A 72,089-nucleotide genomic window follows, 5' to 3' on the forward strand; every position below is an offset into this window, starting at 1 on the left:
ATTTCTAGGTATGGTTTAGGTTGGTTTATTTAATTATGGCAAAACACACTAGGGCTATCTGCCTAAGGGAATGGATGCCTTCGTGGAGGACTTTCTAAGGGAAACTGGCTCGTATACACGTTACATATGGGGAAAACCACGAAAACGCCAATGCAGCCAGCCTGTTCTCGGGATTCGAACCTCGGACTTAACTACCAGTGTTCAGCGACTTTACCGCTCGGTCGCTGGTGGGCAATTTCTAGGTATGTATTAAGGTTTTAAGACTTACATTGGGGTCTTTTTTTAAACTGACAAATTCGTAAAAAATACAGATACTTTATATTAAATTCATTTTATGATTCTTTTTTTTAGCTTTTAGAGTATTTTTTAGAATTATATTGTGTAATGTTAATACACTAAAGCTGCATAAATTTACAATATTATATAATCTCCTTCAATTTTGTGTGAGGATCAGTGAAATAATATTTTGTAAAATTTACTGATTTTAAACAGACTGTTCCTTAAAAATATTATATAACTTATTTCTGTAAACTATATAACTTATTTCTGTAAACTATATAACTTATTTCTGTAAACTATATAACTTATTCTATAATCCTAATATATTGGGTCTAGAATAACTCTAATAAATTGGAACTAGAAACTGAGACAAAATTTATTCAAAATGCTATAATAAGAATAAAATAAAAAATTACATAAAAAATTCAAAATAAAATAAAAAAAGTCTCTGACGGAATTATATTATACATTTCCTATATTTAATGAGATAAAATTCATAACTTGCATATTATAGTGTAAGATAAAAAAAACAATGGCTTTGATGATTTTAAGCATACTTATTTACGTGTAATTTTTGTTTTGTTTCTCCGCTTATTTACGGCAATTGCTGATATTCGCATTTTGCTTATATCTACGATATTTGACTTCATTCTGAAATAAAAATAATGCAAATTAGTAATTTGGAAAAAAATCATCGAAGGTAATTGCTTTTGCATTATAAATCGTATTGCTCTAATTAACTAGTCGTTGATTTGCTAATTTTAAATCCTAATTAACTATTCATTATTTATTTTGTTAATTAGCCCAAAGAATTATTTCGCTGGTAATTGTTCTTAGGATATTACTTATTTTAAGATATGGTCGTTCTTCAGAACACTTTTTGTCATAACAACATATATTATTGAATTCCCATAGCTGCGTTCCAGTTGTTGTTAATTAGATTTTAGGAACAGCAGTTTTTCCGCATGCTTTTATCTTTGATGTTTCTAAATTAGAAAGTGCTTACATTTTACAGGCAGTCAGGCAATCAGACGAAGCTATATATATAATTAAAAGATATAATTATATAGATAGATAAGCTAAATTTATAAAATGTTGAGGAAAATCTTAAAAGAAGTTTAGAAGGGATTCAAATGATATATTTCAAAGTAAGGAGCTTATATTTTATTTAACCCAATTTTGATGTAAGATAACACTTCCTGTGAAATGCTGTTAAGAAGTGTACTATTATTTTTTGAGCATACACAATCTGCCTCTTGCACGACAAATTTACAACACAGGGCTTAAATAAATAAATAAAGCGTTAAATAATACCTGCATAAATAAAACAAACAAAAACAGAAAACAGCGGTCTAGATTTCACAAAAATAAATACTTTCACTGGCCAAATCACGCCAAACATTTTCAGATTCAAAATTAAATGTTCCACATTTTCAGGTATTTTTTTAATAATCACATAAATTATTTGATCTTAGATTGAAACGAAACAGGTAACTCGGAAATTTACCGTCACCAGAAAAATCTGTGATATTTTAAAATTAATAAAGAGGAAAGATTTGGAATGCAGTCTGTGGTAAATAGAAGGAAAGAAATTTTTGGTGCCCTCAGCATTACAAGATAAAACACATTCCTCATCCCACTTAGCTAAAAGCTTCTGATAATAAAAATGACTTCTAATAACTCTTTGGAATGCTAATATATATGGATAAATTTAAAGCATCTTCAGCTAAGAAATCAGCTCTTTCTTCTCCATGGAATTCATGATGACCACACACATAAGAAAAACGAGCATCAGTTCCTCTATTTAAGCAAACTGATAGTTAATAGATTCGATTAATAATTTGTCGCTGCTGGTAATACTGCTCAAAAGGTGAAGAGAAGAAAGATTATAGATTATATGAGGTACCTCGAGAATGCTGTTCTGTTATCCTTGATCCACCTGATGGCAAGTTAAAGACCGAGAAGTGTCTCATGAAAAACCTTGCATTCATTTCTAATACGGTGTTTAAAGTAGCAAACCTCACTGGTCTTGAAAAAGAACAAACGCAACTTCGACCTTATTTTTTATTTTACTGGCATCTGTGAAGCAAATCGTATGAAAAGACTTTTCAAAAGCCTCTTTATAATCGCAGAAATTTATGGGCTCTAAAGTAGTGTGATGAGAAATATCGGAGAAAGGGACATTTTCATTTATGCAGTTTTCCAAAGTATCGGTTGCCAATGCCTCGAAAATATTATTCTTATATTAAATTTCGAAATCAATATTTGAAACTCCTACCAGAACCAAAATGTAGCCTCATAACCTAACGTTCTGACTGGCAAAAACGTGTTCTCGTGCTTTTGTTCTTTTTTCTTTTATTACTATTATTATTGCTATTATTGTTATTCATTTTTACGGACGTAATTTCATTTAAACAATAATATATCTTTGCGGTGTTAGAAAATTGGCCTAAAAGTATGGCACTCATAATAACGACGCTTTACGACTTCTTTCAATGCGATGTAAAATATAATTTAAGTCAGCATTTATCATTTTTCTTATTTTCTGTTTCATCGCGAGTACATTACACGGAGTTTGTAAAAGCATTTTCTTGAGATCAAATGGAAAAATGTCACAGAATGCAATGCTTTTAGAGAGTAAGGATTGACGAAAACTTACTACAGTTCTCTTTTAGCTAAGAAGTTGGCTAAAATAAATCTCTTACTCATCAATGATTGTGTCACTTTATTTAGACGTCAGACACCAAATTTCGTTTATCAGGTGGCTTCGGAAACCTGATTGGTTTTACTGTGACAACAGGTACTTAATTTAATTCAGTATTCTGCTCTTTTTTCCCGACTTATCTTTATCATGACTTATGTTTTTCATTTCACACATCCTGTTATAAAACGCCCTCAGTGTGGAAGGAGTAGAATGTTCTAGAAAGTGTATTCCGTTGCCAGTATGGGGTATCCAAATTTTGATAACTTATTTGTTTAAAAAAGTTTTGGATTCTCTTTTACTAAATTATGGAGATTTGTAAGAGAACTCGTATTATCCCCACGTCGGTTATCCGAATTATCCAGATGCCACAACAATCGAGTTTGAAAGTCAGATTGCAAAACAGAATAGTCTAAAATGAGTACAGTAAAAATCTTCACATTAACATAAAAACGTAAATTGAAATTTAAACAAAACTGGAAAAAATGTGATTTTGAACCGGCCTAGTTTCACTATAAACGGCAAATAACGTTTCCAATTGCTGACACCAAATATTATTTCTCCGTATTATTTAAAGAAAGTAAATAATGAAGAATAGTCATGTATGTATTAATATCTCTCACACTGCGAAAAAACGACGGTACCTAGAGCCATGAAACTATAAATAATGTATTTATCCACCCGAACATATGTTTCTAAAGGCTCGAATTTTAATTTGTTGGTCCAAATGGGCATTACCCCAAAAGAGATATTAGTCTCGAAACGGCATTTTGCTTCCAATCACTTTTCAAATTGTCCCAATGAAATATTATCGCGTGCATTAAAGAAATTAGATATATATGAAGTCTACATGAATGAATGTACGTATTTTACTCGCATTGTGAAAAACCAGGGGTAGCTAGAGTTATCAAATTTTGAATAGCATAATCCTCCACCCAAGCAAGGGCATCTGGAAGCCTGAATCTGGCATTTCGTTTTATTATCTATTTCATATTTTGTGAAACGCTAACGAATTTTTGAATAAAATACTCAACAATTTCAAAGCGAGAAGTGGCAATACCGTAAGGCAGCGGTTCTCAACCTTTTGACTAACGCGTACTATCTAAACAAAAACTGAAAATCTTTAGTACCACCACCACAAAGTTCTACTTCCCTCAACACTCTGGAATAAAACTCAGATCGCATAAATTTACCAGGGTTAGAGAAATATATCAGTCAGGATGTTGGGGTTTTAATTTTCGAATTTAATAGTTAAAAATACGTACTTTGCTTCTTTGTGTACCACCTATTTTTCTCTTGCGTGCCACCAGTGGTACGCGTACCACCGGTTAAGAACCCCTGTAAGGAATAAAACACTTTTATCTCCGGCGCATGACGCAAATTCTACAGATATGCTGTTTTTAAATATTTTTAGCTCAATGTGGCTTTAGCCCAAATGTTCTCGAAATGTGTATGTGTCTGTAAATTAAAAAAAAAAAACGCTCATTTGAACTTAATATAATATCTAAAAGCTTTCAGATCTTTTTGTTTCTTTCTATAAAAATTGAAATTATCGTTTTGATTAATGTAATGTTATTTAATGAATTAATTAAAAATTTTTAATGTTTTTTGTGTATAAAATTTATTTTATTATTCACCAAAAATGGGGATATAAAATGAAAATTAAACTGCCCGAAAAGTTTTAATACACATATTTCGGTTGATTTTGACTGGCAGACCAAAAGGTTGTCGCTGCTTGTTATACAGACTATTGATTGTAATGTTGCAGAAATTCTAAATTAAGTAAACATTTTGATAAGGCAAGATAGGAGTTTTACTGATCACATTGTGTTTTATTAATTCGCAATTTACCTCCTACTCATGATATGAATTTATTTTATTTTCACTTTTATAAATTTCACTTTTATAATATTACTTGATGTTCTACTAATGCGCGGTCTAAGCACTGGTGTGTTTGTGTAAGGCGAAGTACTCCATTTTCTCTTGAAAACAAGTACATAAAATTTTATCGTTGAAAGCACAGTTATGATCTATATGCAATTAATCATACTTCACAACATAAGAAAGTGGCAGTTTCGGTTCTGAAGTCACTTCATGTTTCTAATATGTCTGTGTCTGATTAAGCTTTGGCCTTCTGCTCGCCTGTAGCTCTAGTGAAAGATTAAACATTTGAGCTTATTTTAACATTAGCTGTGACCTCTTTATCGGACTATTCAAGTATAGCGGCGCCACCGGATGTATCTTCAGCCCTACCCTTCTTAGAAAATTAAGCACTCCTGGGGAACGTTAATGACTCCCACATGTCGAAACTTTTTTCGGCATCTGCGCAACAATGAGCCTCATCAATATTTTGAGAAATGGTACATGTTGAAAGAAACATGGAGTTGTATCCTGCTCTTTGTGAAACTGGTATTAATAGAAGATGACTCTCGAACATTAATAAGAAACTCGCATTCTATTTCGGAATTCAAAAAAGAAAAATGAGCTTGCGAAATAAGGACATGTAGTTGTGACACGCCAACTAGACTCTGACATCCATTCTTCTTCTTAGAAATTAAGTTTCAAATAAGGTGTGAATTGACACTGCAGTGTTCGTTAAAATGAGTTGAGAATTTTCAATGAAGTGTCCAATTTCAATGACTTTTTCATCTGCAATTTATACTTAATTGCAATATGAAACACCCAATTTCAGTTCTTTAGATTTCTTAATGGAAGATTCAGATGTGAAATAAGAACAGGAAGAATGTGATGCCAGAGCACCTTCTTCATTATATTCGTAATTCCTAAAAGGCAAGCGATGAGATTGAAAGAGATCAGTATTCATAAGAGTGGGCAATGACCTATAAATATGCATTATGAAAATGTACTTATTAGTGCTGCCAAATATTAGTTTCTCCCAGGAGATCAACGCAGGTAAAACCTGTGAAGCTACTGGCTAGTACCTGTACTTAGGATGTCTCTACCGCAGAGGTATAAAATCACAGGACTAGAACCATCGTTTATTCGGTGGTATGCTCAGGCTAGGCAAGGATCGTACTAGCACTGTGTTGTCTGCTCCTTGTTATGGGAAGGACTACATGGTTAGATTTCGAAGGTTGTCCTTGGGGGTTTCGTTCCCCTTGGTCAACACCATGCAGGTAAGAATACTTCCTACCTCCATGGTCAACATTTGGGGACGGACTATGATGTACTATGTTCTTCTCATTGTTGGTAGATGCGTGCCATCTACCTCTGACTTGTGTGCGATTTCCCAGGCTGTATGTATCATATAAACCCTGAATTGACCCTGGGGGTTGTGCCTCATTGGATTGCCTATAGGGGTTGGGGCATTATAATAGGTTTTTATAAGCTAGGTATGGAAGTCCCTTCTCCCTGGTGTACTGTCAAGGAATAACTAAAATGTTATTCAATAAGAATTACCGCATTCTTCTGTGTATGCTGCCGTTGAGGGGTTAGCATTGAATAAGAGGGAGGTGGAAGATCCGTAGTTTAAACCCCCCGGATAGGGTATACATGATGTTTCACGTTTCCTGCTCTGAAAAACATATAACCTTCTATAATTAGGCTTTAACTAAAATTAAATGAGCAATAAACTGGTCACCCCGTGGATTTGGTCAAAATGGTTTGAAGATTGCACACAATCACCCTTACAGTAATAGGGACTGAAAGGAGTTATCGCATTGTTTCAGGACTGTTTTCATTGTGTAGGTGCAGCTAGCAAGTGGAAGATCAGTGGTTCGGATCCCAGGGAAGCCATAGTTGAACTTCAGTGTTTCTCGCTGTGTTGTTGGTCTTTACAATTGAACCAAACGAAATAGATTTTAATGAAGTAAGGTTTTTCACACTGAGTTTTATGAAAAGAATATTAATTTACAACAATTCACATTGTGATAAATTATCGCACTGTAATGTGTACTCTCGTATAATAAGTAATTAGTGCGTTCATTTAGCAAGCTGGTTCGAATCCAGACAAGAGCGTGAATGATTCTTAAAGTTTCTCTCCTCGAGAAACTCAACGCTCTTTACATCACGAAAAATTCATCCTGGAGTTTAAAGGAAGTCAAATATTTTATCTGGATATAATACTGGCTATACTTCCAAAACATAAACAATTGTTTGCGAAGAAATAAAATGCACGTAATGAAAATAGACACTGAGGTTTCTGAATTAGATGGATTTATGAGGTAGTTTGTATACTTGTAACGTATCTCGATCGAGCAAGAAATAAATAATTTTCAAACGCTTCCCAAATGCCAAAAAATAAAAATAATTTCCAACATCTGTGTGTGCACTGAGAATAAATAAGAAATGAAGCTGTGAATTAAAAATAATAAAAAAGTGACTTTATTTATTGGAAGTTTGCTCTTTTAAATACAGTACTTAAGAAAAAATATAAATTACTTCTCATACTGCATCCTCTTCCAACCCTGCATTAGTTAGCTTCCAAAATTAGAAACTGTTCGTCAAATTTTGTGTTTTCATATAATTAATCTCCTTCACATAAAGATATTTTGAGATCAGGCATTAAAATCATTTATTTCCACGTTTAAACGACATGAAATCATAATCGACGAAACAACGAAAGATATAAATAAACGAAGGATAGTATAAACTACTCGAAATCATAATCACTTCGGCTTTGAGTCACTTTCAATATTTAAGCATATAAGGTATTTCTCCCGCCTTGTTGGCACTCCTTCGTGGTGTGGTGGTCTGCAGGCTGGGTGCGTATTCCAGAGGTCCGCGGTTCGATTCCCGGGTAAGATGTTGCTAATTTTTCATCTTATTTCATCTTTTTCATCTTAATTTTTCATCTTATTAACCTGTTTCCAAAAAATACCTAATGCCTCTACAAGCATAAAAGGTGTATAGATATCTCTGTGTTATTTTTTTATTGATTTGCGAAAGTCTTAGCGTTAAATTTTCACAATAAAAAAGGTTAAACTATAATCTTTTAAAAGATTAAATATAATATAAAAATGCAAATTTATTTGATGATTCAGTGAGGCCCGCCAGCTGCCCAGCCGTAGAATGGTAAACATTGGTAGTTCAGACGTTGGTTCGATTCTAGGCAAACGGATTAGCTGCATGGACATTTTCGTGGCTCTCCCCATTTTAACGTGTACACGAGCCAGCCTGCTTTAGAAAGAACTCCACGAAGACACCTGTCCCCTCAGGCAGATATCCCTATTGTGCTTTGCCATAATTAACTAAAGTGAAAGCCATTAATCTAGTTTTCAAATCTGTCATGTTTCTGCATTGATAATGGATTATCGCGCAACATACAACAGTTATTTTCCCTAAAAGGAAGAAAGGCTTCGTGGAGAACGTTTTATGAAGAACTAGTCCGTATTCTTGCTAGAAATAGGAGAACCATGAAACCTTCCATGCAGTTAGTCATTTTGCCAGAATTTGAACTCTCGTCGAACTCTAGTTTTCTGAAATTTACTCACCATTTGCTAGTGGGCTTTTGATCGTTCTGATCCTAATTTAAAAAAAAAAAAAAAGAAAAGAAAAGAAAGCTTCATTTTCTTATTTACTTGAGTACTTTTCATAAGAGCTCAAGCAGAAGGATAAGATGAAATATTTGTCTTTTCTAAGGGCACAATCATTTTAACATGACGGAGAAACATTTTATTTCCAGCTTAGCATAACTTCCACACTCATATCTAAATGTCTTATATAGCTGTAATATTTGACTTCAGTGCCTAACCATTAACGACGATAAAGAGGAAAAGGATAGTGATTAAGTCAATCAATCAGTTGCGGCAATTATTAAACTAATGATATAATAACCTCTTTGTCTTTTTCTTTCCTCATTAAGCTTGAACGGAGAAAGGAGTGATGTTCGTCAAGCAGATGAGCGAAAGAGTTTGAGGTGTCACTTAAGATAAGTAAAGGGTCTTGTCATTCTGCGATAGCAGAATTTGTGAAGAAAATTCCTGTATATGAAGGGAATGTGTAGGTAAATTAAAATTTCAACCTTTCGGCTTACAAGGTTATATTGTAATTTAAATATTTTACTGATCTAGGTTATAGCCAGTTTTCATAGCACAAGTATCCAATAAATAAATAAATAAATAAAAATAACAACTTAGTGCATTTAAATGTATATTCAAAAAGTCTAAATAAGATTAATTGTAAAATATTAGACATATTACCAATTTGAACAGATTTATCAAAAATAAAGACTAATTAAAAACGTTTCATAGGCAAATGATTTTAAGAATTAATTCATATAGATGTAACCGGATTAGTCGTATATGTGCGAACTTTTATGGGGAATTGAAAATATTTACATTTAGTCTGACGATACTTCATATATTGCTCTTTTTTTCTGAATTTATGCTTATCTTCTGAGTCAAAATTTATCGCATGAAACTCTCTGTGGCTCAACATCATGTGCTTTATTTCTATTTCTAAGGCGATTGTTAAATTTTTGGAAATGGAGAATATGCAACTTTCAACTTTGTGAACTTCATGAGTTTTAACTGAGACATCAACGTTACAGTATACAGTTGACTTGAAATATACGTTTAATTTGGTTAACTAGTTATACCTTATCACAGAACGTGGCAAAAATATCCGGAGACCTCCAGATTACAAAGTATAGTTCTTCAGAGTTAATAACGGTCATTTTAAGGAACTGCTATTATCTAAGAAGTCCATACGTAGATCTATATTTGACGTTTCATGCAAGGCTTGTGTTGACCTCGTAGCATAAAAATATCTGTACAAAATCTGGACATGATGCTGTATATCCCAATCTTTTCTGAAATATGAACCCTTCATTTATTTACCTCTCTGTAAATTTATATGTGCAAAAAAGAGAAACAGAATATATATTCGACACCTGATCACAGATGGACACTTAAACACAGTTTGGACTTTGGTTCTGCAAAGGTTATCCATAATACTTCTTCATTTCCTAAACTGAACTATCTTTAAGCTTTTTAATATTACTTTTTTTAGTCAATTATATTTTTTTCTAATCATATCTTTCTAAGGCTTCCAAAATTCCAACAACTTAAATTTTTTGCATTTCATTAATAATAGCGCCTCTTCTGATGGCACTACCTTGGTTTTCTCATTACTCTTCTAATTGATTTCGTTATAAATATCGTTCTTGCTCCCACATCTGATAGTTTTTTTTAAGGCAAAGATTCTAAAATGTGCACCAAACTCCTGTTCTTACAGAAAACAATTATTGAATCTTTTAACAAGAAAACAAATTATGACGGGCCTTTTTTTTAACCTTGAGGAAGCATTTGATGAAATATGGCACACACTGCTTTGCTGTTCAACCTTAGCTACTGCAAATGCCCTCCTGTTGTCATTAAAATTCTTTATGCCAATTTATAAGAAAGAAAATGTATTCCCAGAAGAGCTATTTGTCGTTTCAATATGTAGATAATGAGATCTGAATTTTACAAAACTACTTCTTAAGCCCAATATATTCATCCTTTACATAGGCAATTTCACAGCTCCAAACAATGTCCTGAATTGCTTTATACGCTGATGACGCATTGGCGACAATGATTCCAGATGAGACGTTATTAAAAATGCCATTCTTTTTTTATGAATTAACTCAAGTATGTACTAAGTGTAGCATAAAGTATTCTAGCAATTTTTCGTAGGCACAAGAAAAGCATCCGATTGAAGATATTTTCATAAATGAAAGTACAGGATCACACTGCTCTCATGTTAAAAGTTTAAAAATTATTCTGGATGAAATATCACATTTGAAAGACATATTTTCTACAGCCGAGTACCTATTAAGAGCCATAAACCCCTTAATAAGTGTTTATTCACTAATAAGGCAAAGGTGGATTTTGAATATTGACACAGTCACTTTTATTTACCATTAATCAAAGAGATTTTGCTTTGCTACTCTCATGTTAAATGCTTAAGAATTACTTTGGATGAAATCTCACATTTGAAAGATGTATTGTCTAGAATAGAGATAAGGTTCATAAAGCCTTTAGCTGATGTTTGTTCACTAATAATATCGTTTGTTCACTAATAATTATATCGACACAAATATTCACCTTTATCTAACATTAATCAGACAAATTTTGCTTTTTGCTGCTTTCGTGAAGACAGCTACAATTGAATGCCACAGAAACCATTTACATATGCTCTAACATAAGCTCTTAGAATTCTCACCAATACTACATGAACAATAATATAATAGCTAATAAGAATTACGTAGCTAATAAGAATTTAAATGTTTCATCTATTCATAATGATACCTGGAAATTAGTTTCAAGACTTTATGACAAATGTGAATGTTTTAATTCTTATTCCTATAACTCAGTTTAAAACATATGAACCAGAAGTCATGAAACATATACTCATGAAAGCGGCCAGTGAACATTTTGTATTTTGAAAAATGATAAAGGCTTCTTTTCCTCGTGACAGTGATTCTGCACGTTGTAACTAATTCGAAATAGATCTCTACGGTATGAGAAAACAAGTGATGGTCATACTCTTCGATGCTTGTCCAGAAAACCGATTTCTTTCGGGTCAGAGATGTACAATACTTTTTGTTTCTCCCAAGAAGAGAAATAATGGTATGGCGACCCTCTAAACAGATAGAGTTTTGTTCAAAATCTGTGAGGAAAAAAAATTCTGCTAAATTTTAAATAGGATTAGAATCTTTGCAAAAATTTTCAAAGTTATTTTTCTACCAATATAAAAATACGCTTCGATGTAGTATATTTGATGATTAACAGACAACTTCCAATTGAAACAAAAAAAAAATAGCTTAAAAACCAAACCTATAGGCAAAAAGGTTTTATTCTGTAACAAGTATTGTTAGTTTTAATGATCTTCCTCTTGTATACAATGAGCTTAACGTTCTATATTAAGTGCAGAAATACACAAACAATTTTTAAAGTGCTAAAGAATACAAAAATAATATAACTGTACATAACTGATATGACGTTTTAAATGGAAAAATACCAATAATCGTATCTTCGATTTCACATATTTAGGCACATAAAAATTAAATTTTTGTACTAGGATTTTACGAAAGTTTTAATAATGAATCATGTATTAGTTATATAGACATTCAGAGATACTAAAGATAGAATTTAATTTAACTAAATGTAAAACCGATGTAAAATTTTAAATACGTAGCATTAGGATAAGCATAAAATATTGCGTGTAAAAAGAAACTAAAATGCAAATGTATGCATGCTAATCCAAAAGTTCTTATACGTATAAAAACGGATAATATTTATCACCAAAAAATATCTTAATTACCTGCAAAAATCAAAATCAGTGACCTTGTGTATAACGAACATGCATATTTAATATGTACATTTATGTTTTTTTTTTTTTTTTTAACTTAATGAAAGCAGAATAAAGAAATTATAAGAAAGTCAGACTTTGCATTATTGAATACAAACTCTGAAAATTCTCATTTTCTTTCCTTTCGTAAACCAGACTAAAGCTTTTGAAATAACTATATATGCTTACAATTTCATATCATTCATGATATTCAGTTCCATGCAGCACTTCGACAGAATTCTGTCGTTTTGAAATGACTAGTAAGGAATACAAGATCTTATTTATCAGGCATTGCTTACACGTATTTATGGGAATGCGAAAACGAATCCTTGAAAGCAACTTTCCAACTTCGGAGCCACAATAAACATGTTAAACTAGCATAATAAACACCACACGAGGCTTTACTTGGAGTTTTATGTTTGAAAACAAATTACATTTGAACGCAGCTGCGCTCTTTTATAGTTTATTTGCAGTTTGCATTTGTAATATTTGCTCCGTAAAGTTTGAAATACTTGCTTCCATAAGGAACTTTTGATATTTAAGTAAAGTTTGAGTGAAGAAATTGCCTTACAGCAAAATAATATTATGCTATGAAGCCTTATTACTATCATTATTTTTTATATAAGACTAGAGATGGGTTTTCATATTGAACAATTGATTAGCTGCGGTTGTGATCTGTTCAGATAAATATTTTGCTTTTCCTTTTTCTATGCTTTCTGAAATATATAATATTACATAAGAAATTATCAATGTTTTATGTGTATTTTGTTAGAAAGTTAAATTCTTTGCTATTGAACAAAGAACTGTAATTTCTATATTACTTGCGGTAAATTTATTTGAAAAACGAGATTAGTGTTTTACGTTTAACTAATGTCAAAGACACGCTCATATTTTACTATATATTTTTCTAAAACGTTGCTAAGGCAGTTAAATTTAAAAATTCCAGAAGCACTCTGTAATGAATGTAGAATTTTCCTAAGTTCCTTGATGAGGACTATTGATTTTATTACTTCGCGTATTCATCTTAGGCATGCATTTTCAATTATAAAAGTTAAAAATAACTGAAAGCTTTTAGATTTTATATTACACCCAAGAGGGGGTTTCTTAACATTTTGTGTGTTATCTTTACTTATTAAATATCATGTTCTTCTCACATAAACCATAAAATTAATTAAATAGCAATATCACAAAATACTTAAACAACATATCTTTAGAATTTCTGATACATAGTCTCGTGTGGAGGAGATAAAAGTGTTTTCCCAGTAGTGCTGCCATAGCTCGCTTTAAAATCTTTGAGTTTGTTAATCAAAAATTCTTTAAAGTTTGACAAAATATGAAATAATTAATAAAACAGATTCAAAATTTGGTCTTCCAGATGCATATATTTGAACACAGGATTACATTATTCAAATTTTGATGTCTCTATGTGCCGTTGTTTTTTCACAGTGCAAGAAACATACATATATTCATGTAGATTCTTCATCATTTAATTTCTTTAAGTATAATGCAGGGCTCTAATATTTGGTGGCAACAATTTGGAAATTGAACCAACGCAAACTGCCAAAACTAAATTAATAGCCCTTCTGGATAGATTCCCCCTTTGGGCTAACAAGATACAGGATTTTACGATAATAGTTTCAGCTCTTATCCTAGAATGGCTTAGAAAAATGCATGATTCTCGTAAAACAAAAGATACGATTAGAAAAATGTTTATTACACATCAGTTAGAAAAATGTGAAAAGTTTCGTACTTCTACGCATAAAACTGAGTGAGATTTTCGGGATTACTATTTTCTTCGAGTCAACAGCGAAATTAAAATCAAACGCTATTTTGATACTTTCTACATAACATAACCTATAATCGTCAATGAGTTTCTACTTTCGCTTCTTAATTACTGAATAAACATAAGAGGAATATTTCATTTTGATAGAAAATACCAAATCAGTATGAGCTTTGAAATCAAAATGGACGCTGGAGACGTGGGATCTAACTGACTTTAACGGATGATTAAAGAGCAAGGAAAAATTGACTTTACAAAGACTACATAAAATGCTCAATGTTTTGTTTTTAAAACTGTTATAGGCCCAAAACTGAAATTACTGTCATAGTCCTATCAACTATATTCAGAGAAACTTCACGATTGTAAGTTTTGAGAACGAGCATCACATTTGAACTTCAACTAGTCAATCGTTACCGATTTTGCACCGAAATTACAACAGTTCTGCCTGACTAAGCTGAAATCTGTAACAAAGATTTTATTAATAAGCATAATGATGTGACAATGATAAAATTAACACACGAAGCATGTCGGTTAAAAGCAAAGTTTTCAGAAAATAAATTAAATTTTACTTTCAAATTACTTGTTTAGAATTGGGACCAATAAAACTTATGAATTACTAAAGAAGCCATATTTCTGTAGAGGTATGTTTCTAGACGTAAAAGGTTTTTATGAAAACCTTACCTCTTGTTGCAATTTTCGGCTCAAAGAAAGGCATGCCAGCTTTGGCAGCAACAAGACTCCTACATTATGCTTTGGCTTTACAGTCATTCTAATTCGATATTATATACTGTAAAACTAACAAATATGGTAATGCTGACTTTCTATCACGATTGCCGTCGAACTCAGAGCAACTGTCTGTTCAGGATGATGTAGCAATTTTCCAATTACAGCAGATTGAAACTCTTCCAATTACGGCCAGAGATTTGGCTAAAGACACTGAAATCGATGCTGAACTTAGTCCTCTGCTACGAATACTTCAAATCGGCGGTGAATTAAAAAGAAGGGAGATGGAGTACAGTCTCCAAGATGGCTGTATAATGTAAGGTCAACGCATTTGTATTCCAAAACGATACCGTGATAATGTTTTGAAAGAGTTGCACCGCGGACACTTAGGGACACTTAGGAAAGATGAAAGCAATTGCTAGATATTACGTATTTTGGAACAGTATAGATAAAGATATCGAAAATACTTACAAAAACTGTTTTGAATGCGCAAAACATAAAATAGATCCTCCTAAGGTAAAAGTTCATCATTGGGAGTACCCGAGCGCTCCAATGGAACGTATTCACATCGATTATACAGGACCTATTTTTGAGCATATGTTTTTTATAATCGACTATGCTCACTCAAAATGGCTAGAAGCCTATCCAAAGAAATCAAGCTCGACTTTCAAAACAATAGAATGTTTACGGGACCTTTTTGCACGGTTCGGATTACCAATATTGTTAGTGAGTAATTACGGGCTACAGTTCACTTCACACGAGTTTAAGATATTTCTACAGAGTAACGGAATCAAACACAAAACTACAGCACCATTTAAACCACTTAGTATTGGACAGGCTGAACGGCACGTGTTTACAGTAAAATAATTATTAAGAACAATGCAAAATTATCCAGGAACTTTTAGACAAAATCTCAGTACATTTTTTATGCAATATAGGAAAGCTCCGAATGTAACTACTCTCCAGAGCCCTGCAATGCTAATGAAGAGGGAAATTCGAACAAGAATAAATTTATTTAGACCAGATCTCAAAAGGAGCGTGGAAGACAAAATTCGAAAAGGAACCTACGTGTTTGCAGACCGAGGATTTAGAGTAGGAGATAGAGTTTCAGTAAGAAATTATCGCCAAGGTGATAGACGATGGAGATTTGGAACAGTCCACTCCAAGGATGGGCAGTTTCATTACACCATAAATGTAGATGGTCATCTATGGTAACGACATATCGATCAGATGCGTGACGGAGGGGTTCATACGTCCACCTCCAGCTCTCGTGATTTCTAAAGAGCCTGATAAGATTGGAGTTCCAGAACCATCCAAAGATAATAGCCGCCAGGCAGATGAGTGTGTCGTCCTCCGAGTCCAAGGATTCCAAGTTGTACAAGATGTTCCATCCACTGGACCTGCTGCTGATACAAATCGGACTTAAAGCTGGCACAGCGCCAAGCATCGAAGCGTGCGCAGAAATAAGAAAAGGGATGGAATGCGAGTAGCTGTAGTTAGAAGTAGCTGTAGATATACGTGTGTATGCGAGTGATGATATATTTTGTATGTATAATAAAAGTATCATGTAGTTTAAAACAGTGTATCTTGTGAAATAATTACCCACTAAAGGATACACTACACCAATCTTGATGAAGAGCACTCCGGGGTCTCCCACCCACTCTGTACCTATCACGAACATCTTAAAAGGTCTTCCTGTTTGCCGCATATTTAAAGTACCTCCATGGCTCACAGACACTATACATTTAGAAGCATCCATGCCTTCTCCAAAATTTGAATCCAGCCCTTCGGTACAACAGTTACTGTCGCCACTATTATCCCAGTTGGGTGGGACTTAAACAATTTTTCATGTAGTATAGATGTTGAAGCGTGTAGTTACGTTTGTACGGTTGGTTAGCTGCAGTCTATTCCGGGTTGACTGGGGACCATCGAAATGAAAAAAGGAAAGGATAAAGCAGAGAGAGAAAAAAAAGAGAAGAATTTGATTTATCAAGGAAAAATATAGAAATATAGTGAGGACACTTAGTCGCCCTCGCTACTACAGTTGTTAATATTAATGTCTACCATGGCTACTTAGAATTCGTCTACTGTTGCTCTTTAAATTCGTCTACTGTTGCTACTTATAAATTTAAAAAAATTGTCAGGCATAACTGAAAGCCTAAAAAGAAACTAATTATTAAAATAATAAGTATTAAAAAATCAAGATATATAATAAAATAAACAAAAAAAAAATATGTAATGCAGTAAAATGATTTTTAAGTGTATGGAATTTTTAAGATAATAACCAGAAAAGGCCTATTGGTACCATAAACGAATCCGAAAATGTAAAATCTTCTGATATGTAGTCAGATGTAATGGTTTCCTTGATAAGAGAAAAAGTGTGTTAACAGCTATTAATTAACTATTTTAGTAATATATGTTGTAAAGTATGGAAAATAAATATCTGTATATTAATTAAGCTTTTGAATCGTGTTTCACATATGTAGAAGTATGAACAACTTTGCAGTGTCGAAATATGAGTGCATCAATTTGTAACAATATAGTGATAAATTTTAGTGCAAGTCACGAATGTTTCAAAATGAGAGTATAATCTTATACTGTGTCAACGAAGATATTAGGCTTATGCAGTGCATAATCTGACTGAATTCAAAATATTTGGTCCTATTGTGTAAAATAATACTGATACAGAAGATTGTAATGGTCAATTAAAAAATTTACTAAAATATAGTACGAACAATTTCGACATTTCAAGTGATTTCTTGCTTTGAACTTTCCAACACGTGAGTGTAATTATTCTTTATTGGCCGGGAACAATGTAAGGACAAGCATAGCATTTGAATTTCGACTATTTAATCGTTACTGATGTCGTGCCACCAGTACAAAAGATTTTGCCTGATGAAAACTTTCTTCGACCTGAACTGCGATAGGAGTAGAAAACGCTACCGTCTTCCTCTGGCTGATAAGGTATCGACATTTTTTTAAAGCTTGGTACTTTTTTTCGATGGAAGAATATGAAGTAAAATGTCTGAAAGAAAATCGATGAGTATGAATGAGTACCGTTCAGGAACCTTTCCAACTCATGGTAACGAACATGTTTCCATGATTTTTGAAATATTTACAGCTTCCACATGTCCGCCGTTTTTGCCTGTTAAGCGTTGACGCCTGTGATCAATGTCCTTTTCTCGGCTTAAGAATTTTTTTCTTTTTATAAATAACCGGCGGGATGTTCAACTAAGATACCTTTTGCTCAGTATTTACTTCTTCAGAGTGCTTCAAGAGTAAATGTGCGTGTATCTAAGAAAGTAACAGGTTATCTTAACCATCTAAATTTTGAATTTGTCTTAACAAACTCTTAAAAACTGTAGAAGATGTTTCTCAGCACTTAGCGACAACCTTTAACATGGCCATAATCATTAAAATTAAGCAGCTACGAGCAAATAATACACATATGATACGTTGTTTATTTCGTTCTTGGCACTAGGCGGTATAAAGAGTAAGCATAAATATTATTCTATCTACAAACATTTGGTGAAAGAAAAATATTGTTAGAATATCAATAACGTTTGGTTGTTTTGCACCAATACACACAAGAAATTAGTTTTTCCAATTCTATCCATTGCTTATTAAGTCACATTCTATCAATATTCTATTTTTACCATTTGGTACCAATAAAAGAGAGTAATTTTTTTTTTAAAAAAACGTTCTAATACTTCTGTGTTGTTATAAAAATATTGTAACGGAATTACACTTGATATCAATAGTAATGATAATAAAATCTAATAACAGAAACCTCTCGCTTTGAAGCATGTACTAAATAGAAAAGTATAAAATAGATACTATAGGGCTAGATTCAGATAATTCGCAAATTGACTAAATTTACTTCGGCATTTGACTTCCGCAGTAGCAGTAACGTTACGCGATTTTTGTTTGTGCAACGAGTGCTTCTGAGAACTGAAAGAGGTTTTGAAGACCCGGAAATGTTTGAATTATCTTGGATAAGTCTTTTACATTTAGGTTTATTTAATGAGCTCATTAGTTAAGATAACTTTATACATTGACTCTAAAATGTACAAGCTCAGTTTATTCATTAATTAAGTTAAAATTAAAAGATGGGCTTAAGAATGGACCAACTCAGTTGAATAGCGATCGTAACATCCCTGCCACATTAATTTCAAGGGATTCTGCTGGTTTTATGCAGCATTGAACTCGCCGTATCATATTAAAGGACATATTTTGGTTTGTTTGCTGTTGCAGACATGCAACTTAATTAATTACCTATGTGTTACAGACTGAGTACTGAAATCTTGAAACTATTTTTAGGTAACCAAAAAGAGCCCACTAGCGGCAGAGCGATAAAGTCGCTGAACTGTATTTAGGTCCGATGTTCGAATCCCACGAATGGGCTGGCTGCATGGACATTCTGGTATGTATACGAAGCAGTTTCCATTAGAAAGTTCTCCAGAAGGCATCCCTTTCCTTAGGTAATTAGCCCATGAGTCTTTAATCGTAATTTCATAAACCAAACCAAACCAACCGTGTAGCCAAATATAACCGGGAAGAACAGGTAAATGTGATGAATATGCTCATGATAACAATGGAGGTCATGGTTCTTTGCTTTGAAAATACATCTGCAAGGGTATCGTCAGCTTTCCCCAGCCACATCTTGATATATAGCAAATGTTCTCTCCCTGATATGATGAAAATTTGTGAAATATGCTTTCATATATTTAAATATGTATATACATGTGTTACCAAACTTTTTTTTGTCTCGCACTCCAAAAAAACTTTAATATCTTCTAGAACACCTTAAAGCAGGTTCTAAATAAATAAAAACAGCAGTAAAATTAGATTTTAATAAATAAAAATTGAACAGAAAAATAAGAAAATATCATAAAATTAACATTTGAGTAAATCTTTCAAAAGATAAATTAATAATTTTTTTGTTCCTGTTTGTAAGAGTTTTTAAAATCAGGACAATTTGTTGCTAAAATAAATTTATATATCGTATTGTGCATCTCAGCGATTTCTGAATTATGTTTTAATTGCCATAAAACACTAAATCTAGACTCGCATAAGTATGGCGTCCCAAATGGGATGAGCACAATTGCGCTTTTTGACTAAGGTTTAGGAATACTTGATTACCGAACACCAGTATTGTTCCAAAGTATTGCTTTTTGCAAATTGCATTTCTAGAACAGCATTTGTACTGAGTTCTAATATATCTTCAGTTTTTCATCATCCGACATATTATCTAAATTGAAAGAATATGGATTTAAAATCCATGTTTCCTAAAATTTCAGTTCTTCTATTTTAAAACACATATCAAATGCTTTGATAATATCTCCAAAAGATTCACGATTTCTTCACATACTTAACATACACGTTCCACACAAATCTGTCATTAAAGCATGGGCGGAAAATATATTTGCACTCGCACCTATATCGCGTGTGTAACTTTTAAACAATTACTTAATTCATTTTGAAGAAAATATTATTAAGATATTATTTCTCACCCTTGATTCATCAATATTGCATGCATAGAATATTGGTGTGACTCATAGGAAAACATGACCGTACATATCAACTGAAGGAGGTGGAAGAGACAAACAAGCAAAGCATGAACACGATACAGAAAGCAACTTAAAACATTTTATTAGCTGAAATGTAATTGTGTAACAAGTGGTAAACATAGAATGAGAAGAACTAGAAATTGCAGTGATGCGTGTCTGATAACGAGGCCACAAGGGCATTTTCAACGAATGAGCATTCGAACATTTTCAGCAATTGGATGGTGCCTTTCCCAATACACTTTTAAAGAGTACTAGTATATATGAAAATATTTCTATACATTCTCTCTAAAACCCCTCAAAGTTTACAACTGGAGTTTTGTAAGACTATGTCTAATTGATTACTTGAATATGCTGATATATATAAGTGCTGATATATGCATTTTCTTAAAGAAGTGAAATCCTTGTCCTTAGTATATTTCTAATGAGCCTTTTTTAAGAAATAAATTTACATTAATATGAAATCTAAACGTTTCACGCCTTCTACTCAAATTGCACTAGTTGAGCTATTTTTGCAACTGAAAAACGCGTAGTGTATTTTAGTAGTACTTTATATCATTTAGTTTGCTGACGATCCACAAACTGGAATACGTTCTTGTAATTTTAGTAAGGTTAATTATTTTTGCTTCAGCTAATAAACACATGAAGTTGTAAATACCGGTCTAAATCTTATGTGGAAGAAATAACAGCAATGTTCCGGCATTTCATAACTAACTGCCATTTATGTAAAAAGAATTAAAATTCATGATGTGGGATCCATAATAACTTTTAAAGAAGTACAATAAAAATTTCATTCTATTGATATACTTCAAACCGTTGCCATGGCTGTAGCTGTTTTAGCGCAAGAAAATGGTAATTTATTTTTACAAAGTCTGTTGTCATAGAAATTTGCTATCTGTTGCTTTTCTTGCAATATGTGTCGCACGCAAATCGTTATTATATGTGTATAAAATTCTTTTTTTATGAAAAGAAAAAGAATTTTTTACACATATAATATAAATAAGCCACCCATAGGCAAGAAATTGCATAATTCGTTTCTTATGAAAAATATGACAAGAACATTAAGTCTGACCCGTTCAGCACATACAGAATCTACAAATTGAAAAAAGAGTTTTAAGTATTTAATTCTAAACCAAAATGTATATAGGGGTGATTGCTGATTGGACTGACATTGAGGATTTTTCCTCTCAAACTAGCAATTATCAGCGATAGTCGGCAATGTAGTGATCCACCTATTTAATTCCTACCCACAAATCTAGATGTAAATTTTTTTTTTTTTTCTGCGTCATAATTTATGCTTAAGACGAATTACAGTAAACAATTAATTTTAATTGTCATTAATATGTGTCTGTTATTGGTTTCATTATCATTATTTCTTCTACGGCAAATTGTAGAAATAATGATGACAGTCCATCAACGAACTGTAGGGTGAAATAAAGTAAACTATCGTTTTATGATTCTTTTAAAATTTAAATTATTTAATCTCACAACTGAAGAATGTTTACTTCATTTTAAAGCTAAATTTAAGTTTAACGTAATTATGTGTATTAATACCTCAGTATTAAAACGTTCGCTGTATATGTGGAAGGCCTCGCAGCACCTCTAACTGTAAAAGCCTAAATTTTTTAGAGGCAGTTAATAATGTTTCTTAAACGTCTTAGCAATGTAAGCCAGCAACTAAAGTTCGAGATTAAGAAGGACAGTGAAATAAGTTGATCAAAGTTTAATGGAGAGGTCGACTGCTACTTAAATATATGTTTTTTATTGGTTTAAACTCCGTATGAGGAAACGTTTTAGATAGTTGGATCCGGAACATATTGAACCAGAAGTAGCTGATTCTCATAATTTGTGTTCAAGAGATATTAGCTAAGTTTAATTTTAATAATTAGTTAACTTGACTACTTAGATGTCGGCCAAACCTGATAGTCTGAAATGTCTTCTTGAAAATATTTATCTTAAGCACTCCATTCGAATTTCAGTTTGTATTTGTACTTTGAAATTTGTCTGTTAATGTAACACTTTCAATATATGTATGCTTCTAAATTAGAATATTTTAAATAAATTATGATAATCACATTCGAATGTTAGCAAGAGCTTTACAAATCATCAAAGTTTGTTAACAATAAAATTTGCATAGTTTCTTAGTTTCTTCCGAGTCTGTATACTATTAAATTAACCTCTGTCGAAATATCTGATTATACACTTCAAACTATGTGTTATACATATTTTTAAACTATATATTTTCTTTTTTGAAATCTTATAAAAATTAAATTTTTACTAGCTGGAATGCGAAATATAGCAAATTCTGTGTACCTTAATTCTAAGTGATAGTTTTATAGTGTGGAAAAGAAAGTGATGAAGCTGAAACCCTGAACTTATATTTGACAATAAATGCTCAGTCCAAGCTATGCTTCATGTAAGGTATTGACGGTTCTCCTAAACAAATGATCCCTCTATATCACCTCTGAAAGAGTGGCACTAAAATACCTATTTAAAGAAGCAAGCGAAAGCCTGTTCAAGGCAGCGAACGAAACAATGCCTTGCGGAACATCACCCTGCAGGCAGTTTGTCTATTTCCCTTCCTCCATCTTTCACATGGGGCAATATGAAAAGTCTAATATCTCCCTCCCTCCACTTTACCAAAGCGAAGTACGTATCCCCGTGTTTCTGAAGTCACCTATTACCCCCAGTTTGTCTTCAGCATCGTCTCGTCCCAAACTGCATTTAATGGGGCTTCTCACGGCTGCAATCCGGTGGAGATCGAATGATGGAGCCATTGTTTTCAGAAAGCACCTTTTTCCTGAAAGATGACTCCGAGCAGGCTGAACCGATCGTTTCTTTCGGGATGATCGATCATTGTGTATTGTTATAGATATATCGGAGAAAAGTGTGATTGGGCCTCTACTGTGATGGATGACGTCTGGTGGCTGCGATGCTGCTCTCAAAATAAACTAATCATAAAACCATCCAGCGATACCCAAGAACGGGTTGCTGTATCTCTAGTGCCGGAACAAATTATAGATCCAAGGGAGATAGATACACCAGGCGGTTTCGATGCTATCTGTATCAGATATGTCCCTCCAAATTTTACTTTACATTAACATTTGCCATTTACTCTTCGTTTTGGTCATCTTTCAGAATCAGAGAGGCTAATCTGATGCACTATGTCACTGATTTCTGTTTCATACATGACGTAAGAAAATATACAAATTTAAATAAAAGAATCTTATTATGCTGCAATAAAAGGTAATTGATCAACTGCATCTGTCACATCTAAATAGATTAAAATGCCAATAAGGTCAAAGAATTTCATAAAGTATGGCATTACATGTAAGAAATTAAAAAAAAAAAAAAAAAAAAAAAACATGTATTTGCAATAGAATTTTCAAGCGTTTCATAACCGTGACACTAAAGAAGTTATACATCAGCTTTCTTAGATTTTTGTTTTAGTGCAAAGGAGCTTTATTCCTGAAGGACTATCGTTTTCCTTTTGCGATTTTGCGTTGAATCACTATAAATGTCCGTTTCACTTTTCAAGCTGTTGCCACCAAATGTTAGAGACTTGCATTATATTTGAAGAAAGTAAATAATGAAACATTGGCGTAAATATATGTCTATTTCTAACATTGTGAAAAAACAACGGTACATGTACATGTAGAGCCATCGAATTTTGAATGACGTAATCCTTTTACGAATATGGGCATGTTGTGGAAGACGAAATTTGGAATTTATTTTATTATCGATTTCATATTTTGTAAAACTTTAACCAATTTTTGAGTAAGAAACTCAACGATTTAAAAGCGAGCAATGGCAACACTCTACGGGGTGGGGGGGAAACCTTTTTATCTCCAGCGGGCGTGGAACTGTGTATCGGAAATTCTAAAGATAGGCTCATTTTAAAATTATTTTGCGACATTGCTATTGAATTTAAATTTATGGTTTAAGTTCGAAGAACATGATATTTAATAAATAAAGGTAACACACAAAACGTTAAAAAAACGCCCCTTTGGAGGTAATTTAAAATCTGAAACCGTTCAGATTTTTTTTTTTTTTTTTTTTTTTTTTTTATATAATTTCAAGCAAGATGTAACAGATAAAATTCTGTATGAATTGTCTGATAAAATGTCTTCTGAAAAGGGAGACATTAACTTCAGCTAAGATATAATGATTCAGGGCATGAAATATATGCAGGAAAATTAATATAAATAATAGATTCTTTTTTTTATAACAGACGAGCATTTTCTCTTTAGATAACTGATAATCTATGATCTTTGCAAGATTAGAATCACATTTATTAACATATACATAAGAAAGAGGATATTTAGTTTGAAAAATGCATTGATGAAATAATTAAATTTAATATATATTTACATGTACTTGTTTAGAACAAAATATTTTCCTAAAAAACAATAATAAAAAAAAAATCTGAAAGCTTTCAGATTTTATATTGCGCCCAAAGGGACTTTTTTAACGTTTTGTGTGTTACTTTTATTTATTAAATATCATGTTCTTCGCGATGAAACCGTAAAATCCAATTCAACAGCAATATGACAAAACATTTAAAAGCAGCATAAATTTAGAATTTCTGATACACAGCCTCGCGTGCTGGAGATAATTTTTTTTTCTCGTACAGTGTTGCCATTGCTCGCCTTGAATTCGCTGAGTTTGTTAACAATAAAACTCGTTAAAGTTTTACAAAATATGAAATAGGTAATAAAACGAATTCCAAATTTGGCTCTTCAGATTTCCATATTCCAGTCGAAGACTACGTTATTCAAAATTTGATTTCTCTAGGTAAATTCGAGAATCATGCATACATTCTTGCAGATTCTTCATTACTTGGTTTCTTTAAATATAATGCAGAATTTTAATATTTGGTGGCAACAATTTGAAAAATGAAACGCCGTTTTATAGTGGACGATGCAAAATGCAGAAACGAAATTATTAGCCTTTCTGGGCAAATTGCCTCTTCGGGCTAATAATGTGCTCGTATACTGGTGATGAAAATTAACTTTTGCTTGTGATGAAAAGTAACTAAGTGATGGTGAAAAGCAACCTTAACAGGGATCGATACTAATCTTCTGGGAGAGCACTGATAATTTCTGTTTAATACCAACCACCCTTATTTGCATTATTATTATTTATTTATTTATTGGTAAAATAATGTACCGACAGAGCCGGAGCCCGAAATTCATCAATGACAGAACTAAATGAGTTACATTGGTCTACGGGTATTCTGCCTAATCGATGTTGTTTGGTCAGAAATACATCTTTATACAGTAATTTCTGGTCTTCGGGTGTCTGTTTCAAAATTACATTTGTTTAATCATATGTGATGGAATAAGCTATTTTGCTGTAGATTGACGATGAATGTATAACTGATTATTTACTTCAACTGATTTTGTTAGGCATTTTCAGTGAGATGGTATGAAGGTTATGTCCTGTAGCTGTACGAGGTCACAAATATACTAGCTTAATGGTAACTTTTTGGCACTCTGTGTGGTTATGAAATGAATTTATTTTTTTATCAATTCTATAATCCCACCATTTAATTACAATTTATTTCGGTAAGAACTTATTTAATGAATTTTAAACAGAATATTAAATATTTAGCTTAACAGATTCTTGTTTTAACTCATTATTTGTGAAGACATGGATGGCATGCTGGCAAATATTTGACACCTTCTATTGTTACCATATTACAAAACAATTTTCGGCTTTTAAACCTTATTCCATTTTCGATTAGAGTTGTCTAAGCCTCTTTAAATGAAAGCTTCTGTTATGAATTTATTCTCGATATATTTCAGTACATTATTATTAATTTTATGCTGTAAAATATCTCTAAGTAAACAAAATATAAATAGCGAGTATGATTTTCTTAATTAAAATTATTCCCTCTTCTAATTCCTATTAAATAAATCAAACTATCTGAAAGCTATTGCAGAAGAGTATATAAATATCATCTATTTTGTAAGTTATTTATAAAATCTTTAGATAACCAATTCTTTAGTTTTAGAAGATATACATTACCTCGTTACGCTAAAACAAACATTCTCCATGGAATATAAATAAGCATAAAATTAAGGAAATATTTTTCAGTGTAAAAAGTCCCGAGGAAATTTCAACGAACGCAAAAATTAAAGGATAAATTTCAACTGTTCTAATCCCTTGAGTCTGTTTGTATGTGAAAAGGAGGAAAACAATTAAGAATGATTATCTGCGAGATAGAACACTGGTCCCTGAAGGAATGGAACGTTTATTTCAATATTTAATTTTCATTCGAGTTTCGAGAATGCGATGCTCTAATTGCATTTAAATATTTGTAGCAAGCGCATACATACTCAAGTTTAAACGCGCCTTTACCGGAATTACGTAGATAGGGTACTGTTTTGTATTTCGCTGCTTATGTTTATGCAGGGATATGTGCACAGTGTGACATTATGAAAGGCGATATGATTATTTTACGACAGAATTAACTGCACCCTGCAGTAAAATTATTTATCGCACGATTCATTTTATGTCATTATTTATTTTATACTGTAATATTCCTTTTAATTTTGCATTGTTTCAGTTAATAATTTATCCTTCAATAAAGAATTATTTTTTTTATTTTTATTTTTATTTTGTTCGGTTAATCTCCTTTATTTCACTACGTGCATATATTTCGAGCTGCAATTTCAAAGAAAACAAAAACGTTCGAAACAAAAAAACTTTTTAGATCTGCTTTGTTGTTGTTTTATATTTTATTCCTTCATTATTGTTTCTAATCTTTCGGTTTTTGCTGCCTCGGATTATTATTAGTTTTTTGCCTTTTGCTGTGGCTTATTTGTTCTGTAATTTTGTGTTTAACTCATTCACTCTTTTGAATGCCCAGTTTGCTGTATTTTCTTAATTATATATTTTTTAACTTGTTTTATCTTTTTAATATTTATTAAATTAATTGCTAGTTTCAATTCTTATAATTGCGCTTGACTCTTGAAATAATTTTATATGTTAACCGGGCCTACTACTAATTATGATTTCAGTTTGGTATATTTTATACCCAGCAATGATTGACGGATGAGAGGCAAACCATTGATAGGTTGTATCAGTTTAGAGTTTTAGATAGCGAATAGACCGCATAGATATTTTGTGGCCTTTTTCCCAACCTATGAGTATAAAAGCCAATTTGTCTTATAAAGTTGGGAATATGGGTTTGTCTTCTCCAAGATACACGTCTGCGCGAGTTTTGTAATAAGTAGTGATTCAAAATTCCTTTTTATTATTTGTTTACTTCTTTGTTCAAAATTATGTCTTTCTTTTAATTAACATAACATTTTACGCGTTTCGTGATATGTTTTCGATTCTTTTCTATCCCACGTTGTGATAGACTTAATATCAAACTACAAACAGACCGATTACACGAACCAAAGCAGCTGGCGGTCCGAATTTTTAATTTTATATTTTAACTAAAGTAAACCGTTTTTTAAGAAACTTTAAATAAATTTTAAATATTATTATCTAAATATTTATCGAAATATACATAAACAGCAATAAAACGTCGCAAAAGAAAAGAATTCAATTTATATTTTTTTCGGTTTAAAATATAAAGTTTGGTAACTGAAAGAAATTTCTGTTGGTTACACTTTGTAGTTCACACATATTGACGGCTAAATATTAAATTTTCAGACTAACCACATGTTTCAAATAATTATAATATGTTTAATCAACCATTAACTAACTTAATTTGTTAACCATTAACTTTTCTTAATTTTTTACCTTAGTAAATAAACTAAAAGTAAACAAATTAAGAAAACTTTACAAGTAGAACTAAACTTGATGATAAATAATGACAAACTCTTATCTTTCTTTTATTTACGAAATATTTCTTTGACATATACGCAAAATATATTAGTATATTTATATGTTAAATAATTGTAAACTCATATATTTCTTAGTACAAATTACAGTCGCAACAACTCACGGTGTTTCGATTTTGCCAAAGTATGTAATTTGGTAAACATTTGCTAGAAATCAACTTCATCACGAATTGTAGATGCCTATCGGTCAATATGGTTCCTTTTTAAACTCAATAATTTTCAACTGTAGCAAAAAAAATCAGTTCACATATAAACGTATTCAACATACTTATCAAATGCTTACCATAATAATTAATATCATAATAATGCTAATTAACTTATGGGAAATGTCTTTGCAGGCCTCATAAAACTGGTTTAGAAACCACCAGTTTGAAACCATTGCCACAATGAACTAATATCCTTATATTTATTGATGAATTTCTTTTTCTTGCTCTTTCTGTTTTTTTTTTTTTTTTTTTTTTTTTTTTTTTACATAAGCACTGCACTCTTTTTAATGCTTAACTACAGTTAGAGAATATTGATTCCATTATTTAACTTTTAGGTAGGAAATTTAGTACGGCAAAATGTCGAAGGTTATCCGCTTTTACTTTCGCAGAAAACATTTTAAACATAAATTAGCTTTTATTCCTAGTACGTAAGAGAAAACTAAATAATGCGCATGCAACTAGTTTGTTCTACAAGGAACTCTCAGAGCTCAATGGCTTTAATCGACATGTGATTAGTGATAGAATATTATTTATCTAAATTTTCGTAACGAATATTTATAACAAAATTTAGGTATATAAGCTGAAACTATAAACAGTCATGTAATTTCATTACAGTCATGGAAAGAAAATTCAATGTCAAATCAACACAATTAGACCTTTTCATTGAATTTAAAATTGAAAAAAATGAAAATATAAACCTAGAACATGAATTTAAAACTTACTTAGAGGACGAAGTAGCAATCCGGTAATTAAAAATAGTAAATACATCCAGTTGAAGAAACTCTCAAATTTGAATAAAGTAAATAGTTTAGTAAATTATTTCCACGATATTAGATTAAAATTAAATTCTAGAAATGACGCCTAGAGGTTGCTGGTTTGACTTCACTGGCGAAGACTAGTTAGAAATCTCTTAAAAGGTGAATTTAATGCTTATAAGAAATTTTTTTTAAAGTGTAGAGAAAAGTAAGAAAACGAAGAATAGATACAAATATTAGAAAAGTAGAATGTCTTTACGTCCTGTGCTTATCATGACGAATGGAATATAATAGGCACCAAAGTTAGTAACTGCTAAGTCAGAAAAAGACACAATGGAAAAAATAAGTAAAAATAAAATCTATAAAAACCTTCCAAAACATCTGTCTTTATCTTCTCTAGCTATCTTCTTTTAACAATGCAATGCAGTTAACACTGGATTGTTCCACTGAAATTCAGCATTGCAATGCGGTTTCTTGTGTCCAGAAGAAACCAAATCTGCTTGGACACCACATCACTTCCTTGCCCTTCTTATTAAATTTCACACATTTTTTGCTGCACTCCGTTTAAACTTATTCCCTCGAATTATTCTAACATAATTAATCTATCAAGGCAAGTTGAAAATGTCCTTAAAAATACCAAAATTTGATGTTAAATATCTCGACCATTTCTTTTTCGTACTGGACTCAAACTTCTTATAATTTTATCTATTCATAATATATATAACTTTCCCAAATATAAGTAGATAATATATAACTTCCCCAAATATAAGTAGAGGAACCGGGAGACCGAATTAAAAGTTAAATTTCCTTCTTTGTCCAAAAGGTTTTTTTAAAAAATTTATATTGCTAAAATACGAATATTTTCGTCATTTAAAACACTTCTGTAATTGAAAGTATATGAATACTACCAACGATTGCAGAAATGAAGGCTGGGTAAGGACTCTTTTAAGCTGGATAAGGAGATAGGTACATATATATCCCTTACCTGGATCCTTCTATCCCTTGCGTATTATCCTTATATATATACGTTTGTTTCTGCAGACGTCATGCAGAAAATTATCCGAATGGCTTCGAGAACAGTCTAAATGGATATTTCGGGTGAAATATGATACCTAAAATTTTTCTCAATTACAATACGTCCTGTACTTTCTTACAAGGAAGTAATAAAAGATGATGCGATGATTGTTTTATGCCTACCAAAAATTTAGAGAAATTACTGAAGTTTAATGCGAATGTTTATTTCCTTCATCTTTCTGTCTTATTCTTGAGTTTCTTAACGATCATTAAACTAAGTGATCATTGTTCATAATACGTCCTCTTTTACAGATATAAGAAAATCACATCATCTTCCTGTCACACATCACATCATGTCCTGCCATCTAATGCTTTTTAGATTCACTCGTGATGAACTGAATTTATATAATGCTTATCACTCTTATGTTTGGTTTATTTTACTATTATTTATAATAATAATCATTATCATATTAAGATCATGAAATAAGCAATCTACGTTACAGAACATGAAAGTATATGTTTGATAATAGTAGAGATATTTAAATCGTACGACAATTTTCCTCCTAGGTAACAAGCAAAAGATTTTAATTCGCTTATCTTTTTTGAAAAGAACCACGGGTCTAATATCAGCTTATTTACATGATTCGTTTTGTTAAATTGCAGCTATTAGTCTACAGTCTTTCAAGAGATATTAAGCTAAGCAGTTTTTTTTAAACAGCCTTTATAGCAGATGCTATATTATTAAAATAAACTAAAATAAAGCAATAAAGCAAAGAAGCGTATACTGAGGAAATAGTAAGTCAGAGAGGGTGCATTTGCAGTAATGCACATAGTATATTTATAAATCAAAATTTACGCGTCTGCTTTCTTATAAATCAGCTAAATATTTATATTTCTATGAGATCTGTCTGGGGATAAGACTCCCTATGAATTTTGCTCATGTTACTAACACACGGCGTCAAAAAATGAAAAGATTTAGTTTATAAATTTATGTTTATTTTGTGATAATGAATGGTATACTTTGTGATATTTGCATATGAAATCGTAATTACAAACTATAAAATACTTTTATTTCAATAAGGTTGTTTTGGACTTAGAAATGGTATTTTGCTTATAAGACGTGCTTATTCCAAAATTGTAAATCACTCAAGATTTTTAAATCCAATTTTAGATTCAACATGATGAAAACTATGCACGATATTCAACAGTTTCATACGCAGCATTTTTATGCAAAACAGTGTAATTAAACATTTTGAAATCCATATGCTAGTGCTACACTTTTGACCAAATTAGCTAAATATTCATGTCGTAATAAAATTTTAAAAATGTTTGATAAATTATTTTAACTATCGAAGATAGACTTCACTTATAAAACTGGCATTTTTAAAGAATTGATTATCTAATTTCAGTGTCAATATGGTAAGTGTATTATGCAATGCAATATGATTCAAAGATGAATATAAGTAAACAGCTGTGTTGCAATATGTTTCGACTTATGTCTAATAAATGCAATCTACGTACGTCTAATGAAGAGGAAAACTTGTTCATCAGTTTCAAAAAGTACTCCAAATTTTCCAATGCAATTTATCTGTCTCAGCATTTTAGGTACAGCTCCAAATCTTCAGTGACAAGGCATCTAATGACTAATTAGATACTTATGTAGAAGTGAATTATCGAAGTATGTAAAAAAATTAGATACATTATGCTAATTTGTTTTTAATATACTACGTACGTCTCTTAATCTCTTAACATTTCTCTTAATACGTCTCTTAATCTCAAGCATTTCGTGCTTAAATATGTTCACGATCCCTGCATAGAATCTCTGATTTTAAAATCAAATATCAATTTATTTTTGTCGTTTGGAAGTCTCACTTCTTATGTTTTATTTCTTAAAATGAGTGTGAAATTTCCTCAGTTTTCTTAAAATTCAGTAAATGTTTTTCTATATATGTTCGTAAGCCAGTTTGGGCTTTTGGGATGCAAAATACATAGCTGATGCTTGGTAGTTTTATTCTGGAGTATCTTACATCAAGAATGCTCAACTGAAATGGTTGCATACTAACTAATATCAAAACAAATGGGAACAGTCCTTGCGATTACTTATTATTTGTCCGTCTAGTTATACACAGCATTTTCTCTAAGTAAGGACAAAAGCCTCTTACAAAACTTAGTACCTATTTATTATTTTTAATAACTCAATAGAACTTAACAGTTAACGTGCAGGTAGACTAGTAGAGATTATATTCAATACAATTTGGCAGTACGAGTACAATTATATAGTTGTGGGCAACCATCTGGAAAATGCAATATGTTTTCGTTATCGATGAAAATTATGTAAATAATTCCTGTTAAACACTAAACATATTATGAGTTGTACATTTCATTCTACAAACTATGCCCAACATGGTAACTGCATTATGTTATTAGTATTGACTTAAACAGATAAGTTTCATTAAGACAATGAGTGAGTAAACATTATTTCTTTAATATCTCTTTTCACCTTTTTCAATTTGCGTTTTTTATTACAATACTTATGTAAATGAAGACATTATTTACTAAAAAATATATATTGTGTATTAGTTTTCTACTTTCATAAGTGCGAATTTTATTTAGAATCTTTCAGTTAATTATATTCAAAAGCTATTTCTACTTCCCTTGGAAAACTTAAACTGTGTGCCCGTAATGCACGTAAATTATGCTAAAGGTTATTTTATTTCCTTAATTCCAAAAATTAAAATCATTAAACCACTATGAAAAATGTAAATTGAATTATATATAATGAATATTATCGGTAACGAACGTAGTCACCCCGTGAGTTACATCAACAAAAAAAAATTGGGCAACCCAGAATTATATCTTCAAAGAAACATTTGCAGTTTTCGAAACGTTAACTACGGGCAGAAAACTCACACTTATAAAATTCACATGAATAGACATTAATGAAGAGTTCTTAAAAAAACTTTATATTCGTTTGTGGCAGGAATGAATCTTCTAATATCAATACATTTTCTCAGACTGAATAAACTTGGGAAAAGAAAAAAAAAAACAGCTTAATGGCTTCAAATGAAGTCGAAGTATTGAAAAATGGATATATACGCTCTTCTTAAGTATATAAATAAGTATGGTTTTTAAGACCTTTGTGTTATTAATAATATGTATCCTTCCAAACAGATTCTGCATAGCTTAGAGACAGGTCACTGATCAAGGAATTGAGTCCTAATTATTGCAAATTGCCGAAGAAACTTCGCCATTTCCTTGAATCCACTTAAAAATAGGAGATTCTACGGAATAAGGAGCTCATTCTTATTCAGGGGATCACAGCCGTAAAACGGAGAATAAGGTGAATCACGCTTGGCATGCACAATGGATAGATAAGAGGGATGTAACCACACCCCTAGTCAGCTTCAAGGTACTCTTACTGGAAGTCCTTCCCAAGAACGGGCTACAAGTCTTGCAATAATTCACTAGATATGATCTGTAACTTCTGTGCAATGGAGAGATGCATTTTGTTCGGTAGTGTATAGCGTGTTCATGTATAGAATATTCATTGCTGAATTCAGTGAAACAACTTCACTCTCATAAGCATTTTGTAAGTTTCTCGTAACAAATTTTGTTGGCGCAGTTAATTTAGGATATTAATTATTCATATTTACTGAGTTGTTTTCATAACTTCCCAGAACATGCACTTAAATTATCTTTCAGATCGCAAATTCTAGAAGCTTTGAAACTGCATGCGAGAAGATTGGAATTTTGGATTATACTAATCCCTTAAAATAAGAAATATTACTTAATATTATTTATTTTTTTAATTATAAATGTTCAATTCTTCACCATCCAAAAAGAAAAAAAAATATACATCTAATTAAAGAATTATGAAACAAATTTTTAAAGAAAGTACAAAGCTGCTAGAAAAATATATAAAACGTAGTTTTTACTCAGATGTTTTGGTAAACAGAGGCATTTTCCACTTTCATATTTTATTTCTAATAATAAATATGCATAAACTTAAGTTTTCTTAGTAGAATATTGCTTAGCTAAACAAATATATGATTTGCCATTATAAATGATTCCATATAGCTGTCTTACTGTAGCTATGGTCATTTCCGTATACATACATAAAAATATATCGATTTATATGTCTGCACATGTGTTCAGGAAACTAATTAACATTTTGGCGATACTAATTAGTATTTTGCATTTACATATCTAAGTTAAATAACGTAATTTAAATCCATAAGTAAAATCAGTTTATATGGTTAATATGTGTGAGTACAGATAAATATTTATGTATAGATAATATCTATGATTTTCTTGTTGATGGAATAAATTATTCATTCCAGTTAAAATATGAACATAAGAAATTGAAATGAATAATTTAACACAAATAGTTGCAGGAGATGTACATATTATTATCTATGATATATTTATTGCTTTCAACACTTATTTTCTAGTATATCATTTCTGCAAACATTGTAATTAAACATTACAATAATTATAATTAAATAATTGTAAATAATTATAAGTAAATAATTGTAAACATTGTATTCATTTTAGAATAATTATAATTAAATAATTCTAAAAATTGTATTCTTGAACTTGCTGATTAAAGTTGAAATTAACTAATGCGATTTTGAGATGATCATGTAAAATAACTTTCAGTTAGAAATCTTAACCTGTCTTCTAGACTATCAATAACTATTACTGATTATTGAAAATTTCATGTAAAGTTTATATTGATAATAATATAATATATAGTTTATATTGATAATAATTATATGATAATATTTAATTTAAGTTCCCACTCATGCAGCTCAAAAGCCTAATAACATAAAGATTCAGTTTTTGATTTAAATATTTCTCTTCTGCTAGTTTTAGTTATGTTAATAGTCTATAAGGAAAATCAGTTGTAAAGATCTTTCATTATTTCAAACTAATATATCTTTACAGAATTTTAATAAGAACTAAATTATGAATTACTGTCTTCAAAGGCATTATAAATTATTCCATGCAAATTGAAAATTTTTATCTGACTGATATATCTGAACACAGTGCTTAAAAATAAAATGTCAGCTTTTGCAAGAAATTTTGTGCCATCAATTTATTTATTTTTAGTAAAAGAAATAAGAGAGTATGTATACTCTTTGAGCATTTGTCAAACTCTCTTAAACGTGCGACTATCTTTTTTGATTTGGAGATTGAAATATCTTTCGTAATTTATCGCTTTAGAGTTTCGGGAAATAAAAGTGTCAAAGATTTACGTTAAGTTGTTATTTTTCAGATATTTATTTTTTACGTCCGTTTCAAATTTATATCCATTGATTTTGAAAATTTGACTTTGAACACTTTTGTATTTGAACAAATTGGAAAATTTTCTTCTTTCAAGCCGTGGATGGAGAATGAGGAAGAAAAAAAATCTCTCACGGTTCCGGTGAATTGCGCTATGCAAGTACTTTTTTACATTCCGCCAAATAGCGTACATACATTCAAATTTAAGCCATGGTAATTTAATATTACGTTTGATAAATATATATATATATATATATATATAATTATATAACTTAAGCATGAATAAGCCGGATACTCTGAAATGCTGAAAAATTATTCAATTGAAAAATATTATACTGTATTTTTTTCCTTTCTTAATTTCATAATAATTTAATTTAATATCAAAAGTGTTGTACCGACGGGAGTATTCAAAATACATTCTTAATTTATTGCAAACATTTTTTAAAAAACATTTGTAGCTAAACTAACTATATCCTACTAAAACAGAATTAAAATAACACGCCAAGTAATGATTACTAAAGGTGCTAAGCAGCAAGAGTTTGCGGCATATTAGTAAAGTTACTTAATAATTAGTATATTTGAAATTTTCTTTTCGATTCGTCTTCTATCAATAAAACTGGCAGTTATATATTTAAAGATTCCATTCCGGATATGAACTCCTGGGGAAAACAAGATTGTTAGTGTGGTTTAAATTATATTCATCAAATTATGAGAGACTTAAAATTTCGGGCTAAGGAGCATGAGGCAAATTTTAGGGAAAATGAAACATATAAATCCTCTGTTGCCCAATACCTTTGGTCAAAAATACCATTTTTCTTTTTTCTGAAGCAAAATTTATTCATAAAACATCTTCCTTCAGCGAATTAAATTTTTAAAAGCATTTTGCATTCACAAAATTCCTTCAACTTTAGTTAACGATCCCAATTCCAAGAATTTTCTTCCTTCGGTTTTAAGGTAATTAGTTCATGTTTGGTTTATCTTTGCATAAATAGATAGCACCAGTAATTTGACCTTCTTCCTTTCATTTTTATCAGCTGATCGCAGTCTTCGTTTTTGTCATTTGCACTTCTGCAGCTGAAGAAAATATTTCTATGATTAAGCTTTCGAAAGTAGTCTTGCAAATTTACTCATATCGCGTTGATTCTTAACACCTGAAATATAACCTACGTAGTTCAAAGCATTAAGGAAACTTCCCTTATTTACTATCGTGATATGTATCATCATAATCACATAGAGAAGATATAAAAGTTTAAGCAAATAAAAGGATTCAATGATCTTCCGCAGCAACTGTTACCTGTTTACAAGGCAAGCCAGAAAAGAGGATAACCTTGAAGAAGCTATTCTAAAATGATAGACCACATACACTGCTCAAAACAATTAGCGGGATATTGTGAGTTCAGCATGAGATAGCCATATAATCCACAACTTTTTTAACAAAAATGAAGTGGAAGAAGTTAAAAACAGAGGATTATAAATTTGGGATTACAAAGTTGGGAATATGCACATTTTGTTTGCGACGTTGAAAGCTTTTGAATGAGGTGTGAAAAGCAACCTGCAACATTCCTTTTGTAGGAGAACATTAAACCCAATGACACTCACTGAATGTTTTGTAAAAGTGAATGCAATGTCTCGGCTACATGACTTAGCTTAATTGGTAGCCTGAATACCTGTCATTTCGAGACTATGGAATAGGTTTTTAGAAACTGAAAATTCCCAGAAGATCGGGATAAGATCGTACTCCTGCTCTGCACAAAATGAGGAACATTTTCTTAGAACAGCACATTTAGAGGGCTACTGGTACCAGAATTTCAGTACAAACTGCTCGAAACCATTTCCATCATGTGGGTTTTTAGGCTCGCAGACCTACGGACCTACTACCTCGCAGACCTACTACCTTTCGAAAGTAGTCTTGCAAATTTACTCATATCGCGTTGATTCTTAACACCTGAAATATAACCTACGCAGTTCAAAGCATTAAGGAAACTCCCCTTATTTACTATCGTGATATGTATCATCATAATCACATAGAGAAGATATAAAAGTTTAAGCAAATAAAAGGATTCAATGATCTTCCGCAGCAGCTGTTACCTGTTTACAAGGCAAGCCAGAAAAGAGGATAACCTTGAAGAAGCTATTTTAAAATGATAGACCACATACACTGCTCAAAACAATTAGCGGGATATTGTGAGTTCAGCATGAGATAGACATATAATCCACAACTTTTTTTAAAAAAATGAAGTGGAAGAAGTTAAAAACAGAGGATTATAAATTTGGGATTACAAAGTTGGGAATATGCACATTTTGTTTGCGACGTTGAAAGCTTTTGAATGAGGTGTGAAAAGCAACCTGCAACATTCCTTTTGTAGGAGAACATTAAACCCAATGACACTCACTGAATGTTTTGTAAAAGTGAATGCAATGTCTCGGCTACATGACTTAGCTTAATTGGTAGCCTGAATACCTGTCATTTCGAGACTATTATTCGAGGTTTTTAGAAACTGAAAATTCCCAGAAGATCGGGATAAGATCGTACTCCTGCTCTGCACAAAATGAGGAACATTTTCTTAGAACAGCACATTTAGAGGGCTACTGGTACCAGAGTTTCAGTACAAACTGCTCGAAACCATTTCCATCATGTGGGTTTTTAGGCTCGCAGACCTACGGTTTGTGTTTTGTTCGCAGAAGACCACCGTGCTGCACGTTTAACGTGCGACATGTGTCGCACTATATTTTGCCTTTCATATTCCCTTCTGTTTCCGTTCTGTTTGATACCGAAAATGATTACTTCGCTTAAGCTTGTCTTATGAGTATTGTCATGTGACATGTAAATTTAGTAGTCAGTGATGGTTTGCTTTCATTTTGAAGGTAAATATTTAGACTGTGAGAGGAGAGCAAACAAGTATTACAAATTTACGAAGGCTTACTGTATATACAGGCTGTAACCACAGGCCTTCGTTTCAGTGGCATATTTCGTAGCCAATGTAGACTGTGAATAGCTTTTAGTTATGGATATTAAATTTGCGGCTATGTTGCAAATGTTATTAGATTAAATATTCGACCTTTTTTTTCATTCTGATCGAAGTGACACCTTTTGATTTTATTAACAATGCCTTTCACTCTTTTGATTAAAACTATAAGACTAAAAGATGATTTTTTACGAATGCATTAATTTAAAATTTCCTCTTCATTATAATGGACTTTTTCCTTGAACTGCTAGTAATAATGATATTTTTTCAGTAACATACAAATGCATTTTGAATTATGCGAACTCGAAATGATCTGGTTTCCTCTTTTCCCTTCTCTCTTCTTTTAAATTTTGGAACGAAACTTTTCAAAATCCTTGAATATGGTATCTGGAAGAAAAATCTATCTCAAAAGCTAGATAAAAGCATCAGAATCTGTTCAAGTAATTTACAAATTAGGGAGAAGTTGCTAATCTTGTTAGGCAATTCGATTTGAAAATTGATACTGATGACGTCAGCCGGTTCTTGGACATACTACTTAACAAGGAACTGACAATCCTGGTGCTTATAGCGATGAATGAGCAAATTACTGTCAAAGAGAATGACACCCAGATCCAGGAAAACGTATGAAAACTGTATGCATGACATGTCTTGGCTAAACTGAAAAATTTACAACAAAAATTTTATGCATTTTAGAGTAAACAAACAGTAATGAAGAATGCATTTTAGCTACAAATCAAGGAATGAAGTTCTCAAGACGAGTTTGTTAAATTTTATGAAGCCATCAGATCGACATAACTCCGTTTCAAGTACTACATTTGCAAAGTAATATTTAAAGTGATTAAACCTACATTGACGGACCCTCTTTTCTTAAAATATAATGGGTTTTAACCGGTCTTTCAACTTAATTAACCTCCATATGCAAAGTTAGAGTGCAGAGTAGAGCACATTTCTTCTCTAGACGAGTGGGTTAAGTAATCCAAAGAAGTTGTAAAGTTTCTAAAAAGCATATAGTAATTCACGTAGCAATTTTATCTTCAATTCAAATCATCGAAAAGCGGATGAAACCTTCTGTCTTTGGTAATCTTGCATAGTGATTCACATAAGAATTCTCAATTCAAACGTTTAGGGTAAATCATGCATATATATATATATATATATATATATATATATATATACAGAGAGAGAGAGAGAGATAAATATATATATCATGTAATAAAACATACTAATGTGTATAAATTATTGCATATATATGTAGGTATAGGAGCAGAAGTCCAATATTTATCGTGAAGGTGAATGGGTATTACCTTATACACTACATAGCTAGATGACCAACATCCTTTCAATAACCAGATGACATAATATTCATATAGCATTCAGTGTCATAAAATGTAGTCTTAAGAAATGGTTAGTCAGAGTCGTTCATGATAATCAACTTTCATAATTATTCTTGGTAATTAACGTGTGCTGCAAAGTGTGTCTCTAGCAGCTAGGAAATCCATAATTTTTGCAATTTTGTTTCCGCTTTGGAGACTGTTAAAGGGACTCATTATTGTATTTTCCATTTCTTCTGGTGATGTGCCATACGTTATATTTCTAACTGCTCATATTTCTTTTCTGACTCTCTGGAATTACATATATATGTCATAATTTAGACGTTGTTGACGAGTGCAGAATATGATTTATTTAGTGATTTAGTGTATTTATTAATATCTCTTTTTTATGAAACTTATTTGATTCCTTCGTATATAGTTCAAACTTTAATTTCATTACAAATAAAATTCACCCACTTGTATGATATATTTGTATTGTTAAATAATTTTTATAGATTTTTTGAAAAACATTTTGAATTTAAACCTATAAAATTTTTACAATAATCTTAAAATAGATGTATTTCTAAGCATACCTGCAAAACATTAGAGTCTTTTATTCAAAATTTTCTAAGCTATCCGTGATTTTATATATTGGCGCGTTTTGAAATTTGGCATGTTTATTATAAGCGATAATAAAGCCAAATGCGGTCTACGCACTTTATTAAACTTATTAGAAAATATGAACGATGACCGTTTTTCTGCTCGTCTACAGTGAAAAAAAAGGAAAGGAAAATAAATTGATATAAATTAAGAAGTTCGCCAAGTGAATTATTCTTGGCCCAAACTGAAAAAAATGGGCCAATGTAAATTTTTAATTTATCCATAAATTTCACACCAAATGATACAAAATTTAATATTTGGGCATAATTTGAGTTGCAGAATCGAAATATGGAAAAACATTGAAAGTTATTTCAGAAAAAATTCGCTTTTGTGTTAAAATACCTATGTTAGGATATATATATACAAATCTAATATAACACAATATCCTAACTCGCGCTTCCGAGACATGGTAAACGAATTTCTTCAATCGAGACATGGTAATTTGAATTTCTTCAATCGGCCCAGTAGAACGGGAGATATAGATCTGTCCTTTTTTTTTTTCGCAGTGTACCTGTGCCCTGTCAAACGTTCAAATATTGTTTTCACTCCCCAATAAGCTGTTCTGAATAGCGTTTGATGTGTTAAAATTTATGTTAATCGCTTATTATCTTGAAATCGGTTTTACAGAAAAACGTTTGGAATTTCAGAAGAAACAGATACAGAATCCTCTACTTCAAGATGCAAAGATAGTCTGTCAAGAAAAAGAAACAGACATCTGGCTTCCTCGAAACGCTTAGTTATCCTTTAATAACTACAACATCACTTTACAAATGAATGTTCTATGAGAATAAATACGAAAAAGGCATTTATTTCTTTTTATAATGATGAAATATCCTATTGTAAATTCGAGATAAATAACTAAGCGGTGTTTCATTGAACACTGATTTAATTAAAATGATAAAATAGGAATGCAGTTTCAAGTTTTCTTTAACCTGGCATGTAATAAATTAAATTGAATATGCTTCATTATGTAATGTTTATTTCACATTCAGTCCGTTCATGCTCAGATAATAAAGTCTGGAACTGCTTAGAAACCGTTTAATAATATGAAACTGTTTAGCGCAAATTGAAAGATAAATTTTCAGTCTTATTCTAAACATATTAAATCGGCCGCTGCGAAACATCCAACATTTATTTAATTTTTAATTAAGAGATATCTCCAAATAGTAGGAAGCGTACAACCTGGTAAGCGCTCCATTAATGAGAGTATCTTTGCCCATTCGAAGATAATTTAGAACATATTTCCTTCTATACTACATACAGCTTAAAACTCCATTGCTGACAAGAATGATTTACAGCCGGATTCTCTTTGGAGATCATAAATCAAACTTGATTTTTGTTCCCGCTTTTCCATGTGCTCTCTAAAGGGCGTTCCCCTAAAAGGAAGATAGTCCAAACAAAGTCATTCCAGCAAGTGGAATCTACACGAATTTTCTTTAAAAAATCTAGGTCATGAATATTTTTGGAAGTGGCAGCAGCTTACTCACGCCTACTAAAAACATCTGTTCCTTCAGAGAAACATTACATATAAGAATCAGCCACCATGGCTTTGATTCTACGTGATGGGAATCTATAGAATAAAGCAAAATGCATTCTATTGTTGTATCTCTGACTGGTAGAAATATATGATTCGCAGAATTTTCTTGTTTTCCATAAGGTGTGATGTATCTAACAATATTAATAATAATAATATATTTGGCTTCGCGTAAAAAGGACGTAGGAAATCCAGACAAATCATGCTCTGTTTAAATTTTGCTTCGAATAAAAAAAAGAAACGATGCATAATATTCCGGAGCATAGAATGCACTATATATTGGCAGTGTTACATAATTTTGTTACCAAATTATAATCGGACATGTGTTGATTATTTGATTTCTACATCCTTATATGACTTCTATAAATTACAATCACAGTTGACCAGAATTATAAGTCCAATCAGAACAATTACAGTAAAAAGAGAGTATAAGATTTAATATAATGGTTATGTTAAAATTTTTTAATTTAAGTCTTTGATGATTAAAGCAATGAATCGGTGGGAATCTGTTGCATAAAATACAGATATACATTTTTTTCCTCATTTTCAAAAAATATGACTTACTTTATATAAAGAATGTAATGGAGGCTTTATATTATTTAATTGAAATTGGTAGCTCTTTCGGATTCTCTAAATACTATGAAAAAGTTTCAGATATATTCCGATCCTTGCTTTGTTGCAATTCACAATTCTAAAATAATATCGTCTGCGTAACTGCACTACTAACTGAGATTATCATTCTAATGACGGGAGTTGCAAAAACGTACTTTCCGTGGTTTATTTGTATGATTATGAATCACAATCAGACGCTTAGCAGGGAAGGGTTAAATTCGTACTGCATATTGATTTTTTTATCATCACTACTACAAAGCTTGAGTATCCGAAGAATTACGAACTAACTAGCCCTTTATGTCTTTACACTAGTCTTTACACATTGACAAGGAAAATATATGCCCACAAACAATAGTTTTGTCGCAAAATGAAAAAAAATTTTGCTTCTCGTTTTATTAACGTAAGGCTCCTAATAACATAAAAATGATTTAAATGATTTATATATAGTTTTTTTTTTTTTTTTTTTTTTACTTTATTAACTGAGGATTTCGTATAGAATATTCTATCGTGAGCTTTCAAAATTACAAAAATAATTTTAATGCGAAAGCACGTTAAAGAGAAAAAAAGCAGACAAATAATTCCTTTGAAATCAATAAAACTAAAAAAATGTGCAGTCTGATAATTTCTTACTATGATATATCATTAAAAAGAATTTCCGTCTTAAAAAAGATGAAGAATCTTCTGAAAATCCGTTACTTAGAAAATAATTTGCTAGAACATTGCGAGAATGCTAGCCAGACTACGGAAGCTTTCCTGCTGATATAAAATCTATGCAAGGTAAAGAGATGTACAGGCGGACATAGCTTTTTTGATGCTGTGTGTGTGTGATTATGGCAAAGCCTCGAGGGCTATCTGCCTAGGGAGGCATGCCTTCGTGGAGAACTTTCTAAGGAAAACTGACTCGTATACACGTTACACATGGGGAAAACCACGAAAACGTCCATGCAGCCAGCCCGTTCGCGATATTCGAACCTCGGACCGAACTACCAGTGTTTAGCGACTTTACCGCTCGGCCGTTGGTGGACCCTTTTTTGATGTTGAATTTCAATGTGACGAGTATGCGAAATGTATGAAATATCAATGTGAATCAACGTGAAATATCAATTTACATGTCCGTGTGACAAGTATGAAATAAAACTTATCATAAGAACTTCAAAAATTTATTTTCTTGACTTTCTTTTCAGTGAAGGTCTTTATGCAGATGAAGATTATAATATTACAATGTTTGGGAGCTGTAAATAATTTTTACCAAATTAAAAGAATGATAACGTTTTAAGGTGGGAAATAAGTGGCTTCTTAGGAAAAACCAGCCACTGATCTTAACTAACCATCAATCAACATCGCCAACACATTTACAATCAAACAATCCATGTCTGAATTTACAGAAATAAAACTAAAAGGGTACTTTTATGATGCATGGAAAACAACAATGTTTAAGTGTTTTTAAAAATCTCCGATTTTAAAGCTTTTGGAAAAATTATCGAATTTTTCATTCTAGTAGTAGTTACTCCACATGTTTATATTACACAGTTAACACTATTAAAATTGAGCTTACATTATTTCAAGCAAGGGATCGGTAGCAGGTAACAATTCTGTATCCTTCACTTTCTTACTTACTGAAAACAAGATTCAATACTCCTTTAAATATAACTAGAAACAATTTCGTAATTCCCGTGCTCAAAACTGTATCATGATAACTTGAAAATATTTCGGACATAAAGAAACCATGTGACATATGGGTTCCCTATGAGAGGTGTTTTTAGCCAATGTATAAATACGTATGAGAATAGTAATTAAAAAACTGTCACATTAAATTTACTTCTAAGTTTGAAGCTTTCAGCTTTGGGTAATCTAAGATTTCTTATCAAGCATGGGAAGAAAACATCACTTTATAAAGGTAAATGACAGCTAATATTTGACAGCAGACAAGAATACTCGTTCATTACTTTGGTTTAAAAGAATGGGAACAATGCCTTTAAATATGCATGTTCCCTTGAGAATTAGTTGGCCGTAGATTTGGAGATACATGATGTACATGATGTGCAACACTTTACAAAATGAACGTTACGCTTCCAGTTTACAAGGTTACAGTCGGGAATATCGCCGCAAAAACATCGCGGATGCAAACATCGTAGAGAAAACAATACAAGGCGAAAACGTCGTGATAGAAAACATTCAAGAAAAAAGAAAGAGAAAAGAGGAGAAAAGAAAGCTAAGACATAACATCGCAGTTCTAAAACATCGTGGCACAAAATATCATCGTCGATGTCGTCCGTTCAAAAACTTCGCAGTTTGGAAACATCGCTGTCGAAAATATCGTGGTAAAAAATATTCAAATACCTACAAAAACCTACAAATCATCGCATGACGATAACATAGCACACATGCGTTTTTCAGCTGTTACGAGTTGTAAATGCATATTCGCATAAATATTTGGAAGCGCAAGAAATGTTAACGACACTTTAAGAATAAACGGAAACAAAACAAGATATAATTTACACCAAAACAATATCAGATTAACAAACGTGAACGAAAGTAATTTAATAATTAACCAAACAATTTTTATAGAGGTAACCCCATGCAGTTATTTATCTGCCTTTTTCTAAACATTTTCATCAAAACCTATGAGTAAAACTTTATAAAAATCATTAATTTTAACTTCGTTAATTAAGTATGTAAATATAAAATCCGATTCAGTGTTATATGTTGCATATAAGTTTAAACTCATTTTCAATTTTGAAATGCTTAAATTTCCTTCTTACTTTTCAGCAAAAATTTATTATTTTATTCCAAAATATGAACTATAAAAGTAAAAATATCCCACTTTACTTCTTGCGCTCCCAAATCATTATGCGAAAATGCATTTACAGCTTTTAAAATCTGAAAAACGTATGTGTGCGACGTTATCGTCATGCGATGATTTACTTTATTTTTACCACGATATTTTCGATGACGATGTTTTTAAACTGCGAAGTTTTTGAAACGCTTTATTTTAGATTACGGTATTTTATACCACGATGTTTTTAAAACCGCGATGTTTTCTCTTTGCTTTCTTTTTCTGCCATGAAGTTTTGTACCACGACGTTTTCGCCTTGCGTTATTTTTCCCGCTACGTTTTTGTCCGTGATGATTTCTGCAAGGTTTTCCGCGGACACCATTTTACAAATATGGTGTCATGCTTTTTATTACATTATCCTCGTTGGAAACTTCAAACTTTTAATCCCACCCGACGATGAATAAACAGAAATAATTTTTCAAATTAAATGAATATATTTCCTGAAATTTTTAGACCTATTTTTATTTGACCTCAAAATTATATACTTCTTGCGCACTGTAACAAACACTAAATGTTCCGAACTTACCTGTACAATAACACATAAAATTGAAAAATCAAAATTTGCCCGTACGTCCCCCATCTATGTATTAATAACAATGTAGAGTAAGATGAACATTTAAATTCTTCGTCATTCATATTTTGGTATTTTCTTAATTTTTTATTGTAGAAAATTATTATTTCACAAACAAAAGGCACACTAAAATATACCTTTAGTGTAGTAAACAAGAATCCCAAATAGATGCGAATTTTAGAGAAAGTATAGAAATTCATGTTTTCGAGAAAATCTGACACGGGTCACTGTTTTTCGAGAAGCAAATAGTTTCTAGAAAGCAAATACATGTACTGTGTACCTTTATTATTCCTTTTTCAAGACAAAACGTTTAGGGCATTCTTTTTGAAATAATATTTTACACCAGTAGAAGTTATAAATCAATTTTACTAAATACATTCTGCAAAGTTACACTATGCTCTAACTGATTTTAATTGTTTAAAGTATAACTACCGCAAAATTATGCTCATAAAATAGCATCTGTTATGAAGAGCTAATTATATACAGGAACCTATTGCAAGAATTAACGTTTTGTGCTCATTTTTAGATCGAGATAGTATTTTCTTAAAATTTTATTTTGCTTCTTTTTGATACTCTTACATATAAAGGCATTTAAATTTCCCCATCTTAAGCTAATTTAGTATAAAATATTTGTCCCTGTTTCTTATAAAATAACTATCTGTTTTATTTCTCGATGCCTTAAAAACAATAAATTATAGACACTATCTTTGCGATATTTCGAGCTTGCTGTATAAAAGTAGAAACAAATATAAAAATCGTATAAACTTAGATACACAGCAGGAATTTAATGTAATGTATGACAGCTTCAACACATCTGGATCTGAAACTTCGTCTTTTTCACTGAACTGCAAGTACATTCACGAGCAATGAAAAGCCCCACTGGCTTACACGCTCCTAAACCTGTAAGAAGAACTAAGAACAAAAGTAGGCTGAATTCCGTGGAGAATAACTAAGATAAAAAGAAAACCGAATTCCAAGAAGCGAGAGGAAATGCTCATTTCAAAGAATTTACTATCTGTTCCTTTTTTCCGTTTTTCCGTTGTGTTTATGCTTTGTTTTATCTACTTTTTCTTACATCGTGTACGCTGTTTATTCGTGCTTTTTTGTAATTCCAGCCATTGAACATAAAAAATAATTTACTCAGTTTTCGGAAGAAAATTGCAGAAACTTGTATCTTTGCTTTTTAGATCATTCAATCTCTCTCCATATAAACTAAGATATAGGTAAACTGAGAAGTATAAATGGAATTTAATATTGTTTTATTAAGCAGATTGCTTCGGGATTGCAAATAAAAGCATGATGTTAAAAACATATAAATTATAATTAAACTTAAGCAAAACCACTGTCAGAATAAATCACCAATTTGAAATAGTTCAATCACGATATTAGTTTATGTCATCTCAATGATAGGGGGGAAACTTTTATCGATGTTTTCGATTTATATCGATTTCAAGTCTAATTTAGCACTTTAGCTCAAATCAGTTTTAAGTTAATTAAACAGTTTGTCTAAGTCTACGCCAGATACAATGTTGTTTCTTTACTAAGAATTTATAAGCACAGTACATATTCAAATTAAAATTTAAGTTCAATATTTATTTGAATTTAAATTAAATTACCAAATACTTGCTAAACAAAAGGATCTTCTCATTGCAGACTAAATACTGTTTATGTAAAACAATAAACTTCCTCAAGTACACATTGTAATTAGTAGAAGAACAAATTCAATTCAAGTAAAAAAATTACTGCCATTCCTTCTCCAAATATCAGTCATTTCTTCAGTTGACACAAATTTTATTTCTGGAATTTTTTGCATCTTTCAGAAAATTCACTTAAGCACAGATGATTCAGTCTGCAAGGATGTATTAAGCAGAATAATGTCATTCTCTTTACAAGACATTTCCAGTTATTATTTGTATTTAATCATTGATTTGCCAACTTCTATGATCAGGCATTTTCTCATTCGGCACATAGAAACGTTTAAATATGTACTTTTCTTTACTCGAGACCACAGATTTTGTGAATGAGGAAAAAAAATCCTCCAATCAAAGTCTAAAATCTATTAATGTAAACTCAAATTATACATATAAGAGCAAAGTTTTCTAATAAAGTTGATTTGAATGAATAGTATTATATTTATTATGAACATCAAAACATTTTATGTTAAAAAAATAACATGTGATGCAATACAATTGATTGAGAAGAATGTATCAAATAACAGACTTATTTTTCTACCTCTTAAAAGCAAGCATATTTTTGCAAAAGGCGACACTTGAATTGATTTTAGCATATGTGACATGGCTATGAAGTCTCCTTCGCTTCATTTCCGTTATTCATTATGAAAGCTCAAAAAAGTAGAAGATAATATATAAAATTCTTCATATCCTTTAAAGTGAATGTTAGCACATAAATAATATGCATTACGTTGTAGAGTCATTAGGTTGTTTTTTGAAGCAAGAGACATGAAAAATGAGCAATGCTCTCACCAGGACATTAACATGGACCTGTCGAAAACGCGCCGAATGTGGTACCATTATACTGAGCGTCGCCTGAGATAACCACTGACCTGACTTTGTTGTAAAAGTCTTACAGTGTTAGTAGTCATCCTGGCAGAAGGGAAAATTTCCTCCGTGTAAAAATATACATATAAATATTACATGGGCATACAAGGCCTGTGTATAAGCATAGATATTTTGATTACAATCATTGTCTTGTACAAGTTACATATGATAGATACATAAAATCATGACAGCTATGTGTACATTTGTACATTTAGACATTATATGAATTCATATTTACAATACTTTTACTAAGATAATCAAAATTAAACCTGTAATTCATTTACACATTGACTGGATTTTCAATATCATTTAAACTGCTTTACAATATTATTTTTATCAAGTACATATAAACTGGATAGTAATATGCTTACTGTCGCGTTTGCTTACTAGAACTTTACTTCCACGAATGCCCTCTGGCGAAAGAGACTAAAAGTAGTCAGTTGAACGGCTGACGCGTCTAACAGATGTATAACGATAGACCGTCTCCGTATAAATTATGCTTGTAATCATTATAACTTGTAAATATTTTGTAGATATCTTTCATACGAATTAAAATTTCTTAAAAAGTTTATAGCTGTGTTTCGAAGTGAATCGAAGTTCATCATAGAGACGGATACCTACAAGAAGGAAAAGCAGGCAGTTCAGGGCAGCCCTATTTAGAAGGTAAGTGAACTTTCACTTATCTATTTAATGATCAAAAAATTTTAATAGTACAAAGTTGATAAAATTTTTTAACATGGCGCCCGAACAGGGACTGCCAGTAACTGCGGTTTTCCTAACTATTGAAACTGTCTAAATTGATATCAGTTATATAGATGATACATAAGCATAAATAATTAGTGAATTGCTGATAGTTGTTGAATTGTTGAATATTAAATAATGACGGAATTCATCGATACATTAAAAAGGAAACGCGGCCACATAAGGGCTGCCGTTACAAAATTAATTGGCCGAATCGAAACTGAATTACCAAAAACAGAAGTGAATGCAGAGGAACTAGAAATTTCCTTAGAACTCTTAAATGAAAAATCGAACGAGTTAAAACAAATAGATGCCGATATAGAAAAATTAATAAACATAAAGGATCTAGACCAGGAATTAAACGGTGTTGACGAATATCGTGAAAGAATAACTACATTTAAATACAAAGCTAACAAAAAATTGAAAGAAATTAATATAGAACAACAAAAATTTAATGTGTTACGAAGCACTGAACAGTTAAGTGAAAGTATTATAGAAAACGTTAAAATCGAAAGTCATAATGTGAAGCTTCCTAAACTTACGATTCCGAAGTTTTATGGCGAGAGCTGCGAATGGCTGACATTTTGGAACACTTTTTCATCAGCCATACATCAAAATAAAACGCTTGACGCTATAAGCAAATTTAATTATTTGAAATCCTTTTTGGGAGGAACTGCTTATAACACCATTGACGGTTTCGATTTAACCGAAGAAAATTACGAAACTTCAGTTAAACTCCTCACAGAAAGATTTGGAAATAAAGATCTACTGATAAACACCCATATAGATAAATTACTGAAAATAAGACCTCTAAAAGATTCCAATGACATTCAAAATTTCCGTAAGTTATTCCATTATATACAGAAACATATTCGATGTCTTGAATCATTAAATATGACCTCAGAAACATATGGAGCTTTATTAACACCTATTTTGCTTAAAACATTGCCCCCAGATTTGGTTTTGGAGTATAATAAAACAGTTCGGAAATCAAATTACGATTTGAATCACCTAGTGGAATTTCTTTCTGAACAGTTAGTTGCGCGGGAACGTACATTCCAGACGGTCCAGCCAAAGGCGGCGCCGCAAAAGCATAACAAACTGAGTGAAACCAGACCTATTGCGAAACACACAGCTTCGGAGTTGACGAACGCAAGTTTGCGGGGGGGACAAACACCATGTGTTTTCTGCGACTCTTCTGATCACGAGTCTATAACGTGTAAACAAGCATCTTTATGGTCTACTGAGAAAAAAAGGGAGAAATGCAAAGCGAAATTAATATGTTATCGCTGTTTACACCCACGGCATCTTAGTTTTAATTGCACTTCTAGAATAAGGTGTGAATTATGTAAACAACGACATGCCACTATAATGTGTTTTAAAAACGGAGAAATTAAGGAAGAACAAATTGAAAATAAGGCCTTAACGAATAATTCATCCTATGAAAGTGTAATCTTGCAAACTTTAATTGCCAATGTTTACGGAGATGGTGAAAGCAATTTTATACGAATAATTCTGGATACCGGAAGTAGCAGATCATATATCAGCACATTTCTTGCAGAGAAATTAAAACTAAAATCTTTAGGTCAGGAAAGTGTGACTCATGGGCTTTTTGGAGGGATAGAAAAAAGGGAAAATCACAACAAGTATCTGATTAAGTTAAATAATCCAGAAACAGGATTCACATGCGAAATGGAAGTTTTGAGCCAAAAAACCATATGCTCACATATTCCAAAATTGGAGGATAGGGAATGCATAAAGAAACTTAGAGGTTACAAAATTTTTCCCAGTGATGTAACTAATGAGAATTCTTGTTTATTTGAAAAACACCCTAATGAAATACACATGCTTGTAGGAGCAGATTATGCCGGAAAACACTTTACAGGGGAAATAATACACGTAACGGAGAGTTTAGTAGCGATGAATACACACCTTGGTTGGACAATATTAGGGAGAACAAAGGTAAAGGGAAAGAATTTTAATGAAGTTCTTTTATCACTACACATTAGTGACAGAAAAATTTGTGACTTGTGGTCTCTTGATTCTATCGGAATAACTGAACTAGCTCTTTCGCAAACAAAACAAGAAATAGAAAAGGGTACAGAAAATTATTTTATCCGTACTTTAGAAATAGATGTCGCTGGAAGGTATCAGGTGTCACTTCCATGGCTTCAAATTCATCCTGAGTTGCCAGATAATAGAATCCTTGCAGAAAAGCGTCTGAAGTCTTGCGTGAAAACCCTTCAGACAAAGAATTCCTTAGAAGCCCACGAAACTGTTTTAAAGGATTGGGTAGAAGAGGGAATAATTGAACCTATCGATATTTCGGAGGCAGAAAAGATCAAAGGGCATTATCTGCCACATAGAGCAGTGTTTCGGGAAAATTCGACTACCAAAATTCGACCAGTGTTCGACGCATCTGCAAAGGAGAAAAATTCGGTATCTCTGAACGACTGTCTGGAAAAGGGTCCTAATTATCTTGAATTGATCCCCAAAATTTTGACGAAATTTCGAGAGGGGAAGTATGGAGTAATTTCGGATATAAAAAGAGCATTTCTTCAGATAGGTGTGAACCCAGCGGATCGAGATTTTCTCCGGTTCCTATGGTGGGAGAAAGGACAGCCTGAAAAACTGACTATATATCGGCACCGAAGGGTTGTATTCGGCGTAAACGCCAGCCCCATTTTACTCGCTGCCACAATTAACTACCATTTGGAAAATGTACCAAAACATCATCAGGAAATAGCTTCAAAGCTAAAGAAAGCCATGTATGTGGATAACTGCGTAGCGAGCGTGGAATCAATTGAAGAATTAAACTCATTTATCAAAGGATCTAGAGAAATAATGGCTACTGCAAAATTTGACCTAAGAGGTTGGAAACATAATAGACTTAAAAATGAAACTTCAATTCTAAACCTTTCTGATGAAGATTATGAAGATGTTGTGTCAGTATTGGGATTGAAATGGGACTTGTTTGACGATACTTTGTCTTGTCACGTAAAACATGAAGAAAACCCTGTATCGAGCAAAAGATCTGTTCTTTCCGAATTGAGTAAAATCTTTGACCCAATTGGGTTTACTAGTCCAGTTACTCTCTTGCCTAAACTGATTCTGCAAGAGTGCTGGAAACAGAAAATTAACTGGGATACTAATCTGCCGAATGATCTAGCAAGGAAATTTTTCACATGGTCATCTCAGTTAAAATATTTGAAAGACATCAAAATTCCTAGATTGCTTCCCAAAATAGACGAAAGTACCGCTCTGCATGTATTTTCGGACGCAAGCAAGGACGCATATGCGACCTGCATTTTTCTTAGACACAGCGGTGAGAGTGGAGTCACTTGTCAATTGATACAATCTAAAGCACGAGTTGCTCCGCTAAAAGCACACACCATACCTCGACTAGAGATACTCGCTTGCACTATTGGAGCCAGGCTCTCTCATACAATAAGAGAAGACTTGAAACTAAAAGAGGTTCCAGTTTTTTACTGGACGGATTCCACAAATGCTCTCTTTTGGATAAAACAGAAAGAAAATTGGTCCACTTCTGTAGCCAATCGAGTAAATGAGATTCGAAAATTGAGTAACCTAGATCACTGGCATCACATTCCCGGAAAGTTTAATCCTTCGGATTTGCCATCACGCGGTTGCTCTGCAAAAGAATTGAGGAAATCCGAATGGTGGAAAGGACCAGATTGGATTTATCGACCTCCAGAAGAGTGGCCTATTGCAGATGGAGAACATCCTGACTTCGATATAGTAAATGGAGAGAGAAAACGTACTGTGGTTTCAGCAAGCAATAACACGAATACAGATAAATTTAACCTTTTTGACAATATTTCAAAATTCGAAAAGATCATAAAGGTCGTATCTTGGATCTTTAGATTCATTAAAAATGCTACAACACCACCATCTGAAAGAACTTATGGGAGAATTTCAGTCGAAGAACTAAAAGGAGCTGAAACAGTGGTTTTCCGACTGATCCAACGAGAATCTTTCGAAGGATTGAAAGATAAAAGAATACGTGCTCTAGAACCTATCATGGACTCCAATGGCCTTATAAAAGTGAAGACACGGATCTTTCAGAGAGACGATGATGCTGACTTTCGTTACCCAGTTTTACTTCCCTCAGAACATCCATTAGTATTAAAACTGATCAAATCTGAACATGAAAGGCTAAGTCACGCTGGAGTACAATTCGTTATGTGCGCTTTGCGTGAAAAATATTGGATCATAAAGAGTAGGAAGACCGTACGCAAGGTTATCCAAAACTGTGTACGATGTCGAAGGTTCGACTCTGATTCATATAAGACTCCTCAAGCGCCACTACCTGAAGACAGAATAAGAGATGCTTTAATTTTTGAGATTATTGGTGTTGATCTGACGGGTCCCTTAATTTTAAAAGGAGGCCAAAAAACATGGATCGTTATTTTTACTTGCGCAATATAGAGAGCAGTTCACTTAGAGCTAGTCTCATCTCTATCAACCGAAAGTTTCCTGCACGCGTTCAGGCGATTCATCGCTCGAAGGGGTAGACCTGTCACTGTATACTCCGACAATGGAACCAATTTTGTTGGATCAAATAATTTGTTTAAGACCATAGATTGGAATTCTGTCTTAGAAAATGCAACAGTTAAGAAAATTGAATGGAAATTTATTCCCCCTTCCTCGCCATGGTGGGGAGGGTGGTGGGAAAGATTAATTGGAGTACTAAAGAGAATTCTTCGAAAGGTTCTAGGAAAATCTTCTCTGAACTACGAAGAATTGTTGACAATCATTTGTGATTGCGAGAGCCTTATGAACAACCGTCCTCTCACGTATTTGTCAGAAGACGTAAAGGATTTAAGAGCTCTCACCCCAGCAATGTTTCTAACAGAAATTCCAGAGACTGGAGTTCCTGAATTAGATCTTTTGGATTCTAAATCCATCAATAAAAGATACCTTTACAGAGCCAAATTGAGAAAAGATTTACGAAAAAGATTTCGATCAGAATATTTAGGGCAACTAAAACAAAGCTCAAAATTCATCCGCGAACCATCTTCTGTGAAAGTTGGTGATCTTGTAATTGTGTCCAACAACGAAAAAAGGATAAACTGGCCCTTAGCTAGAATCGTGGAAATTTTTCCATCCCACGACGGACACATTAGATTAGTGAAACTGAAAACTGCACAAGGGGAGATTATAAGACCTACTAAGAACCTCATACCTCTTGAACTCAACTTTACACCTGAGTCGGATATGCAAGTGAGGTACAGAACTCGACGTATGACGAAATCTCAAGAGACTTGAACTACAGGTCACTTGAGGTCCATCCTCTGTTGATACTGGACCTCAAGGTGGGAGTGTCGCGTTTGCTTACTAGAACTTTACTTCCACGAACGCCCTCTGGCGAAAGAGACTAAAAGTAGTCAGTTGAACGGCTGACGCGTCTAACAGATGTATAACAATAGACCGTCTCCGTATAAATTATGCTTGTAATCATAATAACTTATAAATATTTTGAAGATATCTTTCATACGAATTAAAATTTCTTAAAAAGTTTATAGCTGTGTTTCGAAGTGAATCGAAGTTCATCATAGAGACGGATACCTACAAGAAGGAAAAGCAGGCAGTTCAGGGCAGCCCTATTTAGAAGGTAAGTGAACTTTCACTTATCTATTTAATGATCAAAACATTTTAATAGTACAAAGTTGATAAAATTTTTTAACACTTACATTACAACAGTTTTGCTCTTAAAGTCCTGTTATTATTCTACGGGGTGAGCTATTTTCCTAGTGTTGATATTCAGTTGTAGTATTTGAATTGCTATTAAAATTATGCTGCGAAGACACAATTCTCAAGAGAGGGGGAGAATTTCTTAGTATCTTGCTGAGCAAAGCCTGATTACCTCCTCTATTTTAGTTTTCGTCTGCTTGTTGCCGCGGGTATTCTCTGCCCATTGCGGCCAGTATTCACTGCTTGGCATTTTTAAATGCAGTTTATCGGTTTGTGGGCAGTTGAAGAGGAAGTGATCTGCATCACCTACCGCACCACATTCACACAAATCTGATGCTCGTATGCCGAATCTCTTAAGGTAATGGGGGAAGGGACCATGGCCAGTGTAGAATTGAGTTTGTGCTCCGCTGTATGTATTAACTGAGCACGTGACTTTTGGAAAGAACTTGTAGGTTCTCCTCCCTGTGCTTTCTCTTTCCCATCTTTTCTGCCATTCTTGAAAAAGGCTATTGAGCGTGGTTTTTTTTTAAATAGGACTGCGGAACACTTACTGCGTTTTCCAATCTACTAGTCATTGGCAGCAGATTTCGCAAGCAGGTCAGCCGCTTCGTTGCCAGTAATACCCACATGAGCTGGAACCCAGATCAGGATAGGTCTGTCATCTGGTGGGATAATTAGAAGAATTTTCTGAATATCTTCAACCAAAGGACTCCTTGTCTTGTGCCCTCGGATGGACTCCAAACTTGAGGCAGAGTCGCTATATATGCTGACCTTTAATCCTAATTGATATTTTGCCAAATTGATGGCTGCTTTTAATGCAAGAAGCTCTGCCTGAAAGACGGTATTTTTGTCTGCCAGTCGTCTTTCCCAAGTTTTAACCACTTCTCCTCATTGGAGTACACAGTAGGCGCAGCCTGTGCCTTTTTCCGTCTTCGAGCCATCTGTATAAATAGCAAATGCCTTCTCATTTGGCGGCGTGTATTGCATGTATATTGTGTGCGATAAATCAGTATCTGCAGGGTGTCCAAGCATGATCGGCTTGCGCTTCTCATAGTCTGTATGGTAGAATGTCTTTTGCCACAGAGAGACGTTATTTTCTAGGCGCAATGTCCTTACTAATAGTGATTCTCTCTCCACTAGAAGGTCCAGTGGAGGGATACCCGCCAACACTTGCAGTGCCGCAGTTGGGGATGTTCTATAACCTTTGCATATGATCAAAAGTTGCATTCTTTGTATGGTGAGAAGCTGTCTTCTCATATGGGCAGTAAGCTTCCTTCCCCATATGGCAGCCCCATATAATAAGATCTTTTCTGAGATTATTCTGTACCAGCTTTTGAGCATAGTGATTGGAGTGCCCCAATGAGGTCCTGATGTTCTAACCATGGAATTATTAATTTGATTTATTTTCTGCTTAAGCTCTTTAATATGCGGTACCCAGGAAAGCCTATTGTTAAATATAATACCTAGATATTTAAGGTCAGTGACCTTTTTTATAGAGACTCCATTTAGCTTAATGTTGGGAATCCTATTTCGCGCTCCATGCTTACATATAAGCAGTTGTTTAGTTTTATCTGCTGAGATATTTAATTTGTGCGGATTTGCCCAGCTTGCAAAAGTATTGATTGCGTTTTGTGCGTTTAACCTAATGTCCGTGCTACCAGAAATGACCAATAAAAAGTCGTCTGCGTACGCCTGGATACCCACTCCTTGCTGTTGGTCATAGAGCGCAAAGGCTGTGTTCGCTACAAGATTCCAAAGTGTAGGTCCCAAGCAGGAACCCTGGGGACAGCCTCTTTCCAACTTGACTTTGAGTACATCTTTGTCCGTTGTAACCTGTATCCAACGATCCTGCAAGTAGCTGCGTATAAGATTCAGGATTTCCTTTGGGCATTTGATGATGTCTAGGCATTCGACTACGTCTGGCCACCACAACGAGACGAATGTCCCTTTGATGTCCAACGAAATAAGCAGTGTGTCCATTAAGTTGTCTTTGTTCTGCTCTATGTTATCTAGCAGTTGTTTTAAGGCATTATCTGTCCTGCGCAGAAGCCATATTGTTTTTCGTTTATAGACTTGTTCCTGCCCATGTAGAAATTAAAGCGTTGCAAAATTACTTTTTCTAAAATCTTACTGATTGAAGGCAGTAAGCTTATGGGCCTATAAGATGCCGGGTCTGACGGATCTTTGCCCTGCTTGTGGAAGAGTGCAATTTCGGCTAGTTTCATGCTTCTAGGGAAGTGGCCGAGTCGCCAGCAGGCTCTGCATAGTTTTGGAAACAAACCTGGAAATTCTTTGTGAATTTCTTTAACAATGATATTATCTATACCATCGGGACCTGGTGCTTTTTTGTCTGCTAAGGCTTTGATGATATTATGAACTTCGTGGTCTGTAGGAAGAGTAATATCTCTGTTGCTGCTTTTCCAGCTTTTCCAGCTTTTCCTATTAAACTTCTGCCTTATTTCTCTGTGAGTTACTAAATCAAATTCCATCTGGTCTTTAACAAAGATTACTTCTAGGATAGTGTTTAGAGCTTCTGTTTTGCTTTATGCATCTCGTTTTACTTTAGCGGTAAGTTGTAGGGGCTGAAAAACCTTATTTGTGGCTATTTTCTGTAATGTACCATGGGTTGCTTGCATGTTACTGCAGTGCTTACGCCATGACTCTTGTTTCGCTGCCTTGATTTGCTTTTTGTATTGCGCTAGCTCCTTCCTGTAGCTTCTCCTTCCTAAAATCTTTAATATTTTCTGTTCTTCATCATTCTCCGCTTGCACCTGCCTTCTTAGGGCTCGTATTTTGCTTCTTCTTTTTCTTGAGGTGGTTGCTCCACCACGATGTAAATGTTTTCGGCTTAATAGCTTTAAGTTTGTATGAAGCTCTTGCTGCCTGAGTTAATTTATTTATGATGAAGTCATATGTAGAATCCAGCTTCTCCGGGGAGTCGCAGTTATCCAGTTGTTCCAAGATTTCACTCACCCATGGCCTGAAGTAAGACTTTAAAGTAGTGTGCCCTCCGTAGCAGGTCTTGAAACGTCTTTCTGTTAGGTACGTGAGTCTACTATTGATCTCATATTGAATTATACGATGGTCACTCAGAGAGGGTATGTCCATTATATCCCACTTGTTTATGTGCGCTGACATTGATGATGAGACAAATGTGACATCTGGCCAGCCTTTTGCTCTTCCATTGTCAAATGTAGATTGAGAGTCTTCTTTATTTATTACTGTCATTCCGTGAGCTATTGCATATTCTAACAATTTCTGCCCTCTGCGATTTTCTGTATGTGCTCCCCATAAGGGGCTGGTGGCGTTAAAGTCACCAGCCACTATGGTATTCTGGAATGTTCGCAGTACGGCTGGGTTTAATTCCTGTAGCAGGCATTCAATTTGCATGCTTGGGGGGAAGTAAACGCAAGTGATTGTTATTTTCATGTTGGAGGATTCAATCAAGATTGTTACTGTGTAATCTGTCGTATCCAGAAGCAATGGACTTAGAGGGCCGTTATACAAGATGGCTGCCATTCCCGTACTGGAGGCGTAGGATTTACTTGTAGAAGGTTGGCCAAGAAGTTTGCCGTCCCTCAAGTAAAGTTCTTGTAAGAGTGCCAGGTCTGCTGTACTGGAGGACATCACCTCCATGAAATTGAGTGTGGCTGCTCTTGCCCTTTGGAGATTGCACTGTAAAATTTTGATGTTAGACCCATCTCTGTTGTAAACTTTCTCTGTTATTGAGTGGACTCCCTGGCTGAGCTCATTCTCGCCAATACTTGTCTGTAACATGGACATTTCGATGCACTTGCTGGATGTTGTGTGTCAAAGGTGCTACCTGTCTTCTCGTTCGCGAGGCTGCAGTTGACACAGTTGATGGTAACTGAGTCACACTTTTCTAACAGGTGACCTTTACCACACTTGGAGCAGGCTGTATCCGACTTGCAGTAACGTCTAAAATGCCCAAATTTTTGACAGTTGTGACACCGTATCACTTGGAGATATTCCTTGAAATTGCAGGCGCAAAGTCCAATGTAGATTCTTTTCTTTTCTAATAATTCTTCAGCCTGTTCCGTTGCAACACCCACTAGCCAATGGCAGGTGTTATCCTCCTTTGAGTAGGAACGAATAGGGAATATAAAGTCTTTCGTGTTACTTGGAAACAAGTTGGAGAAGGCCTCTGTGATATCTGTAGCTGTACTGTCCTGTGGCACTCCAAAGACTATTATGGTACGCCTAGGTGGTCTGGGTACTCTTACACTTAATGAGTGATCTAATTCCGGAATTTCACTGATGGCCGTCCTGAATTTGTCCAGGTCTGTCTTCTCTCTACACCTGATGAGTAGTTCCTGCGAGCGCGTAGGCCTTACTTGGACGACGTTAATCCCCACTTTATTAGGCTTAATGCTACTCACTAGCTGCTTCTGAACACTTTCAGTAGTACGACTCGTGTCTTTACTCTTATTAAGGAGAACGTGGTCAGGAAGCTTTGTGGCTGGAGAAACTTGTTTTAGTCTTCTGCGTCTATTAACCACAACGGTAAAGCCTTCGTTTGCTGCTACTTCTTTCTGCTGCTGCCTGTCCTCTACTTCCTGTGCTGGTGAATTTGCTGCTACTACCACGGTTCCTGCTACAGATGCTGAGGACTGTTGTTGCAAATTTAAATGTCTTGTTAGTTCCAGAATTTGCCCCTCTTGGTTAGCTATAAGGATCTCTTGCTGTGAGGCTAAATTCAGAATCTCACGAATAAAATCCTGTAATTTCTCGTGATCTGCAATCTTAAGCTTCGATCTGACCCTGCACACTGTAAGGTGCTCCCTAATATCCTCCGTAATTGCGTTAATTTGCTCCAGTCTTGAGGCCTTAGGCGATGGATTGTCGGGAGTAATCAAGGTAGTAATATCTTTGCCTGAAGTAGAAGAGGCATCGAGTGTCCCCATTAAAAATGGGAAAAATGCACTGCTTAGTACACAGTTGTAGCAAAAACGAAACTCCCTATTCAAAGAAACCTGAATGTATTAGGTGCTGTGGCCAAATATGGCTGCAGGTAAGTACTGGCACTACTGATATTGAGAGCTTTAGTGAGAGCCGAAATCAGCAATTATAGGACAAAACAACTATTGTAAGAGCTTATTACTACAGTAAGTTAAATGCTGAGAAACTAACAACAGTAAATGAAATGCTTAAATACATACATACATCAAATAAAGGGGTAAAAATAAATTAATACACTAAATGCTATGACACTAGGTACCAAAATATTTAACAATGCGTGCCTGAAATGTGCTTGTGCTGCGAAAATATCACAAGACCAGCGAAAATAACAGAGCGCTGTTATCCGAATTGCACATAATACACATAATTTAAGTTACTTTACATGTACGTACACAGAATACACTCAAGTTATACAAGAAACAAAAGTAAATAGACACGCAATAATAAAGGATGATTACACTATTAATATGTTGGTACTAGCTATCATCAAGTTAAATTGAAAAAGAAAATTGTGCAATATTAGGTTGCAACAACAAAATACCTATGCACTATGCCTAAAAAAAAAAAAAAGATTATAAAAACAAGAATTTAATTAAAAGAAAGGGGGAAATAATAATAATATTAATAATAATAATAATAATAACTAAATAAATAAACAGTTCAAAGATTAACAGTAAATGCGCTACAGGAAAAGTGCTTATTGATGAGGCAAAAAACTGTATTCAGAAAATAGCCATGCTAAATTTAAAAGAAAAAAAAAAAGTTCTAAGTTCTGTAAATAAACAGTAGCACGTGGGAAGTTGTATTAGCGCAATCCCAAAGTTGACTTTACTCTGGGATGACCTTTGAAGGCTAGGTTGTTATTGCAGCGGGGGTTGATCACGTGGACTTACCCTGCGCCGTTTCTTCCTCAAGGACAAAGAAGGGAGATGGCAGGGGGAAAAATTAAATGCAAACGCGTAAAAACGTAAATCAGTTAATAACGTTAGAACCCAAAATTATGTAGCCCAAAATTTAAGATGCACATGTGTCAAAATGTAGATAATAGAGTGGCCTACCTTTATATGTTAAAACGTTGCAACACTCCCAGTAGAAGAAGAGATATTAAAAAATAAACCATGAAAATGGCACTTGTAGAGACACTTTATAAAAACATATAAAAAGCACTCACTATCACACTACAGACTTGAGACTTGTACCGGAAGCAAGCGGAAGGTATCAGCTTACTGTTGGTATGTAGATTGAAGTTGGATGGCTAAAAGGTGCCGAGAAATCCTTTAATAAAAATTACGCGTCTGAGCGGCACTTCGCTGAGCTGAACACTCCGTTAACAATGGTAAACGCAGACATTGGAAATAACATTATATTAAACCATATCTCTGCAACTATTCGGCGTAGCCACAGGTAGTTGACACCGAATTGAAGTTCTCGACGAGATCTTTCCGTTGATATAAAAATTATGCACTATTTCACTTTAATACAGCACTTTTACCGAGTAAAATGTGGAGCTCACTTCTGCACGCTCGCGTACTTTCTCGCTTCGCTGGAGCATTCGGTACCATTATACTACTAATTAATTAATACTGGAAAAAGGGAAAACCCCTTTTAATTGAAGACTGGCGATTAGGGCACCCAATCTCCAAATCCTGGGGCGATTCATTGTTCACCACGTTTTAGTTTGGGCGGCATTCGTAGAGTCATTAGGTCATTTTTAAGCAGGAGATTTTAAAAATGTGCAATGCCATCCCAGAAACTCGAACCTGTACCTCTCCAAAACGCGCCGAGTGTGCTACCATTACACCAAGAAGGCATGCTGAAAAGAGGGAAACAATGCCTTATAACCTAATCAACAGTCTCCTACTTAGTCTAGTGCCTTTCTAACACGTTCTAGGGCATTTCTTGCATTTTACTGGTACAAAACTAAACGTAATGTGCCACATAACAATCATATTAAGATATTCTCAATATACAATTAATATTATTTATCAGTAGCCAATACACAACTTTCACACTATAACATCTGCTTTTCATGATATTCGCCAAAATATACAACATAAAATGAAGAATCTAAATAAACAGGGTCCAATAAATATAAATTTCAAAGCTCAAGGAGAGGAAAGTAAAGCATTTTTTCAGCTTCGAGCTTGCGGATTGTAAAAGGCATCGATCAAAAAGCAGGAATTAATCAATTCTGAACACTTATCTAACAGATTAACAATATCGATTAACTGGAACTTTTATCTTCACCTTTTCAGAATAATTTTCAAAGTAACACGTTCTAGACATTCTCTTCAAAAATACGGAAGCGATATGTATAAACAAGATTAGGAATATTCAAAGAGATGTTCTACGAATTCTGAAAGCAGTTAACAATAATCTCATCCCTTAAAATTAGTCTATTAAATGGTTGTTTAGATTCAGCCTTAATTGGATGTTTGCATAATCTCTCAGCATCGGAGTAAATTAGTTAGGAAAGTCGTGTAAACTAATATTCTGAAGTTTGGTGATTAATAAAACAGTTAACCATGACGTAGTAAGCCATCTAAAAATTACCACTCTAACCTGTTAAGTTTTCATCAAAAAATAACTAAATAAAAAGAGACTAATTTTTATTGTTATGACTCAAGTTATCTTGAAGGTAAAGGAAAAAGTAATTATAAAATGACAGTTTTATTTTTTTTAATTCGCATTATCAAATTTGAAAAAAAATAAAATTAATCTATTTTTCATCTCGAGGAATGTGTAACACGATGAAATTTCAAACGTCTCTTGAGTTACTGTTGATTTTATAATAGGCATAAGTTTTTAAATGAAAGATACAAAGAGCATTTTGAGACTAAAATTAAATTATGTACATGTAAAAAATTCTTTAGATAATTAATACTTTTTATTCTTTACAGCTATTTTTAATTCTAGCAGAAGAGTTTTTGTTTATTTATGCTGTTAATTTTAATTTAAATGCTGCATTTTTCTTTTCGTTTTCGCAACCCTTTTGCTTAGTTTTATTGCTATTCAGAATCTTTGTTTCTTGCACATTATGTTCTTCCCTTTATTTATTGATTTTTTTAACATTTTATGCTGCTTTTTTAAAACAATGAAGATTAATAATTAAAAACGTAAACACTTTTAATTTATCTCCTCAGATTTTTAACAACCTGTAACCTTAGCACGTGTACTTCGTTTATTGTAATAAAGCTGCATAAATACACACATACGTATATATATATAAACTTCAAAATAACGCATTCATACATACGTATATACTACATGCAGAACCGCTAAGCGCACTCTAAGGGATGTATTTAAAGCAGCAAATTTCTGTATAAAAATAGTGTGACTTATTTAAAATAATTACATAGATTTAACATTTGCAGGAACACTACAAAACAACAGAAAGATTAAAACACCTCATAGTCACAATGCATCCTTCCAATATTGGCAAACTCCCTGTTATTCAATTCTTAACTAAACTGACAACATACAATAATATATAACTCTCTAACTATTCCGGAACTCGCCAAAGGGCGGCGCCGGGAAATAGATATATTGAGGTATAAACGGATTACGATAAATTCGAGCGTCCCGTTTATCACTGTCCATAGTGTCATATTGTCCAAAATTTCAGAAACATCTGAAAATAGGACTCTGTCAAACATTAAAAAATATGAAAATGTTTAATTTGAAATAACAAATACCGACTTAACGTGTAACTGATTTAAATTTTAGCCCAAAGGGCGTTAGCCCAGATGGGCTTTTAATTTCGTTTTAGTATTTTGCGTTGGTTCACTATAAAAATCTGAATCACTTTTCAAATTGTTGCCACCTCTGAATTATATTTAAGTAAATTAAATAATGAAGAATCTCCATGGATGTACGTAATGCTTTTCACATTATGAAAAAACAACGTTAGCTAGAAACATCAAATTTTGAATAACGTAGTCCTCGACTCGAATATGAACATCTGGAAGCCCAAACTTGTAAATTGACAGTTGTTATATTATCTATTTTCTACTTTGAAAAAATTATTTGAGTAATTAATTATTTAAATAATTTTTTATTAACAAACTCAACGATTTCAAAGCTTTTCATTAACATTAACATCGAGTACATCTTCAAGCACGGATATTTTTTGCGCGAGATTTCCTTACATTTCTTAATGTTATTGTTAGTAGCGTAGCAACGCAAAGACGTTACAATGTCTAATGGTATTTTGCGTCGAATATCTATATCACTTTTCAACTCCCATTCCGAATCCTTCGTAAAAAAAGCACCCCCTTTCGGCGTATTATAAAATTGGAGATTTTATGTATTTTTATTAATTTTTTCGTTTTTTTTTTTTTTTTAAATCTTATTTCCTGTAACTTGTTGGTCTCCTTCTGAGATAGTCTTAATTCCATCACTTTCTTAGCACTCCACATCTTCATATTAACTAAATGTGTAAAAGGTTAGCTACCGCATATCAACATGTACATTAAATACTTGCTTGTCAAATCCTTAAAACAGATTTCACTAAAACTTGCATTTTTATATGTTAAAGAATGTATTTATATCTCTGAATTCATATTTTACAGTTGCTAAACTGTAGATATCCGGAATGCAATAAAGTATTTTGTAATACAGAATTCAGAGAAGCTTCGTAAATTTTCCCAACATTATGTTTAGTTAATGTCAGGCAAAATAATTTTTTTACGAGATGTTCTTAGGGAAATTTTCATTTATATGCGTAGAAGGAAAAGAAATTAAAGAAACTCTTATGTAGATGGTCTTATGCAGATGGTTAAATAAAGTCTGATGAAATTTTCAAGATTATTAGATTTTTCGGAGCACAAAATATTGATACTCAGGTGCGTCGTCGCTGGTATTCAAACCATACGTTACCAAAACCTTAGCTGCTTGTTCTAATTATAAATTAACTTAGGAAAATGTAATCATTCTTCTCGAAATTATTTCATTTCAATAATTTTATTTTCTAAGCTACTGGATAGCAGATTGCTAATGGAGTTTATCCACAGAAAATAAACTTAGCGCCCCTTCCCATGTGTACTCTCACTGTGTAGCTGTTAGTTCGCCCAGCTAGAAATCAGAAGATCTGTGGTCCAAATTCTGATGACGACAGGGCTGTTTCCATTATCGTACCTCAATCTTGCTGTTTATATTTATTTAAATGTGTATTTATTTCTGAAAAGTGTAACGCAATATGTTAACTTCTACTGCACAACATTTATCACAAGAAAAGGTAGTTAAATAATGACACCGATAAAAACTTCCATGAAATTGGTATTTAATTACTTTCTACTTGCGCCATTTTATTATATATAAAACTAGAATTTATTTAACGTAGTTAGAAAAACAAGATTTCTATAACATTTTATTTTACTGAAGATATTAACACCATGTATTTAATATTCCCTAAAGTGATTTCGTTAAATACAGAAACATATGTTCTCTTTTATGAAAAAGCAGTAGTTCAAAAAGCAGTAATTAAACCAATGGGAATATTCAAACTAAACTGCACTTCCTTTTAAACTGCATTCCCATTTCATTGACATCAGTATATTTTGTAGATGCTAATTAAATTAGCTAACCTGTAATGCAATGTTTTTTTTTTCAGATCGTTTCTTTTTCTTTATTTACTTTTACATTGAATGAAGCAAATGAGAGTGAACATTGCAAAAAATTAAATTCTATTTCATATTATATAACAAAAATAATCGCTATAGCCTATTTTATTTTGAAGAGTATATATCACTTATATATTCCATTAAATGTTGAATATATATGAAGTAAAATCTTACAGAAAGTAATTTCTTGGAACTTCAAAACATTGCTGACAAAAAGTCCAGAATTCAATTTAACAAAATATCTGTAAAAATAGCAACATGTTTCTGATTGTTAAAATACTATTAATCAGAATCAAACACAAATCAGCATTCATATTTTCTTCCAGTCTAAAATGCTTTTTTACGCTTATTTAGGATATAATTAAGTTATTTTATCTAATGAAACTTTATTTTATTCTGTACTGAAGATTTAGTAATTTTTGACAGAGATAGAAATGTAGCAAAGTTTGAGTAATCAGAATTACTCAGAAAAAAACAGGTTACACTTTGATTTATTTATTATCTTACCAAATTATCATCCAAGATTAGAGTGAAATTTCGATACTTTTAGTAAATACGTTTTCTTATACCTGAAGCGACTACTGAAAACTATTTGCTTCGTTTATTTCAGAAATTAGTATAATAATTATAAATGAGGTTTTTATCGTAATTCACTCTGATAAATCGCGAAAGGTATCTGCACTTCATGATTTTCTTTCTCATAAACTAAAGTTGTGTGGTTCAGAAGACACCCCATTACATCAAGGACATTTTTTAATTCGATTACCGTACTTTCGGTAAAGTTATAAATATAGAGCGAAAGGTAGGAGAAACAGCTTAATTTCAGAAACTAACTGTTGTTACAGAATAGTTTAGAATGGAGACATATTAATCCTCCATAAGAGAATGTAATGTCAAAGCTTCACGCTAATATTCAGCGCTGTTAATAGGTACTGTTTTAAATGGCATATTCTGGAATTAATGTACATTAATTTTAAGAGCTGCAGTTAAACTGAAACGTAATGTGTAGTTTAACTCAGTTCTAGTAATATTAACGAATTAAGTACATGGATTGGTTTTATGTGCAATTAAATTAAACTGATTTGTTAGCCATTCATTAAAATGTAGACTAAAATTCAGAACTTCTTGGATTCCAGTACGTGCGTAATTTAATTGCATGGATTAGTTATTTCTGAATGTTTTAATGTTGTTGTGTGCATTGAGTGATCACTAAACAATAGCAACAGGATACGAGTGTTATCCAAATATCACTTTTTAGATTAAATATCGTATTATGATTGTATTAGAAAAAATTTTAGAGGTATAAAAATGAGTATTTATCTATTACATCTGTATAGTTATGGCGCAATAACCAAAGAATGTTAAATTAGGATATAGGATATTTAACTGTCTAAGAGTTAAGATAATGCGTTTTGAACAAAACCAAGCAAGATAAATTGTGGTATTCTTAATGCATCTGTCGCAGTTGTGTATCACCTCTGTTGAAAGTAGCACAGTGAAAACAGATATAGCTGCAGTTTTTTAACCATACGGTGATAGTATAATTGTAGCATATTGATTAAATATTTAATTGGTACACTAAGTGTTCAGCTGAAATACTTATATGCATAAATTGACTATGCCTGGTAAACTTAAGTTACACTCGAAATTAAGAACCGAGAAACCAGAAATAGAATAATGAAGATCCATTAACAGGGCTTAAAATAACAGTTATCAGCCAGAAGAAAATGACCCTAATATTCTTTCTATTAATTCAGAAGTCAAACAACAAAAATCAGCGTTATATTCACAAAATTTTCACAGGACTAGTTTCGATGGTTTTACCGAACCATCATCTTCAGCTGCAAAACCGCAAATGAACAAGATAGGAAATAATGATTAGATAAGATAAGGAAGCCTGGACAAGAATAAGCAAGTGGCGCCATCTGTTGGCGAAAACAGAACTAAAACATAATTTCTCTAAAAGCCGAAGGCAAATTTGGATTGGAATTAGGATCGTTAACTAGAACAGAAAGATTTTTATGAATGTGAAATGCCTCTAGAAAATCCAGTTCTCCAATGGAAGATGTTTTTTGAATAATTTTGGCAGCAGAAAAATTGAAAGTGTGATTTTCGGACCAACAATGTTGAGCAACAGAAGACTTCTGTGTTTCCTTTTTTCTAACATATGCCTCATGTTCTTTGACGCGAAATTTTAAGGCTCTCTTAGTTTGGCCAATGTAAATTAAACCACACTGGCAAGGAATCCTATAAATACCCCAGGAATTCATATCCGGAATGGGGTCCTTGAGTATAGAAGTTGGAATTTTATTGATGGGAGAATAAACAACTCGAAAGTTAAATTTCTGCAAAATATGTGCAACTTTATAGCTAATTGATGGAAAGAAGGGAATGACAACAGAATTTTTATAATCTCCTAAAATAAGAGTGTGGCTTTTAGTGTGTTGAGATGAGAATTTTTTAACTGCTTGATTAATAATCAGTCCCATCCTGGCTGATATCTACATGCATTATTATGAATCAAAATTGTTTGAAACTTTAAACTTCCCGGCATGGTTCCGCTACGTAGACGATACTTTTACCCTGTTTGAAGGTAATAAAGATGATTTAAATAAAGTTCTTTCAACAATGAATTCTATTGATCCTGCTATTCAGTTCACTTTTGAACTTGAGACTTGCAATTCTCTTCCGTTTCTCGACATTCTGGTCACACGTAACACATCCAACTTCAGTACTATAGTTTACCCTAAACCTTCATCGGTTTGCCTTCCACCACACTTTAAATCATGTCATCCGACTAAACAAAAGTTAGCTTCATTTTATTCCTATGTTTTCCGTGCTCTTCAAGTTTGCTTCTCCAAACTAGCCCTTGACGAAGAACTAAATTATTTAAAAGCAATAGCTATTGACAGGGGCTTTTCACCCAACATTATTAATCAAGCAGTTAAAAAATTCTCATCTCAACACACTAAAAGCCACACTCTTATTTTAGGAGATTATAAAAATTCTGTTGTCATTCCCTTCTTTCCATCAATTAGCTATAAAGTTGCACATATTTTGCAGAAATTTAACTTTCGAGTTGATTATTCTCCCATCAATAAAATTCCAACTTCTATACTCAAGGACCCCATTCCGGATATGAATTCCTGGGGTATTTATAGGATTCCTTGCCAGTGTGGTTTAATTTACATTGGCCAAACTAAGAGAGCCTTAAAATTTCGCGTCAAAGAACATGAGGCATATGTTAGAAAAAAGGAAACACAGAAGTCTTCTGTTGCTCAAAATTGTTGGTCCGAAAATCACACTTTCAATTTTTCTGCTGCCAAAATTATTCAAAAAACATCTTCCATTGGAGAACTGGATTTTCTAGAGGCATTTCACATTCATAAAAATCTTTCTGTTCTAGTTAACGATCCTAATTCCAATCCAAATTTGCCTTCGGCTTTTAGAGAAATTATGTTTTAGTTCTGGTTTCGCCAACAGATGGCGCCACTTGCTTATTCTTGTCCAGGCTTCCTTATCTTATCTAATCATTATTTCCTATCTTGTTCATTTGCGGTTTTGCAGCTGAAGATGATGGTTCGGTAAAACCATCGAAACTAGTCCTGTGAAAATTTTGTGAATATAACGCTGATTTTTTTTGGTTGACTTCTGAATTAGTATTTGTTCGGCGTGTTATTGTGTCTTAATTCTTTCTATTGTAAATGAATGATTAACGAATCCCCAAAATGACATAAAATTTCTGATATTTCGATTTTACTTTATTGTCATTTTCAATAATCATTTCTCGATAGGATAATATGCAGTTCAATTGTAAAGACATTAGATATTTTTTGGAAGCAGAAGACTTGCAAAATGAGCAACGCCCTCGCCGGGAATCGAAGCACCGACTTCTGGAATATGTGCCCAGAGTGCTAACCACTACACTACGAAGGCATGCTAAGAAGGCGGGAGAAATACCTTATATACTCCCCCTTTTAAAGGGTGACAGGGGTTTAGGGCACCCAATCGCCAAATACTGAGTGTGGAGAATCATTATCCAACCCCCTTTTAGTTCGGGCTCCACTCTAGAGACATTGAGGTATATTTTGGAAGTAGGAGACTTGAAAATGAGCAACGTTCTCGTCGGGAATCGATCCACGGGCCTCTGGAATACGCGCCGAGCGTGCTGATCACTACACTACGAAGGCACGCTAAGAAACCTGGAGAAATACCTTATACAATTTATCTCTATTAGAATTAATTGATCCCAAACAATTTGCATGAAAGTTGAAGTTACTAAAGTTTTTTTACTTCGAAATGCTTAAATTCTTTGGATTCGTAATTTTTCAATTGCTTCATTACAATTAGGATATTAAGGTTTATATTTCATATACCAGAAGATAACCAAGATGCTTACTGTTCGCTAACAAGGTAATGTCATAAGTGTAATATATCATTTTAGCAAAAGAAATTATTACTACGATATCTTTCGTCCCAATGCAATATATCATTAATTTAAGTGATAGGTTATATGCGAATAGAAAGTAAGAAAGAAAACGCCAAAGAGGCCAAAACGGTTACAATAAAAGAAATAATTCACATAGATTTCCTCATATCAAAAGAAGTGACGGAGAGACAAAAAATATCGCTTGTAATCATCAAAGAGTGGCAGGATTAATGGGGCAATTTCCCCATTGGTCGATGTACTTAACCTTATATTCCCACGGGTATCAATTAAGAGACCAAACTGCTATATTATGCAAGCTTTAACCAACCATAGAAAGTTCCTGTCTTACATACAAAGATTTTCCCAAAGAGAATATGCCTAGAGCACGTATGATGATTCAGTGTCCCTCCATTGCATCAAAGACTGCAGTTATACTATTTCTTTTCAAAACATCATATTTGCTCCAGTATTTTTCTTATTTTTTACTAAATTTATCGCACCAAAATTGAAAGGAGAAAGTTACGGGAATAATGTAATCTTCTCAGGACGTTATATACAACAAGCACATGAAAAATGAAAAGTATTCATGTATAAACTACTGATAACTATAACAATATTATTTGTTTAAGTAAACTTATATCCAAGTAAGAATGCACACAATGTTAACATTACATTAATGAGCTATCTTTATTTCTACTTTCCTGTACCTTGAGTCTCGCCCATTAATTGTGTTTGTCCATTGCTACTCCCTAGGCCTCAAATTGTTCGTCCGGCTTCTATAGCTGAAAGTCATCATCATCTTCACTGTTGTGCAATGCGCAATAACCTTCCATGGGCAGTGTGCATGGGCATGTGACATGTGCAATAATCATCAAGAGCATTACACGTCGGCGTTTACGTGAAGTTGTTCACAGTTAATGCTTCATTTGTCAAATCCCTTGAGCCTAAAATCCAAAAGCAAATCAATTATTAAGACTAAAACAACCACTGCGTGGACGAATCGATTTTAAAATGTAGTAAAGCTCCTTTTCTGAACGCCTTCAGGAAGGTGAACGTTACACGACTACTTAAAACATTTTCAGAACATTATCCTAAAACGCTTAGAGATAAAAATACGCTAAGGAGGCAGACATAAGTAAATACAGTATATATGTATCTCAAAATCATTCTCGCTGAGGTCTTATTTGTCTCTGACAAATCTAAATAAATGCTATTTTTATCATTCCTTAAGCTTCGTTTTTTAAAAATAATTTTAAACAGAGATAGGACGAAATATATTAAGCAGTTACCAATTCGATATAATTTCTTTTCAAGATTTTAGTTTTTTAATAGCTGAAGAAGATTAAGTAAAATTACTATTATATTCCTGTTCTGATTTAAATAAGTTGCCATGCAAATTCCCTCTTTATGCTCAATTCTTTACTTTCTTTTATTTATTAATAATGCCATATTTTTGCAAAATCGTATGATTCTCATATTTACCAATAAATTATAACACTCCTGCAATAACAATATTGTTTCTTATTGTAGCTGATGTATTTTTAAAAATATGAGAAGTAACGTATAATAAGACTTTTGACACTGGGGTCCAGAGTGTAAAGTTTCTTTGCAAAATATCTCAGCTTGCAAAGAATCCGAAATAAAATGTTTACGTTGAACCAGTTGTTTAGATGTCTGTTTGTTGTGCGTATATTTGTCTCTGCGTAGTTTTTACACAGAACTACCATATTGGTAGGTATGTAGATACTTAATCTTAAATTTGATTTTCTCACTTATGAAGTCCCTGGACCGAGAATAAATTATCTTTGAAGTTCAGTGGGCTTTTGGTATTGCAGTAGGCTTCCCTAACTCCTATACCGTCTGGGCGGTCCCGTACGAAATATAAAATATACCCTTAGTTTCTGTGGATATCATAATTAGTTCGTATCTCATAGTTCTTTTTCTAATAATTTTTTGATTATTTATTGCCATTTATGCATAATTTATGGATTCATGCCCATGTAAGCTAATAGTTACTAGTACTCGCTTTGCGATCATATCTTCTATTGAAAAATTTGTAAGAAATATTCTATCCTCAATTCTAGTTCAGTAC

The sequence above is a fragment of the Stegodyphus dumicola genome, chromosome 12, assembly GCF_044657685.1.
Source record: "Stegodyphus dumicola isolate Sdum_Otavi_A_Nest chromosome 12, ASM4465768v1".
Taxonomy (NCBI): Eukaryota; Metazoa; Arthropoda; class Arachnida; order Araneae; family Eresidae; genus Stegodyphus; species Stegodyphus dumicola.